The 71427-nt window shown below is 46.8% G+C and overlaps 1 protein-coding gene across 1 annotated transcript; it reads left to right on the top strand.

Moving 5' to 3' along the window:
* The first annotated feature begins 19347 nt into the window (after positions 1–19347).
* Positions 19348–49209, top strand: ADAMTS8 (ADAM metallopeptidase with thrombospondin type 1 motif 8). Its single transcript, XM_007539957.3, has 9 exons — positions 19348–20440; positions 32504–32743; positions 33879–34014; positions 35311–35478; positions 37783–38084; positions 41036–41219; positions 44189–44361; positions 44449–44624; positions 48030–49209. Exons 1-9 carry the CDS (start codon positions 19424–19426, stop codon positions 48598–48600), a joined length of 2967 nt encoding a protein of 988 aa, XP_007540019.2. The 5' UTR covers positions 19348–19423; the 3' UTR covers positions 48601–49209.
* The last annotated feature ends 22218 nt before the right edge of the window (positions 49210–71427 follow it).

Here is a 71427-nt window from a genome sequence, read left to right as displayed (position 1 = left end):
CTCCTCTCTCGCTTTCTCTCTGTCCTATCCAACAACAACAACAACAATCATAATAACTACAACAAAGATAAACAACAAGGGCAATAAAAGGAAAAAATAGCCTCCAAGAGCAGTGGATCTGTAGTGCAGGCACCAGGCAGTAGCACACCCAGTTGGATACACACATTACCATGCTTGAGGAGTGGGTTCAAGCCCCTCAGTCCTCACCTGCAGGAGGAAAGTTTCATAAGCCTGTGCTACAGTGCTACAAGTGTCTCTCTCCCTCTCTGTTCCCCTTGCCTCTCAATTTCTTTCTATCAAAGAAAAATGGGGGAGGAGGAAGGAGGGAGGAAGAGGAGAAGGTAGAGGGAAAAGAACGCTTTCCTTATCCTCATCTCACCTAAAAAAAAAAAAAGACAAAGAAAGAGAAGAAGAAGAAGCAGAAGAAGAGAAAGAAGAAGAGAAAGAAGAAGAAGAAGAGGAGGAGGAGGAGGAGGAAGAAGAAGAAGAAGGAGGAGGAGGAGGAGAAGGAGAAGGAGAAGGAGAAGGAGAAGGAGGAGAAGGAGGAGGAGGAGGAGGAGGAGGAGAAGAAGAAGAAGAAGAAGAAGAAGAAGAAGAAGAAGAAGAAGAAGAAGAAGAAGAAGAAGAAGAAGAAGAAGAAGAAGGAGAAGGAGAAGGAGAAGGAGAAGGAGAAGGAGAAGGAGAAGGAGAAGGAGAAGGAGAAGGAGAAGAAGAAGGAGAAGAAGAAGAAGAAAAAGAAGTCTTTCCAGAATAAAGACTGTGGAGTTTGCAAGAGGAAGGAGTAGAAAAAGCAAAAAATGGAAATTCCACATGATCTAGCTATCCCATATCTAATCACTTACCTGAAAAATATGAAAATACTAAGTCACTTCCTGTATTCCTGTGTTTGACACAGACTGCTCACATTAGTTTTGAGTCATTTACTTTCCCCACATATACTTCCATCTGAGCCTGTTCCATTCGTTTGAATCTTTACGTTTCAGCAAAAGTTGGACACACCTACGTGCCCACTGAAGGATGATTGGAGAAAGAAGCTGTGAGATATCTGCATCATGGAATCCAATTCAGCTTTACGAAGGGATGAATCTGCCCTTGGCAGCCACATGGGTGATAGAGAGGGCAATAGTCTTAATAAAATAAGGCAGACGGAGGCAAGCAGACAGTATCATTCCACTATATAGAGGAAAGGGGGGCTGGGCGGTGGCACATCGGTATAGCGCACAGAGTACTAAGCACAAGGACCAGTGCAAGGATCTGGGTTTGAGCCCCCTGGATCCCCACCTGCAGGAGGGATGAGGGATGCAGCAGTAAAGAAAGTCTACAGGTATCTATCTATCTTTCTTTTTTACTTTCTTTCTTTCTTTTTTCCTCCAAGGTTATTGCTGGGGCTCAGTGTCTACACTAAGAATCCACTGCTCCTGGCGGCCATTTTTTCCCTTTTTTTTTCCCCTTGTTGTTACTGTTATTGTTGTCCTTGCTGTTGCTGTTGTTGTTGAATAGGACAGAGAGAAATCGAGAAAGGAGAGGAAGACAGAGAGGAGGAAAGAAAGATAGACACCTACAGACCTGTTTCACCACTTGTGAAGTGACCCCCCAGAGGTGGGGAGCTGGGGGCTTGAACTGGGATCCTTGCACCAGTCCTTGTGCTTTGCGCCATGTGAGCTTAACCCGCTGCACTGCCGCCTGGCCCCCAGGTGTCTATCTTTTTTCCTCCTCTCTATCTCCCCCTCCTCTCTCAATGTCTCTCTGTCCTATCCAATGAAATAAAATTAAATAACATGGAAAAAAATTGCCACCAGGAACAGTAGATTTGTAATGCTGGGAATGAGCTCCAGCGATAACCCTAGAGAAAAAAAAGAGAGGGGAAAAGAAGATAAAGAAACCAAACTGACAACTAAGACAAAAACTAACTTGGACTACTAAAAAATAAGGCAGTGATTAAGAAAAAATTAGATCAACTGTACGAAAATAAGTAAAAATAGGGGTATGGCAATGCCCATCCTGTAGTGCACATACACACCACCAAACTCAAGGTCCCTGGTTCAGTCCCCCAGTCCCCCACCCCCACCTACAGGGAGAAGCTTGACAAGTGGTGGAGGAGTACTGTAGATGTCTCTTCTTCTATATAAATGAAAGGAAGGAAGGGAAGAAATAGAGAAAGAAAACGAGAGAGAAAGAAAGAGAATAGTAATAAAAACAAATCTTCCCTCAAAGAAAGGAAGATTGAGGGCCTAGCCTGTGCTGTCAGATCTGAATATCTCTGAAGTATCTCTGCTTGTCTTTTCCTGCCCCTTCCAGAGCTAGGCTGACCTTTTTCTGCCATTGTGGTCTCATCCCAGGTGCCACCTGCTGCCAGGGGGTCACCCTGGGCTTCCCAACCTAAGAAACCCCAAGTCATGATGGATGGCTGTGCGCTTCATTCTCTCCACAGATATTACTTCTATCTAAACCTGTTCCATTTGCTTAAATCTTTACCTTCCATCAACTGACTCCCCCACGCCTCCACCCACAGTGAGAATAAGAGGGGGAACCATCTCTGTCTCATTCACAGGGAGATTTCCCCTAAGGCCTCGCATATTGGCCGAAAGGCAGTAGCTAAAGAATGAACGGACCTACTCAGTCTCAGCTTGATCTCTCAGAGTCTGTGGAACTTTGGACAAGATACTTCATCTCTGCATTGGAAGTGAAGCTCTCTCATAGGAAAGCCTGAGGGTTTGACACACTGTCCCCACAATGACTATTTCCCTACAGCCCCTGATGGAACCTTTAACCCCATGCACCATTCACCTCACGCAGTGCTTTCATTGATCTGAGTCTTCAGAGCAACTCTCAGAAATCACTGATAGACTACAATCAGATTTAGATTAGGTTTCACACAGGAAATGGATTTGAAGATGTCTCAGACTGGAAAGCAGCATAATAACTATTTAAAAGACTTTTGTGCCTAAGGCTCCAAGGTTCCACTTTCAGTCCCTGGCACCACCATAAGCCAGAGCTGAGCAGTATTCTGGTATCTATCTATCGATCTCATTAAAATAAATAAGATGGGGAGATAGCATAATGGTTATGCAAAAGACTTTCATACCTGAGGCTCTGAGTTCCCAGGTTCAACCCCCAGCACCACCATAACCTGAGCTGATCAGTGATTTGGTGTGTGTGTGTGTGTGTGTGTGTGTGTGTGTGTGTGTGTTGGGGGGGAGATGTGTACATGCACATCACTCTCTCACTAAAATGAAACATTTTAAATATATATAAAATAGATGAAATATGTTTAAATTAATGTTTTGGGGGTGGCTGGTGGTACACACATTACCAAGCCTAGGACCCAGGTTCAAGCTCCCAGTCCCCACCTTCAGGGAAAAAGCTTCATGAACACTGAAGTCATGCTGCAGGTGTCTCTCTTTCTCTCTCTCTTTCCTATATCTTTCCCTTATGATTCCCTCCATCTCTAACCAATAAAATAAAATATGTTTAAATGAGTGTCTTGGACTGGCTGCTTATAGCTCTACCACTCTAGGTCAGAGAGTCCCGCAAAAGACTCAGTGGTGTTCACCTGCTGTTCACAGAAACGCTGCTGCTGAGATGAGTGAAACAGACCACATCTCAAAAGGCATGGGCTTCCGGAAGTCTCCACTAGTGTTAAAACTCCAGAGCTGCCTCCTTCACTGGCTTCTACGAATCTGGGCAACCTGGGCCCAGCTTCCCCCAAATGTGGAGACAGCTGAAGCAGCTGGAGAAGCATCCAAGGTCCCATGAATTATAACCCCAGACCTTGAGCCATTTGCTCAGAGGAAGTATTTAACTCTATTTTCCCCCCTCTCAGCCACCCACTTTTTTATTTTTCTTTGCAGCTAAGTGTTTGGTAGGAGCCCTTCAGCTACATTACAGGGGAGCCCTTAGACACTGGGCAGCACCTCCCCAGATGGGGGAGCTCAGTAAATGCTAGCTTTAGGCTGACTCCTTCCCTGAACCCTGAACCCCGAACTCCGAACCCTGAACCCCGAACCCCCTGCCTAAGAATTCAGTCTAACAATTACCACCCTCAAACCTCAAGCTCCCTGATTTATTGATTTATTTGTCAGATTTGTGCTCATATCCACCAGAATAGATGCCTTGGGGGTGGGGAGGCTCTTTCCTGTTAAAGATACAGCTTGCCTGCATGCTTCATGCTTCATGCTTCATGCTTCAGGAAGTGTGATACCTAGGAGGGATATGAAATAACTACATTTGGTACCAGTTTGTTTTCTTCTTTCTTTCTTCCTTTCTTCCTTCCTTCCTTCCTTCCTTTCTTTCTTTCTGTATCATGGTACAACATCAATATGCATTCAACAGACACTATACTTGGATTATTATTATTATTATTATTATTATTTGAATATTAACCTTGGGACCAGCTAGTAGTACACCTGGCTGGACACACACATTATCATGTGCAAGGATCTGGGTTCAAACCTTCAGGGGAGAAGACAGGCAGGAAGTTTCTTGAACAGTGAAGCAGAAGCTGCACATGTCTCTCTTTTTCTCTCTCTCTCTCTCTGTCTCCCCCTTCCCTCTCACTTGTTCTCTGTCTCTGTAAAAGAAAATATATGGAGGGGTTGGGTTGTAGCGCAGCGGGTTAAGCGCACATGGCGCGAAACTTGAGGACCAGCATAAGGATCCCGGTTCGAACCCCGGCTCCCCACCTGCAGGGGAGTCGCTTCACAGGCGGTGAAGCAGGTCTGCAGGTGTCTGTCTTTCTCTCCTCATCTCTGTCTTCCCCTCCTTTCTCTATTTCTCTCTGTCCTGTCTGGCAACAACAACATCAATAACAACAATTGCAATAACCACAACAATGATAAAAATAACAAGGGCAACCAAAAAAGGAAAATAAATAAATAAAATGTTTAATATATCTCTGTGTGTGTGTGTGTGTGTGTGTGTGTGTACACATACACACCTGTGAACTTTCCCCCAGCTACTGGCACATAAAACATAAGCCGGTGATGCTATGCTGAGCTGATAACCAGTACTGTGTAGCTTTCCACAGTGAGTCCAGTGACCCATGAATCACACAAGTCAGTCAGCACTTTATCATCAAATAGGCTCCGTGTTAGAAGACATTACCCAGTGAGGCTGGGTGGTGGCGCACCTGTTTGAGTGCACACATTACAGTGCACAAAGACCTGGGTTCAAGCCCCCAGTACCCACCTGCAGGGGGAAAGCTTTTCTGAGTGGTAAAGCAGGGCTACAAGTGTCTCTCTGTCTCTCTCCCTTTCTATCATCCCCTTCCATCTCAATTTTTGGCTGTCTCTGTCCAGTAAGTAAATAAAGATAATACCCAAAAAATAAAAATAAGATAAAGACATCTTCCAATGTTCTGAGAACATTAAGGCTATGGCAAAGCTATGCTGTGATGGTCAGTTTGTAAGGGGTGTTAAATGTACTTTGGAGTTTTGAAGTTTCCAGCTGAAGATGAGTTGACTGGGGTATATATAACTCCATCAAAGATCAAGGAAGAGCTCAACCTTTGACTCCTTCCTACCAGTTTAGAAAACTTTCTTTTTCCTGATACACACAAGCTTCTGTATCCTCTGATCCTTCCAATATACCCTTTCTGTATGAACCCATCAGTGTCCAGAACAACAGCTTTAATACCAAGCTTGCACTTGGACCTGGGACCCTCCATCACAATTAGTAATAATACACACCCTTCTTGACTCCAGAGAGTTAGATATAGTTCCAAAATAAGATTCATCCATTCTCCCAAGCACACAGCTTTCATCCATTAAGCCTATAATCCTTCTGATAAAAAATACTTGGCATGTAGGGGCTGGGCAGTGGTGCACCCAGCAGAACACATATATCACAATGCTCAAGGATGTTGGTTCAAGCCCCTGGTTCCACCTGCAATGGGGAGGCTTCATGAGCAGTGAAGCAGGGCTTCGGGTGTCTCTCTTTCTCTCTCCCTCTCTATCTTCTCCTTCCCTCTTGATTTCTCTCTGTCTCTATAAAAACTGAAAAAAGAAAGGAATCAAAATGGCTCCCAGAAGCAGTGGATTAGTTATGTAGGCCCCAAGCCCAAATAATAACTCCAGTGGCAATAAAAAAAAATAAAAGAAAGAAAAGAAAAGAAAAGAAAATATTTGGCATCTGCAAAAGAGTGTATGAGTTATAAATTAGTTCTGGTACTGGAAATACTACCATCTCCATTTCCAGATAAGAAGATAAGAAGCTAAGTAAAGTCCTTACCATCTTGTTAGTGAGGAGTAAGGGCAAGGCTGAAATATTTGTCTTGTATGAAGTTCCAACTAGAAGCTATCTTTGTACCTGGTCTTCCGGCCAGCACTTAACCACTGTCAAGTGAACTCTCAGTCGTCTCTCATAGGCATGCACACACCCCCTCTTCTTGGCCTCATCAGTCCCCACCTTTCTTACACTCGTGATCCTTCTCACATAGACCCACGGCCATGAGCTGATTTAGATACGAAGACAAATGAATTACCTATGAGCTGAACACCAACAGTCAACTCAATGACCCTAAAGCAACTGATCTTTGCAGCCTATATGAAAAACTACAGAGGGCACCCATAAGAGAAGAGTATTATTGGGGGCCAGGCACTGGGCTAGACACACAGGATGTGAAGCACAAGGACCAGCATAAGGATCCCGGTTCAAGGAGTTGGGCGGTAGCGCAGCGGGTTAAGCACAGGTGGTACAAAGCTCAAGGACCAGCTTGAGGATCCCGGTTCAAGCCCCCAACTCCCCACCTGCAGGGGAGTAGCTTCACAGGCAGTGAAGCAGGTCTACAGGTGTCTATCTTTCTCTCCCCCTCTCTGTCTTCCCCTCCTCTCTCCATTTCTCTCTGTCCTATCCAAAAACAACAACATTAATAATAACTACAACAATAAAACAAGGACAACAAAAGAGAATAAATAATAAATAAATATTAAAAATAAATAAATCTTCATTAAAAAAAAGGATCCAGTTCAACTCCCACTTGCAGAGTGTTCGTTTCACTAATCAGTGAAGCAGGTCTGCAGGTGTCTATCTTTCTCTCCCCCTCTCTGTCTTCCCCTCCTCTCTCCATTTCTCTGTTCTATCCAACAAGGGCAACAAAATGGAAAAAATGACCGCCAGGAACAGTGGATTCATAGTGCAGGCACCAAGCCCCAGCGTTAACCCTAGAGTAGAGTGGGGGGAGGGAGTATTATTGACTACATGAAGAAATTGTCTTTATGTTCACCTTCACTCCCTCTCCTCTGTGTGGTGGCTCAAAGAATTCAGCTGCACAGACCACAGTTCATTCTTAGTTAGTGATTTGTTTGTTTGTTTTTTCCTCCAGGGTTATCATTGGGGCTCAAAGCTTGTACTACAAATCCACTGCTCCTGGCGGCCATTAGTTTAGTTTAGTTTAGTTTAGTTTTTTTTTTAATAGGACAGGGAGAAATTGAAAGGGGAAGTTAGGGGGAGAGAAAGATAGATACCTACTGACTTGCTTCACTGGTTGCAAAGCAACCCCCCTGCAGGTGGGGAGCCGGGAACTCGCAGGTCCCTGCGCTTTGTACTAGATGCACTGAACCTGGTGTACCACCTCCCAGGCCCCTTAGACAGTGGTTCTTAACTACACTTGCGTGTCATTCATACAGTGAAATCTCATCCCTAAAAAGATCCCAGGTACATATACAGAGAGAGAAATCTTGTCCATCATTTTTGGGAGATTCACCAATTCTTAAATGCTCATTCCTCAGTCCCTAAAGGTTTAGCAGGTCCTGGTGGTTCCTCAGTAGAAGACAGAGTCTCCTTTCACACATGGTGTTAAAATATCAATACTTGGGAGTCGAGCAGTAGCTCAGCGGGTTAAGCACAGGTGGTGCAAAGCACAAGGACCAGCATAAGTATCCTGGTTCGAGTCCCCAGCTCCCCACCTGCAGAGGAGTCACTTCACGAGCAGTGAAGCAGGTCTGCAGGTGTCTATCTTTCTCTCCTCCTCTCTGTCTCCCCCTCCTCTCTCCATTTCTCTCTGTCCTATCCAACAATGACAACATCAACAACAACAATAATAACTACAACAATAAAACAACAAGGGCAACAAAAGGGAATAAATAAATAAATATTTTTTAAAAAATTAAAAATATCAATACTTGCAGGGCAAAGAAATTGCTCACCAGATAGGGGTCATGTCTTGCCATTCCACCCATGTTCAAGTTCCAGCACCACATGGGAGGTGGTATGGTGGCAGTATGATCATTCTCCTCTCTCTCTCTGAAGAAAGAAAAAAAAAACTAGATTAGTGAAATGTTGCAGGTGCAAGATCCCAGCTCCACAAAAGTAAATAAATCGGGAGTCGGGCTGTAGCGCAGCGGGTTAAGCGCAGGTGGCGCAAAGCACAAGGACCGGCATAAGGATCCCGGTTCGAACCCCGGCTCCCCACCTGCAGGGGAGTCGCTTCACAGGCGGTGAAGCAGGTCTGCAGGTGTCTATCTTTCTCTCCTCCTCTCTGTCTTCCCCTCCTCTCTCCATTTCTCTCTGTCCTATCCAACAATGAAAACAACAATAATAACTACAACAATAAAACAACAAGGGCAACAAAAGGGAATAAATAAAATAAAAATAAAAAATAAAAATAAAGTAAATAAATCATTTTAAATTAGATCAGACTTCAGCTGGACCCAAATCTAAACCTCCAACCTTCCTAGAAATGGACCTACCCTATGATCCTGCAGTACCTCTCCTGGGGCTACATCCTACATCCTAAGGAACCCAACACACCCATCCAAAAAGATTTGTGTATACTTATGTTCATAGCAGCAGAATTTGTAATAGTCAAAGCCTGGAAGCAACCCAGGTGTTCAACAACAGATGAGTGGCTGAGCAAGTTGTGGGATATATATATATATACAATGGAGTACTGCTCAGCTATTAAGAATGGTGAATTCACCTTCTTTACCTCATCTTGAGTGGAGCTTGAAGGAATCCTTTAAATGAGATAAGCCAGAAATAGAATGATGAATGATGTGTGTACTCAACCAGGGATGTCACCATCTACCCAGCCCTTGGTGTGTCCCTTGATGATGACTATGGCAATGTTGAGCAAGTAGAATGCCTGCTTTTCAGGCATGAGGCTCTGGGTTCAAACCCTGTCACTCCCCCACCTGTATCTCTCTCTCCCTCTCCCCATAAAGTAAATAAGTCTTTTTTTTAACTATTTATTTCTTTATTTTCCCTTTTGTTGCCCTTGTTGTTTTACTGTTGTAGTTATTATTGATGTCGTCATTGTTGGATAGGACAGAGAGCAACGGAGAGAGGAGGGGGAGACAGAGAGGGGGAGAGAAAGACAGACACCTGCAGACCTGCTTCACCACCTGTGAAGCGACTCCCCTGCTGGTGGGGAGTCAGGGGCTCGAACCGGTATCCTTATGCCAGTCCTTGCTCTTTGTGCCACCTGTGCTTAACCCACTGCGCTACTGCCCAACTCCCTTAAATTTTTCTATTATTATCTTTAGGTATTGGATAGAGATAGCCAGAAATTGAGAGAGAAGGGGAGGGAGAGAAGGAGAGAAATGGAGAGACACCTGCAGCATTGCTTCACCACTCACAAAGCTTTCCCCCTGCAGAACTTGAACTGGATTTGGTGTATTGCTGCAAAGTAAAGGATTCTGGGATCAGAGAGGAGAGTGTTCAGGTCTTAGAACATGATGGTGGAAAAGAGTTTAGGTGGGGGGTTAGATTGTTGTGCAGAAAACTGAGAAATGTTTCACATGTACCAACTACTGTACTTTATTGCCGACTATAAACCAAAAGAATCTCATATGTATATATATAAAAAACTCATCTGTGAGGTTCTGAGGTCCCCACGTTCAATCCCCAGCACTACCATAAGCCAGAACTGAGCCGTGCTCTAGTAAAAAAAAAAAAAAAAAATCCCAGGGGCCGAGCCTTAGTGCAGCGGGTTAAATGCACACGGAGCAAAGGATCGACCTAAGGATCCCAGTTTGAGTCCCTGGCTCCCCATCTGCAGGGGGGTTACTTCACAGGTGATGAAAAAGGTCTTCAGGTGTTTGTCTTTCTCTTCCCCTCTCTGTCTTGCCCTCCTTTCTCCATGTCTCTCTGTCCTATCCAGCAACAACTGCAGTGATAACAATAACAACAAGGGCAACAAAATGGAGAAAATGGCCTCCAGGTGCAGCAGATTTGTAGTGCAGGCACCGAGCCCCAGCAATAACCCTGCAGACAAAAAAAAAAAGAGAGAGAGAGAGAGAGAGAGAGAAGGTAAGAATTGTGGTGGGAGTTAGGTAGACAGGAAAGGGTCCACCAAAGAACAAGACTTAATGGATTTCTTGGGGCCACATGCTCACCCCCAACTGAATCCACAAGAAGAGAGCAGGCGTCTGCACCGTCCTTCCTGGCAGAGTAAACCACACGCATTGCAAACTCCTGAATGGAAGTATCCTACTTTCTTTTTTTTTTAAGTATTTATTTATTTATTCCCTTTTGTTGCCCTTGTTTTATTGTAGTTATTATCGTTGTTGTTATTGATGTCGTTGTTGTTGGATAGGACAGAGAGAAATTGAGAGAGGAGGGGAAGACAGAGAGGGGGAGAGAAAGATAGACACCTGCAAACCTGCTTCATCGCCTGTGAAGCAACACTCCTGCAGGTGGGGAGCCCCGGTACTCAAACCAGAATCCTTACGCCAGTCTTTGTGCTTTGCGCCACCTGCGTTTGGGGCTCAAATGGGATCCTTCCACCGGTCCTTGTGATTTGCGCCACATGCCCTTAACCCACTGAGCTACCGCCCAACTCCCGTATCCTACTTTCTTATTGCAAGAGGCCCCCCCAAAAAAAAATATACTGTTCGCTCTGTGGGCTCCCAAGTGTCCTGACCAATAATGTGGAAATGTTAAGATGACAGAGGCTGAGCTGGCAAAATATCTTTTGTATAGTGCATGGCTTTGGGGTGTGTGTGTGTGTGTGTGTGTGTGTGTGTGTGTGTGTGTGTGTGTGTGTGACTTAGGTTCGAGCCCAGCCCCTACTGCATTGAAGAAACCTTCAGTCTTGTGGTCTCTTACACTTCCTGTTTTTCAATATAGCCAGAGCACTGCTCAGCTCTGGCTGATGAGGGTACCAAGGATTGAATTTAGGACTTTGGAGCCTCAGGTATGAATTTATTTGCATAACTGTGATGGTATCCACTTCCTCTCCTCTCCTCTTCTCTCCTCTCCTCTCCTTTCTCCTCTCCTCTCCTTTTTCCTCTCCTCTCCTCTCCTTTCTTCTTTTCTCTCTCTCCCTCTCCTTCTCTCTCTCTCTCCTGCTGTTAAGAGTCTTCCTGGGAGTCGGGCGGTAGCGCAGCGGGTTAAACGCATGTGACGCAAAGCCCAAGGACCGGAGTAAGGATCCCTGTTCAAGCCCCAAATGCAGGTGGCGCAAAGCGCAAGAACTGGCGTAAGGATCCCGGTTTGAGCCTCCGGCTCCCCAGCTGCAGGGGAGTCGCTTCATAAGCGGAAAAGCAGGTCTGCAGGTGTCTATCTTTCTCTCCCCCTCTCTGTCTTCCCCTCCTCTCACCATTTCTCTCTGTCCTATCCAACAACAACGACATCAATAATAACTAAAACAACAAGGGCAACAAAAGGTAATAAATATTAAAAAAAAGGATGATAACTCTAGTCAAAACAAACTTCTTCTGATAGAATTTCATGCAGTCAATAAAAAGGAGATAGGGAGGTTTTTAAGAAGGGAGGAGAAAGAGGTCACAGGGAGACCTTTCCAGACAAGGTCTTGCACATTGTTACAAATCTCTGAAAAGAGAAGCAAACCACCTGCTACAGCTGTTTCTCACTAGCCCAACAAACTGAGCTGGACAGGGTCTTAGTGGCCCTCCCAGGATGGGATTCCCCTCAGTAAGTGGTAAAGCAGTGAGTGCTACAGGTGTCTCTCTCCTCTGTCTCCTCCTTCCTCTCAATCTCTGGCTGTCTCTATCAAATAAACAAATAAAAATAACTTAAATAAATAAAAAGCTAACAGGCTCAGCGTACCGAGCACTGGCCTTCACACCTCACATTCTAACTCACTGTGAACACACAGACGTAGAGCAAATAGTTTTCACATCAAATCCCCTGATGATCTTGAATGCCTCAGAATCCATTCTCTATCCCAAAATCCCAGCCCCTTTTCTTTATCCCGCATTCCTCCCCTTTAAAACAAGGAGGGATGGGGCCCAGCTTTTCAAGTTAGTGCAACAAAAAAGTATGTGTGTGATCAGAAGTGGCTAATTAGACCCGTTGTCTAGAGGACAACTATACAAGCTAAATGTGACACGACTGCCATCTGTTGGTTGAAATTAGTCATGGCACTGTGGGGAAGCATTTATTAATTGTAAATAGTTGGATGTACTTAACCAAATTAGCCTAACAGTTAGGGTTGTCTAAGAACCTGGACAAACGAGCTTAACTAGCTCTCCAATACTGCCTGATAATTTGAATTGAAATACACTGTCTGGGGAGTCCGGCGGTAGTGCAGCGGGTTAAGTGCACGTGGGGCGAAGCAAGGACCAGGCGTAAGGATCCCGGTTCCAGCCCCTGGCTCCTCAGCTGCAGGGGAGTCGCTTCACAGGCAGTGAAGCAGCTCTGCAGGTGTCTATCTTTCTCTCCCCCTCTCTGTTTTCCCCTCCTCTCTCCATTTCTCTCTGTCCTGTCCAACAACAACATCAATAACAACAACAGTAATAACCACAACAATTTTAAAAAAAAAGAAATACACTGATAAGTTCTAGAAATTCCTGGGGGAGAGGATGGTAGAAAAGACAGGAGCACAAATTATGTCAGGAAGGTACAACATGTCAATTTCTTCTATTTTCTAAAATTTGTCAAAACTCAGATTTTTTTTTTCCTATGTACAGTTCTGGAGGATTGCTGTCTCAAATTTGCATGGTAAGATAAGAGATTCAAACTTCTGCAAGTTACTCTGAAATTTGACAGATACTAAGTTCCAATAGTGACCTCTGCTGTCCATAGCTTGGTAGTGCAAGCGTGACCCAAACCTCATTTCAATTCAAAGTGAATCTTACAGGAGTATTACAATAGCAATCACAGATTGCAATGATAAATAACTTGCACACAGAACCTTGGGTGAATGTACATGATGGGCCCCCAACACTGAGCCCAATACTTGTCAGTCAGTTACTAAAAATACAAAGGCAGAAACAAAACAGTTTGAAAAAAACAAACAAACAAACAAAAAACAGTTTGCTTCTTGGTGTATTAAAGGCTAGGGTAGAGATACAACATAAATGTTATGCAAAATACATTCATGCTTGAGGTTCCAAGGACTCAGGTGTATTACCTGACACTGAACTAAGACAGAGCTGAGTAGTGTTCTGGGGGTGGGGGGAGACGAATCAGTAAACAATTTGATCTGTACTAGATCTGGTCTTTGGTGACCTAAGTACCAGTATTAAGAACATACCTGTTGAGGCGTTTGCAGATAATCAGAGGAGGGAAGGGGGGAATTATCAACATAGCTTGCTCTTTATAGAGTCAGAAATGAAACAAAGTGACCTTGAGAATATGAACTAATGGTTTTCCAAATACTGGGTGAGGCTCCAAAGACTCCGAAAGGCAATATTTAGGAAAGAAAGAATTATACAGCTTTAAAAAAATAAGCAGGAGGGTGTTGGGCAGTAGCGCAGTGGGTTAAGCACAGGTGGCACAGAGCACAAGGACCAGTGGAAGGATTCTGGTTGGAGCCCCATGCTCCCCACCTGCAGGGGAGTTGATTCACAGGTGGTGAAGCAGGTCTGCTAGTGTCTATCTTTCTCTCCCCCTCTCTGTCTTCCCCTCCTGTCTCTATTTCTCTGTCCTATCTAACAACGACAACCTCAATAACAACAACAATAACTACAACAACAATAAAAAACAAGGGCAACAAAAGAGAAAATAAATATTAAAAAAAATTTTTAATGAGCAGGAATGTTTATATCCACACAGGTGTCAACCACACAAAACCTGCTTTGACAAATGGGATACAAGGTAAATGTTAGCACAAAAAGTGGGTGCCAATGGGAGTCAGGCAGTAGTGCAGTGGGTTAAGCGCAGGTGGCACAAAGCACAAGGACCAGCCGAAGGATCCCGGTTTGAGCCGCTGGCTCCCCACCTGCAGGGGAATTGCTTCACAAGTGGTGAAGCAGGTCTCAGGTGTCTAACTTTCTCTCCCCTTCTCTGTCTTCCCCTCCTCTCTCCATTTCTCTCTGTCCTATCCAACAACAATGACATCATCAACAATAAAACAACAAAGGCAACAAAAGGGAATAAATAAATGAAAAAGAATTTTTTTAAGTGGGTCCCAATCGAACACGTTCTGCCTAGCTGTGTACTTGGTAGAGTGCGAGAGAAGGACCAGGAAATGCTGCCTATGTTCAGAGCAGTGCAGGGGCCTGGCCAAAGTTAGGGGAAATAGGAATTGTGACAAAAAGAATATTATTTTGTGTGGAAAGAACTCTTTTTACATTTAAGTGCTTTAATAGGCTTTTGAGAAGAGCTGTTTATCCCTTCTTTGAGATCTTTAAAGAGTCCTTTCCAGTTCTGTAATGATATGATTTAATCCCTGGTTCTAAACAGTGTAGAATATTATCAGCATGTGAGAAACAGCACAAAACTGCACTGTCTATGCCTTAAAACAAGGACTGAGACACCGAGAGTCAAGAGCAAGGCAAAATTTTTACTTACATATATATGTGTGTGTGTGTGTGTGTGTGTGTGTGTGTGTGTGTGTGTGTGTGTGTGTGCGCGCGCGCGCGCGCGCGCAAGGGTGTAAGCCAGCAAGCACACCAAAGGTTATCTTCAGTTTTTTATATATTCTAGGACATGGGAACAACCTGTCCTTTTCCCATTTGGAGAGAGGAATTGGCTCACAGTCTGACCATGTTCAGGAAAAGGGGATGGGAATGGAGATGAGGAGGGGGGCAGGGGTCTACTATAAAGGGAAAGGGAGAGTGAGGAGGGGGGTTGGCTGAGAAGTTTAAGTTTACAATGTGGCTATAGTGGGAAAGGAAGAGTGAGGAGGGGGGCTGCTTGAAGAAAAGCAAGGCATGGTTGTAGTCCTGTAGACGTGTAAGCGTGTAAGCAAGAGTCAGGGGTCTGTAGTCAGACTGGATCGATAAACATCAGTGAAAAGGCTACAACCAACTGGGCCCTTACAAGCAGAAAAAAAAGTTATAATTCACTGGTCATTTATGAAAGTGATCTCAATTAAAAGTACTATCGTCTCCCCCCACCCACCCACTTGGTAACTGAATGACCTCTCCGTCAATAAACCCAACTTCTCTAAGTCATATGATGCATTGGTTGTTATTATAATTTTAAAAAATTGTCATGACACTAAAATGAAATCATGCTGGTGATTCCTTTTGCCACTGCCTAGCCCACAGCAAGCACTCAAAGAATTAAAGCTGCTATTACTGGGGAGTAAAAGGAAACTAAGTTTAAATGAGCCTTGAGAGCAATGCCTGGCCTGGAGCTAGATAGCCCTTTTTGTTCATGAAGAAGGGTGAATTGCAAATAAGATCTTAAAGTAATGTTGTTTCTTTTCCTCCAGGGAAAGGTGCCCTGCAATTTAGGGGGTGGAGGGAGTTTGACACTAACTGTCTTTGTGTGGGTCATGGCAAACCTCTTTCCTTCTCTCCTTCTTATTTTCTTTTTTTCTTTTATTTTAAATTCTTTTTTTAGATTTTTTTATTTATTCCCTTTTTTTGCCTTTTGTTTTTTATTTTTATAGTTATTGATGTCGTTGTTGTTGGATAGGACAGAGAAATGGAGAGAAGAGGAGAAGACAGAAAGGGGAGAGAAAGACAGACACCTGCAGACCTACTTCACCGCTTCTGAAGCGACTCCCCTGCAGGTGGGTAGCCGGGGTCTCGAACCAGGATCCTTACACCAGTCCTTGCACTTTGAGCCACCTGCACTTAAGCCACTGTTCTACTGCCAGACTTCCTCTTTTTTTATTTTAACTTGTTTCTTCTCAAAAAAATCAAACTGGACATCTAGATAACCACTAATGCCTCTTTCAGTCCAAAGGAGATTCTAAAGTATACCAGAATTTAGAACACACCAGAAATGCATGGGACACACTCTCCAAAACCCTAGTGCTTCACTAATAACCACTAACTGCCAGTATGGATTAACTGAAGATTTTAAATTCACAGTCAACTTAGAATATAAGGCAAGTCCTTAAGTTGTTTAAGGATTGATTAAATACTACATAACTGCTTGACACTTCTCATCTTTAAGGCGGTTTTCCTTTCATATTCAGAGCAAGAATTCCCATAATAATCACACACATGAAGAGGGAGTTCAGAAGGTAGAGCACAGGATTTGTACATGTGAGGCCCTGGGTTCGAGTCCTGGGCACCAATTCTATAAATAAATAAATGATTTTTAAATAATTGCATATACTCAGTCTACATAATTCCATGTTCCAAATTTGAGAACTCCAAACAACTGCTGCTTTACTGTAATTCCAGGAGTCAGCAAGCTTTGTCTGCACAGGGCCAGATAGTAAATATATTTTAGGCTCACTCAGCCCTGCCCTGACAGTGCAAGAACAGACAACGTACAAATGAATGGTTGTGGCTACACCCCCATAAAACATTATTTACGGACTCTGAAATTTGAATCTCATACCATTTTCAAGCATCATGAAATTGTATTGCTCTCTTTCTGTTTTCTCTTCTCAGCCATTTTAAAATGTGAAAACCATTCTCAGTTTGCAGATGATACAAAGGCCACTCACAGACCTGAGTCTGCCAGCTCTGTTGGGATTAGAAATTTGGAGGAAGGGGGCTGGATAGTGGCTTACCTAGTTGAGCACAAACAGTACAATGCACAAGGACCCAGGTTCAAGGCCCCAGTCCCTGCCTACAGGGGGAAGTTTCACCAACAGTGAAGCCATGCTGCAGGTGTCGCTTTTTCTCTTTCCTCTACTTCCCCTTCCCCTCTCAATTTCTTTCAGTCCTTATCAAATAAATAAACAAATAAATATTTTAAAAGGGGATAAATTGCAGAACAAAAGTTGTAAAAATAAAGGAAATCTGGAATTGGCAAAATTGTCTCTGTGGAAGTTTCACTGGTTGGTTTTGTTAGTGGTTGTCCTTTTTATCCCAAGGGCTTTCACCACCAGCTTGGAGCTAGGCTTCACGGGAGCTCACTCTAAGCAAAGCTAAAGCAAAGCCTGACACCTTGAGGTTACTCTGCAAGCAACAGGTTCCTGCCTGAGAGTTAATGGCAAAACACATCAGGAAGTTTGAGTCCAGGAGGTGGCAGGCTGCAGCTTCCACTCTGCAGTGAGTCTGTAGTAGAAGTGGTGGTGGTGGTGCTGAGAGAAGGAACAGTAATAGTAACTGAAACAGGGGAAGAATCAAGTTCAGGCTTGACTATCTGTAGCTCTTCCAAATGGAACTTTCAAAGGGTTGTCTTTACAGCTATTTTATTTAAAAAAAAAAAAAAAAAAAAAAAACCTTCTAGAAACTTTGAGAATCTTCCAACTGAAACTCAAGTATTCCAAGAACGTTCAAGCCATTTTTTTTTAAATCACCAAGTTTGTTTGTTTTTTTTTAATGAGAGAAAGAGAGGAAGAGACAGGGAGAGACCCCCAGAGCACTCATTGTTCAGCACTGGCTTGGAGGAAGTGAGGAGATTGAATCTGGAACTTTGGAGCCTCCAGCAGGAAAGTCTTTTTGCATAACCATTATGCTAACTTCTCCTGCAAAATGGGATTTTTCACTGCTGCCCAGGTCAGGTCCTCCCTGGGGCTATTACACCATTGTGCATGATGAAGTGTTTTGCTCATTTTTGGACAAGTGTTGAAAAGGCCATTCTTTCCATCCACCCACCTCCAGAAGTGTTTCCCTGAACCACCCGAGATGTGTCTTATTCCTGTCTTGTAAACTATCCAGGAAAGAAGAGTCTGCAGCAAGTGAGGTTGGAAAATCCACCCTTTCCTCAGGTTCAAAGCCTCCCTTCTATGTTTTCTGAGAAAGCAAGATGAGGGGACACCTGGGGATGGGGGGTTGGCTGGACTTTGCTGGGTTTGTGAAAGTCCTTTATGGCTGTGACAGCCTTATGTTTGGAAGTGACAAGCCCTAAGTCTCATCTGTCACTCCATCATTACAAGAAAGGAACCAGCTGGACTCAAAAGGGAAATAAAATTTTTTTAAAAGCAGGTGAACTCAACTGTCAGCACCCCCAGCAGGTGGAGAAGGGGATAGCTGGGGGCAGGTAGGCACTAAAGTAGGACTAAGATTCTCTCCTAGTGACAACTCAGGGAAAAGGTATTAGAAGTGACTCAGGAGTCCATTCTTGAAGAAAAGGACCCAGTATCTACTCCAGATCTACCCCGTTAAGATGGTGCCCTGAAGTGCTGTGTTCTGGGGTCCTGAGAGAGGGTTCTGGACCACACAGGGAAAGCGGCAGTATCAATTCTCTTGAACATCTGTCCCCACAGCTGTAGGCAATGCAGGGAGAGGGTCCCGGTCACCTTTCCTGAAGTTCGGGGTTGGAGGGGGGGGGGGGGCTAGAGGGCGGCCTTGGAGAGGCACTTTCAAAGCCAGAGTCCCGTTTCTGGCCATCAGCTGCCCTCCCCGGGAAAGGCTTGTTCCCCCAGAAAGGAGTCCACTTTGCTGCCAACCTCACCGCTGTGCTGGGCTCGCTATCCCCCAGAGGTAACCGAGTACCTGGTAGTATTAACCTGGTAGCGCACGCGCACAAGCGCACACACACACACACACACACACACACACACACACACACACACACACCTAGACGTGGAAATGAGAATGCCTGCACCGTGGTGTGTGGAGTGGAGCATGATTTTGACTTGGGCAGAATTTTGACTTGGGCAGAATTTCCTACGCGCAAGTTCGGTACTTGGATCCCGGAGTACCAAAGAGTGGTGCGCTGCTTCCCATAATTAAATAAGTAAATAGATAAATACTCTAGAACGTGCTCCCTCAGACTGCTCTTTTACACAACCAGAACCCCCAGAAGGATCCGGGGTACGCAAGGGATCCGGATACGCTCGCGGGTGGTAAGACAAAAGCCTTCCGGGAGGAGGTGTCCCGGGCACCTGGGCTTGGAGGAGAAAACGACCCTGCTCGCCTCCCCACCACCACCCCCACCTCAGCTCTGCTCGCAGGCCCAGTCCGGCGCCGCTGGAGTTAAGCTGGACCGCACGTAAAGGGAAGGGGGAAAAGTTGGCATTGACACTTGCCGAGGGAGGGAGGGAGGGGGGAACGAGTCTTGCTGACTCCTGATTGGTTTTACATTTCATCCTTTTTTTTTTTCCTCGCGCGCTCTCACTCTCTCTCTCCCTCCCCTCTCTCGCTCCCTCTTTTCAGCTTCTCTCTCTGATCCCAGGGGAGGGAAACGGGAATAGTGAGAGATCAAAAATAAACCTCTTATGTCAAAGCCGGGAAGGAAGTATAAATACGGTGCTTCCCGGGCTGGGGCGGAGCAGGCGGCACGCGGGGCTGTGAGCTGGGCGGGCGGGCGCGAGCGGGAGGAGCGCTGTGCGGGCCCCACCGGCCTCCCAGGCACCGCGGCAGCCGACTGCCGCGCCCCCTGGCCGAGGACCCCGCAACCCCGCCGCGCTCTTCTTCCCTGCAGTGCTTGTCCGGCGCGCGCTCGGGCCACCCGCACCTGCCCGCGCCGGGCCGGCTTCTCCCCTGCCCCGCGCCGCGCCGCAGCCCCCATGCGCCCCGCCGCCCAGCGCTGGCCGCCGCTCCAGCTGCTGCTGCTGCTGCTGTTGCAGCTGCCGCTGCCCGCTCGCAGCGCCCCGGGCCGCAGGGAAACCGGGGGGGCTGTCCGGGAGCTGGTGCTGCCCACGCGGCGGACAGGCGTTGCAGGCGGGCTGGCGCTCCACCTGTCCGCCTTCGGCCGCAGCTTCGAGCTGCACCTGGAGCCCGACTCTAGCTTCCTGGCGCCGGGGTTCAGGATCGAGCGGCTCGGGGGCCCTGGCGGGCCGGCGGGGGCCGAGCGCGGGCTGCGCGCCTGCTTCTTCTCGGGCACCGTGAACCGTCGGCCCGAGTCGCTGGCCGCGGTCAGCCTGTGCGGCGGGCTCAGCGGTTCCTTCCTGCTGGACGGCGAGGAGTTCACCATCCAGCCCCAGGCCTCGGGGGGCTCCCTGGGCCAGCCGCACCTCCTGCAGCGCTGGGGCCCCGCGGCGCGCACCCCTCTCTCCGGAGGTCCCGAGTGGGAGGCGGAGAAGGCAGAGGGGCCAAGGCCTGGCGAGGAACTGGAGGAAGAGGAGGAGGAAGAGGTGGAGGGCGAGGTAGAGGAGGCAACGGGCGCCAGCGAGCCGCCACCCCCTTTGGGGGTCACAAGCAGGACCAAGCGGTTCGTGTCCGAGGCCCGCTTCGTGGAGACGCTGCTGGTGGCAGACGCGTCCATGGCTGCCTTCTACGGGGCCGACCTGCAGGTAGGACCCGCAAGACCTGGGGGAACCCCACTCACTGCCCCAACCCTGCCCTTCCCCGCCCTCCACTAGAGAGACCACAGAGGAGGCGCTAGAAACTATCGTGTTGACCCCCCCCCAACTCTTAACTGGGGTACTCTCCGGTCCACTGCCCCTTCCCATCTGAAGTGGCGGGTCCTCCTCTCTGCTACCCACCCCTCCGCTCTTCCTGTCTGGTTTCCTGCAGCACTTGGCAAAACTTAAGCTGAAAGTGGGGTTCAAAACGCACACCTCTCGGACACCTGCCTCTCCCAAGAGCCTTGGAAAAAAATTGAACCCCTGAGAAGAGCATCCACCTCGCCCCACCACATCCCCAGCTCACAGCTGCTCCCGCCCCGGGGTGCTTCCCAAGACGGAGCAGCGGTAGTGGGGGAGAGGTGGCTACTCTATCCCCCCCTTTCACCCACCCCCACCCCCGAGCTAAAAGGAGGTGCCAAGAATCAGAGCCATTGCTGGAAGGGAGCTGAACCTGGGATGGGGCAGCCCGACTTCTGTGCGCCCAGCTGCTTCTGATCAAGGGGCATGGGCTACCTTGCCAACCTGGCGCTGGGCCCCAGCAGAACTTGGCAGGGGCCCCGCGTCAGCGCGAGAAGGGAGGGGAACACACTCTGCCCGCCCTGGGGGCTCAGCCTGGGAAACTGAAGCTTGGGTGGAAAAGGGAGGGGAGTAGGGAGAGGGGTGAGTGCCTCTCCGTGTCAGTGTTCTCAGGGCCGCCTGGATTGTACTTGGTCCATCCCGGGCTGCTCTGAACCCAGACAGTGATCTCTGCTAAACTAGAGCAGAAAACCAGAGAGGAAGACTGCTTCTGTAGCCAGACCAGTTCCACTAGATGATAAAACGTCCAGATTCAGTAGGGTGTATCCTTGCAGCTTAGATCCCAGCTCCCCCAGAAGCAGATGTGGCCCCTAAGGGTTACCAGTGCAGGCTGGCTTTCTATTCCCATGGGGAGCAAAGGAGCCGAGCTGTGCCAGGCAGAGAAGTGAGTGGCCTGGGGATCCAGGAAATGCACCCTGGCCACAGCTGCAGCTTTCTCCCAGTGATGACCCTGCTGGTCCTAGACAGCTGGGGATACGAAGGGCTTTGGCATCCTTGGTGCACACTGGCCCTGGCACAGAGCCACAGTGAGTCCCTCTGTTTCTCAGGGATTTTTTTCCTACTGTCTGCCACTGGAGAATGATGAATGGATGGATAGATGGATGGATGGTAGGATGGGGCTCTGGGTAAAAAGCCAACAGGACCTGTTCTCTGGCTTCTGCAGGAGCTGGTTCAGCCCTGGTATTCACTCCTCCCAGAGCATGGCCAGGCTGCTTTCAACCTTAGGGCAGTCTGTGTCAGGGCAGTGAGTTGGTGCTGCCTCTCTCCCTGCCCTTCTCCATAGCAGGAGAAGCCAAATACATCTTCCTTTTGCCCAGCAAGTCCTCCCTAGACCAGTAGGTGGGGCTTCTCCCATCTCAGGTTAGAAACCTCCATGTGTGGTTCACCCAGAGCTGAGTTGAGATGATGTGTGCCCACCCTGCATGTGAACCACCCTCTGGCACTTGCCTGAGAACTTGTGAGGCAGGAGAACCACAAGGACACAGAGATATGACCACAAAATATAGCTTTCCGGTTTCCAGAGCCCCCAGTGTCCTCCCTAATGTTCTCTTGCCACCTCACCCACTCAGCTCAACATCTAGGCATGTGGATAGTGGATGATAGTGATAGTGGATGTCTGCCCTGAGATAGTGGATGTCTGCCCTGAGGACATACTTGGCATGGAGGCCAGATGGTGGTACACCCAGTTGAATTCACATTATCACGTGCAAGGTCCTGGGTTCAAAGCCCCAGTCCCCACCTGCAAGGAGAGGGGGGGGGAAGCGTCACAAGTGGCAAAGCAATGCTACAGGTGTCTCTCTTTCTCTGCCTATCTCCCCTTTCCTCCTAATTTCTGTCTGTCCTATCAAATAAAAAAAAAAGGAAGGAAGGAAAAGGGGGGAAAGAACATATTTGACACCCCTAAACATCACGGCCATCCAGAAAGCACCAGTGCTCTGGTGATGGGTGTTGGGAGCCCCAGGCTACTCCTGCAGGAAGCAAGGCAGAACTTTGCCCACCCCACCCCCAAGACCAGTTGGCTTTCTCTGAAGAAGAGAAAGGGGCTCCTCTACTTGCATGTGAGACTCCTGGCTGGACAGGCCATGCTTGTTCCCTCCCCACCCCGAGCACAGGCTTTTGATTCATTCACTGCCACACACACACACACACACACACACACACACACACCAGCACCCAGCCAGCCATGCAGACTAGGGAAGCATCAGAACAGGCCTGGGCCACCCACTCAGCCTTAGTCCACCACCCCCAACAGGCAGTCTAGCTCTAAGTCTTACTCCTGAAAGATGTCTTCTCTTAGCTGGACCAGGCACACCACTGACCTTCATGGTTCCCCATCAGTCACAGCTCACCTGCATACTGCTCTCACCACCCTGAGGTGGGGCCCAGACACTGCTGCTTCTGTCACCACAGACTGCCCCTCTAACCTTCTCCCCCTGTCCTCTGGGTTTCTGAAACAAGCCCTTGAGCTCAGCTAAGACAAGTGTGTGTGTAGCTCAAAAGCAGACCTGTCCAGACCCACCTGTCCCAAACAGAATCCAGTCCTTTCTAACTAGCTTGTCAAAGGACCTGGAGAGGTGGCTCACCAGACATGCCTGCCTGAAGCCCTAGAGGTCTCGGGTTCAGACACTGCCCGTGTCAAGCAATGCTCTGGTCTTTGTCTGTCATGAAGAAAAAAAAAATGTTTAAAACATAATAAATAGTTCTCCAAGGAATTTCCTAGAGACTTCACTCACACAGAGGGTGACAGCTTGGGTTGTCTTGGCAATTGTGGGGAGAGAGGTGTAATTTAGAATGAAAAGAAGAACCAATACCCCCCACCCCACCCCAGTTCAATTCCCAGGGCTTGAATTTCCTCATCTGAGAAGTCAGGCACCTGGCTGTGGTCATCAGTTCTAGTCTAGGTGTCTGTGAAGCTGCTTCAGTACAAGTCTTCCAGAAAGTCCCACCCTGTACAGGGAAACCTCTGAAGGTGTTTAGTTTGCCATGGCTTGGACAGCTCATATCAGTAGAGAGTCCTGAGGTAATTGGACTAAGGGGATACTCTCAGAGAATATGAATAAGTGGGACCTTCCCAGAGTCACAGCTAACAAGTGTCTGCCAGCCCAGTCTCAGGACCCAAGTGAGTATGCATTCTTCCTTCATGTGCTCCTCTCCTTACCCTGGCCGCCTGATACAATGAGGGAATGGTATCTGAACCCAGCAGAGACCCACTCAGCTGAGGTGGGAAAGCAGACACCACCTTCAAGGCTTAGTGAAAGAACACACCCTGGGAGTCGGGCAGTAGCGCAGCGGGTTAAGTACAAGTGGCACAAAGCGCAAGGGCCAGCGGAAGGATCCCGGTCCGAGCCCCTGACTCCCCACCCGCAGGGGAGTTGTTTCACAAACAGTGAAGCAGGTCTGCAGGTGTCTGTCTATCTTTCTCTCCCCCCTCTGTCTTCCCCTCCTCTCTCCATTCTCTTTGTCCTAACAACAACGACAACAATAATAGTAACAGCACCACCGATAAAAAACAAAGAAGGGCAACAAAAGGGAAAAAATGGCCTCCAGGAGCAGCGCATTCGTAGTGCAGGCACCAAGCCCCAGCAATAACCCTGGAGGCGAAAGAAAGAAAGAAAGAAAAAAGAAAGAAAGAAAGAAAGAAAGAGAATAAATGTCCAGCTAGAGACCCATCTCACTGCTTCCTGAAAACAAATTTGCCAGAATCTTTACATTTGAGGGCAATTAATCCTTCGACAGAAGGGGCCCGCCTTCTTACCTGGTTTCAGAGTTAAGGGGCTCAGACAAAAGGGGCTTTTAAGAAGCAGAGACCACCTCAGAGGAAACCGTACACTCTGTCTGTACCCAGCCCCGGCTCATTGTTCCTCGAGTGAAATCAGAGTAGGGAGGTGTGAACGCAGGTCAGATGAGAAATCTGAGAAATCTCAGTCTGAGAAATCTGCCCCATCTAGTATCAAAAGAGAGAAGGTCCTAGGTGTGACAGTCATTGTCCCCAGAGCACATCAGCCAGTTGCCAAGATGTTAGACTCCCAGCAAGTGATCTTTAAGAAAAGATTAAGTCATGTTACAATGTGCAAAGACCTAGGTTCTGACATCTGGTCCCCACCTGTGGGGGGGGGGGGGAGAAGTTTCATGAGTGGTAAAGCAGTGTTGCAGGTATCTCTCTCTTCCCTTCCCTCTTTCCCTCCTTATCTCCTCCTCCCCTCTCAATTTCTCTATCTCTAGTCAATAATAAATAAATATTTTTAAATTTTAAAAGAAAGGATTAAATCATGTCTTGTACAAGCCCTCATACTGATGCAACCGCAGGCCTCACTATGTGCATTATGTGCACAGTAAAGCCTCTGTTTAGCTCTGCCCTAGCATAGTTTGTTTGATTTTTTTTTTCTTTGTTTATTTGTTTTTACTCCACTCTGGCTTATGGTGGTGGGAGACTGAACCTGGGACTTTTGGAGCCTTTGAATCTCTTTGCATAACCATTGTGCCTATCTACCCCTGTCTTGAATAGTTTTTATTTACTTCATTTATTTATTACTACCAAGGTTACTGTTGGGTCTAGGTGCCTATGAGTGAAGCCATCATTTTGGCAGCCTTACTTTTTTCTTCTTTCCCCCCCCCCTTTTTTTATTTGATAGAACAAAGAGAAACTGAGAGGGGAGGGGAGATACAGAGATAGATAAAGAGAAAAAGTGAAGCAACTGCTTAACCACTTGTGAAGCTCCCCGTCTGTAGCTAGGGACTGGGGGCTTGAACAGGGATCCTTGCACAAGGTAACCTGTGCACTTAACTAAGTGTGTCACCACCCATCTCCTCCCCCTGCCCCCCATAATTATCAATAGTACCATCTTCCACTCTCAGGAGTGCCTTGGTTTGAATAATTCCAGAATCAGATATGCTGTGTAGCTTTGGGAGTTACTGTGGGTGCAAGACAAGTGTCATGTATGTGTGAACTCCATTCTCCCACCGGCAGAGGCTCTTCCATATCTTGTATCTGCTTGAGAGCAGACTGGCCAACAATCAGAGGTACATTTGATCCTTGGACAATGCAGGTTTGAACTTCACAGGTCTGACAATTGAGGATTTTCTCACTAACAAATGAGAATGCAAACTTCTTTTTAAAAAAATATTTATTCCCTTTTGCTGCTCTTGTTGTTTTATTGTTGTAGTTATTATTGTTATCAATGTCGTTATCGTTGGATAGGACAGAGAGAAATGGAGAGAGGAGGGGAAGACAGAGAGGGGGAGAGAAAGATAGACACCTGCAGACCTGCTTCACCACTTGTGAAGTGACTCCCCTGCAGGTGGGGAGCGGGGGCTTGAACCAGGATCCTTACTCTGATCCTTGAACTTTGTGCCACGTGCACTTAACCCGCTGCGCTACCGCCCGACTCCCGAATGTAGACTTCTTGTGTTGGTAAAGCTGTATAATGCTGTGTCTTCTCTCAGGGGCAATCTTCCTGCTGGGAGAGTCTGTTCCTGTTGTGTTTTTTTTCCCCTACAGCAGCAAGGACAGGTGGCAGTTGATCTGGTGATTATTAATATCAACTTGGAAGGGAAATAGAAATAAATAGAGCAAGTTACCAATTTCCCTTGGATTCCACCCCAGCAAAAGAGAAACAGTTGTGTGAGGGAGATACATAGTGGTTATACAAAAGACTTTGCTGCCTGAGGCTCTGAGGTCCCAGTTTAATCCCCAGCATCACTATAAACCAGAGCTGAGCAATGCTCTGGTCTCTCTCCCTCTATCTTTCCCTCTGTACCTCTCATTAGTGAAAATAATTTGAGAGAGAGAAAAAGAAAAAGAGAGAGCAACAGTTGTACAAATGTCCTGGCATGACCTTAAGGATATAGTCAGATTGAGAATGTTTATGATCCAGTAGTTGGCACATAATATGTGCTCAACAAAATCTAGCAAGTACCAGAGTTTCCTCTGGTGACGGCACTTAACACAGAGCCATGTCATCATCATAGCCGCCCATGGCTGTGTGGGACTCAGAGGGCTGCCAACTTGACTCCTTGTGGCTCTGGGGATGTGTGCTTTGGAGAGGTGACACAGGCCCTGGCTGCTTGGAGGAGAAGAAGGAGCAGCAAGAAAAAAAGTCCATACTGAAAAAACCCTTCTCTTTTTTCCTATCATTCCCATCTTTTTTATTTCTGCTTCTCCTCACCTGCTTCCCAGCACAGTCTTGTCCCAGAGGGACAAAGGAGCAGAAGGAGTAATGGCTGGACACAGGGTTCCAAGTCTCCATCTCCTGGTTTCTCCCAACCCAGCTGTAAGGAAAAGCAGTGGGAGCCACAGCGAACAGAACAAATGAGCAAAGCCTAGCAGATGACGTCTGTGCAAGAGCGGCTGGAAGTGCCTTTGGCCCTGGCCCAGCCTCCCTCGACTCCCACCAGAGCTGCCTTTGGCTGCCACGGGAACTCTGGGCAAGGAATCTGCTTATTTGTCTCTCAAAGAATCAAAAGCGAGCTATGTCCTGGCCTCACATACAGGGGCAACGTTTTTTTTTTCTCCTTTCCAGATCCCTGGGGACACTCATGGAGGAAGGGAGAGACTCCTGAAAAAAAAATGCCTCGCCTTCTCTGATGGGTCTTAAGGACATGAGACTGCTCACGTTATTCTGAGAACAGGATGATTTAGGGACCAGGAGGTATCTCAACCAGTAGAGAACCTGGAGGCCCTGGGTTCACCCCCTGGACCAAATGGAAGCATTATGGATAGCGCCAAGGGGGTCCCACAAATGGAGGAACAGTGGTTTGATGTCTCTCCCTCTCTCTTTAAAAATATTGACGAGAGGAGCCCCATGCGGTAGCACAGTGAGTTAAGCGCACATGGTGCGACGTACACCGACCGGAGTAAGGATCCTGGTTTGAGTCTCCTGCTCCCCACCTGCTGGGAGGTGGGTTCACAAGTGGTGAAGCAGGTCTGCAGGTGTCTATCTTTCTCTCCCCCTCTCTGACTCCCTCCTCTAGATTTCTCTCTGTACTGTCCAACAACAACAATGGCAATAACAATAACAACAACAAGGGCAAAAAAAAGGGGGGGAGGAAATGGCCTCCAGGAGTAGTGGATTTGTAGTGCAGGCACCAAGCCCCAATGATAACCCTGGAGGTAAAAAAATTTATAGAGAGAGAGACTAGAAATTAGGCCAAAGAGACAGCTACGTGGTCTGGTAATTTCTGTCTCATCAAAAGAGTAAATGAATAAATCTTTGAAAAAAATATTCTCAGGGGCCAGCAAGATGGCTCACCTGAGTGGACACCTGCTTTGCCATATGTGGAACCTGGGATGCCACACAGGAGCACTACAGCAGTGAGGGGAGTATTGGTGCTGTGACCAAATTCACACTCCTACAGATAGATAGAGAGAGAGAGATAGACAGATAGATGAAATATGTCAATATATAAATTATACAGTATATAAGTAATATATAGATAGAATATCTATTTTTTATCTGGAGCAGCAAAGCCCTGGTGAATACAAATATATATATATATATATATATATATATATATATATATATTTCTAAGTATATATAAATATATATATTTCATGTGAATATGTATTCTTTCTTTTTTTTTAAATTATCACCGGGGTAATCACTGGAGCTTGGTGCCTGCATAACAAATCTACCACCTGCAGCACTTGCTCTCCAACTTATGAAGCTTCCCTCCTGCAGGTGGGGATTAGAGATTTGAACCTGGGTTCTAGCATGTGGTAATGTGTGCACTCAACTGAGTGCACCACCACCTAGCATGCACAGGTGCACGGGTATACACACACACACACACACACACACATACTGTCACCAAGGTTATTACTGGGACTTGGTGTCTGCATAACTGTACTATTCCCAGTTGCCTCTCTCTCTCTCTTTCTTTTTTTAAGAGTAAAAAATAGGGGAGTCGGGCGGTAGCACAGCGGGTTAAGCGCAGGTGGCGCTAAGCACAAGGACCAGCGTAAGGATCCTGGTTCGAGCCCCCGGCTCCCCACCTGCAGAAGAGTCGCTTCACAGGTGATGAAGCAGGTCTGCAGGTGTCTGTCTTTCTCTCCCCCTCTCTGTCTTCCCCTCCTCTCTCCATTTCTCTCTGTCCTATCCAACAACAATGACATCAATAATAACTACAACAATAAAACAACAAGGGCAACAAAAGGAATAAATAAATAAAATTAAAAAGAAAGAAAGAAAGAATACTAATCATTAAAAAAAAAAGTAAAAAATAGTGTAAGACAGAGAGAAGAGACACCAGCAGTACTGACCCATCCCTTGTGAAGATTCCCCTCTCCAGGTGGGGACTGGGGACTTGAACCTGGGTCCCCACAGATGGTACCATACATGCTCCACTAGGTGAGCTACCACCTGGCAAGATAGATATGGATATATCTCCTGAAGGCAAACCTGCCTTCAGAAAACAGTTTTCAAGCCAGGGGTGATCGTTAGATAGCATAATGGTTATCCAAAGAGACTCTTAACATCTGTTGAATGTTCAGTCCCCCAACCACCACAAGTCAGAGCTGAGTAGTACTCTGGTAAAAAAAAAAAAAAAGTTCTCAAACCAACTCAACTATCAGCTATCATGGTCCAGGAGGTAGCATAGTGGATAAAGCATCGGACTCTCAAGCATGAGGTCTTGAGTTCAATCCCCAGCAGCACATGTACCAGAATGATGTCTGGTTCTTTCCTCTCTCTCTCTCTCTCTTCCTATCTTTCTCACTAATAAATAAATAAATAAAATCTTTTAAAAAAACTATCAGCTACCAAGCCAAAAAGCTATTCGGTCTCTGGAAGAGATGAGCTGAGCTCCCTGGCCAAGGAGGGGGAGAGTCCTCACTTCAGGGACTCGATGTTAGGAAGCTCTCCCAGGGCCTCAATTTGTCCTCATCACAGCTGTCAGTCTTTACAGGGCCATGACCACTGTGGGAAGTCCACTCAGCATTGCCCACGGAGCTCCATCACTGAGAGTCCAGCTTGGAGACGTACAGCCTTCTGAAAGCGAAAGGCTTCATGTGCTGCACTGAACCTTCTCAGTCCGATACCAGTCAGCTGGCTCCACATGTCTTCACACCTTCTTGCTAAGACACTGTCTTCCCCAACTCTGAGTCAGTAACATTGTGACGCAAAGGGAAGCCGTATAAGGACAAATCAGGTTGCCCGGGAAGAAGTTCCAGGGCTTTGACCCTTGGCCCACAAGATGCTGGGTGTGGACTGGCAAAATAGCTCACTTAGATAGTGCACTGTTTTGCCATGTGCATGACACAGGTTCAAGCCTGGACTCCAGCACATTGAAGGAAGCTTTGGCACTGTTGTCTCATGTTCACTCTGCCTCTATAAAAGGAGGAGGAGGAGGAGGAGAAGAGTAGGAGAAGGGAGAAGAGGAAAAGGAAGAAGAAGATGAGGAAGGAGAAGAAAAAGAGAAAGAGGAGGAAGGAGAAAGAAGAAGGAGAAGAAAAAGGAGGGGGAAGAGGGGAAGAAGAATGCTGCCTCTCCTAGTTCAAGAAACCAGAGAACACTTTCTTCCTCCCCCAGCTTTATCCCTAAGCAGTGAAGACCCAACCAGGAAGAGGCTTTGGCAAACCACCATTCCTCAACCCTCACCCACAGTTGCATAATGATGTGAACACACACACACACACACACACACACACACACACCATTCCTCAACCCTCACCCACAGTTGCTTAATGATGTAAACACACACACACACACACACACACCATTCCTCAACCCTCACCCACAGTTGCTTAATGTTATGAACACACACACACACACACACACACACACACACACACACACACACCCTCCAGTCTGGAATCTAACTCCAGGAGCAAATGCCAAGTTTAAACTTTGCTGATAAGATGTTTACATCAGCCTAAACATAGCGAGAGTGTTTGCCACACTCAGTCACCTGCCAGCCCCTGTTCACTGGACTTATAAAATACTTGGCCTGCTGCCGGTGAGGTGAACACACAGATCCCATTCACAAATCACAGCTCTGTCTGGAACTCTCTCCTGTAGCCTCTGCCTGGGGAATGGCCCTCAGCCTCCTTTCCTCTCCTTCTGTTCCCACCTTCCAGACAGCAGGAGGAAAGGAGAGGCTTAAGGGAGCTAGGCTCTAAGAGAACAGTAAGGTGGTACCCAGCTAACCACACTCCGAGCTGAAGGTATGCCTGCCTCTGCCCCCCAATAACCCCTTCTTCAGAATAACCTGACAGGACTCCCTTCTAGAGGACCCTGAAGTGGGAGAGCCCCCAGCTGGCCTCCTTCTAAAACCTGGGGAGCAGTCAGCAGTCATGGAGCAACCACAGGCCAGGCAATGGTGTCATGGTGATGGGGCTCCATTGAGGGCCTGGGTGGGGTAGACTGAAGCAGATGTGATCATCTGCACTGGAGTCTCTCAAGCCCCAGGCAAAGGAGCCTCATGTCTTTGGAGCTGAGCAAGTAGAAACCAGGAGGCCAGGTTCTGGAGAAATCAATTTTTTTAAATATTTTCCTCTTTTAATAGTTTTTTAATTTTATTTTAGTGGGGTTCATGATGTACAGTATAGTTGGTGTCACATAAGTGCAACCTTTTATCTCCTTATGACTGTGAGGAGCCAGGAAGGTTAGCACAGTGGTTACACAAAATACTTGCATGTCTGAGACCCTGAGAATACCATTAGCCAAATACCATTAGCAGTACTCTGGTTAAAAAAAAAAATAGAAAAAAAAATAATTTAAAACTTGATTAATAAATATTCTGGCATGAAGCATAATATACCATTCATTGCTGTTTTTTGAGGCAAATTTCATCTGTAATTTGTCATACTAATTTATGTAACCTATAACCTTCAAAGCAACAACCTATGGATTATTTCTTGTGACTCCAAAGAATATTTCCCATATAAATCATTTATTTCAAAAAGAGAACACAAGTGAAGCAAGGTGAATTGCTGTTGAATGTAATTTTCAATGTAAACTTCTCAGGGATAGCGCGTTAGATTCTTTAGTTTAAGAGCAGAACTCTTGCTTCTAGTTTTCCATAGAAATAAGACATTGGGAGTCGGGTGGTAGCGCCGTGGGTTAAGTGCAGGTGGTGCAAAGTGCAAGGACCAACGTAAGGATCTCGGTTCAAGCCCCCGGCTCCCCACCTTCAGGGGAGTCACTTCACAATCGATGAAGCAGGTTTGCAGGTGTATCTATCTTTCTTTCCCCCTCTCTGTCTTCCCCAGCTCTCTCCATTTCTCTTTGTCCTATCCAACAACTACGACAATAATGATAACTACAACAATAAAACAACAAGGGCAACAAAAGAGAATAAATAAATATATGTTAAAGAAAAGAAATAAGATATTATAGCATTATGTAGGCTTTTGATGTGAGAAACATTATCAAGAAATAGCTATAATCAATGATGTTCACATCTAAATGTCCAATTATATTTTTCATCTAATTTACTAACCCTATTTCCCTAATCTCCCTAATCTCTTTGGGTAACCACTACTTTAGTCTTACAGTCTCATGTCCTTTTAATTTTTTTACCAGAGCACTGCTCAGCTCTGGCTTACGGGGGTGCAGGGATTGAACCTAGGACTTCAGAGCCTCAGGCACGAGAGTCTCTTTACATAACCATTATGCTATCTACCCTCCACCGCCTTTTTTTTTTTAAGTAAAAAAGTTTTAATTTATTTACCCACTGACAGAGTAATTGAGAGGGAGAGAGAACGAGAGACACTGGCAGCATTGCTTTATCACTTGTGAAGCTTCTTCCCCCCTCCCCCCCGTGGTTGTGCATGGTACCAGGTGTGCAATTTCTACTTCTCTTGGATTCTGTGAGTCCTCATCAAGAAGTTTAACACTCAGGGTGTATATGGAGGTAGTTGGGTTGAGGGGTGGTGGCTGTCAGGTGGAGGGCGAGGAGGGTTAACCCTTTCATGGCCTGCCCCCTCCTCGCCAGAACCACATCCTGACGCTCATGTCAGTGGCAGCCCGCATCTACAAGCACCCCAGCATCCGGAACGCCATCAATCTGGTGGTGGTCAAGGTGCTGATAGTGGAGGACGAGGCATGGGGCCCGGAAGTGTCCGACAACGGCGGGCTCACGCTGCGCAACTTCTGCAGCTGGCAGCGGCGCTTCAACCAGCCCAGCGACCGGCACCCTGAGCACTTTGACACGGCCATCCTGCTCACCAGACAGGTCCGTGGGCTGGGCTGGCTGCGGGCCCGGAAACCCCTGGGAGGAAGGGGGCGGATCAGACAGGCCAGGCGGATCAAAGCTGGGGACCACAGGGCCTGCCCAAACATGGGAACTGTCTCCCCACTGGCCCCAGCTGGATGCCAGGAGCCTCCTGTGTGGAGCAAAGAGGAGGAGGAGGAGGTCATGAGGACAAGGGGGAGGTATTTGCAAGGGAAGGAGAGGAATCTCAGAAAGGCGCCTTTCCAAAAGTTTGGGACCAGCTGTCTGCTGAGGTCATAACAAGAGGAAATGGAGTCCAACTGCCCAATGAGAGCTCTGGAGCTGGGACTCAGGGGGGGAATCCTGTCTTGGGTGGTGATTCAACATCAGGGCAGGTACCCAGAAGATTCCCCTCAAGGTTTCCCCAAGTCAGCAGGCCTGCCCACCTGCCTGTTGTGATTTTAGCAGGCTGGAGCATAGAAAAACGTGTTTCAAGGCCAGGAAGTGGTTCACTTAGTAGTGGGTTCACATGCTGCCACACACCAGGACCCAGGTTTAGATCCCTGGTCCCCACCTGCAGGGGGAAACTTCACTAGTGGTAGAGCAGCGCTGCTGGTGTCACTTCTTTCCCTTTCTGTCTTCTCTGTCTCTCACCTACTACCAACAAAAATGAAAGAAAGAAAGGAAAAGAGAGAGAGAGAGGAAGAAAGATGGGGGGATGGCTGCCAAAAATGATGAAGTCATGCATACACCATGCACCAGTAGTAACCTTGGTGGTGGTAGTGATAATGATGACAATGATGATGATATGTGCCAAGCTTCAGGTACCACAGCAAGCCCCTGGGGCATGTACTATGGTCAGCCTCATTGTATAACAGAGAAAACTGAAGCCCAGACAACACCATGAAGAAGCCTAGGCTGTGTGGTGCAGGTCAACACTCTTACCCTCTACCCAAACCAGATGTTCAAAGGCCCAGCCAGCCCCGGGATGTGCCCTCAAAGAAAAAGAAACTTCTCCCTCATACAAGAAGCCTATGTGAAGGGATAGGCAAATGCCTGGACTTTCTGTTTTCCTTGAACCCTGGAGAGGCAGTAGAAGAAGGGGGGGCTTCTGTTCTGTGTCTGTCCTCACATTCCCCCTCTCTCCGTGGAGCAGAACTTCTGTGGCAAGGAAGGCATGTGTGACACCCTGGGCGTGGCTGACATTGGGACCATCTGTGACCCCAATAAGAGCTGCTCTGTGATTGAAGATGATGGGCTCCAGGCAGCCTACACACTGGCCCATGAGCTGGGTAAGTCCTGCATCTGTACTGGTTCTGTGGCCAAAGAGGGAATTGCCCCGACCCAGCCCAGGCCAACCCAGGCTCTGCCCCTGTGCCTTTCTGACTCTACTGAGTGACCACATCTACAGAACTGGGCTTTCTCCATCTTCACCCTCACACATATGCACATAATGTCCTGAACTATCTTCCAAGATCACCAGACACATGACAAAATGTGAAGCCCAATGCTTGGATCAGGTGGTAATGCTGAATCTGAGCCAAGCAGTAGGACTTTGGGGAAGAGTCTGGAAGGAAGCAGTGATAAAGCACAGGATTTGCAAGCCAGAGGCCCCAGGTTCAATCCCAGGCACTACAGAAGCCAGAGAAGAGCAGTGTTCTGGTCTCACTCTCTCATAAACATAAATCTTTAAAAAAAAATTTATTTCTGGGGCACCATGTATTACAATGTGAAAGGACACAGGTTCGAGCCCCCAGTCCCCACCTGCAGGGGGAAAGCTTTACGAGTGGTGAAGCAGTGCTGCAGGTGTGTCTCTGTCTCTCTCCCTCTCTGTTACTCCCTTTCCTCTTGATTTCTGGCTGTCTTTATCCAATAAATAAATTTTTAAAAAAGAATAATTTTTTTTTTAATTCTGGGAAAAGCAACAGTAAGGAATATGCAAATTACCAAGATGAATGTGGATTTAGGACAGACAGAGGCAGAAAACAAAGGTGATATTCCTCAGTATTCTGAGGGTGGAACGTGAAGCCAAACTCTGTCAGGAATAAGGGAGGGTCAGTGCAGTAGATCACTTGGACAGTGCACTGCTTTGACCTATGTAAGACTCAATCAAGTTCGAGCCCAGCCCCCACCACATAGAAGGAAACTCTAGTGATGTGGTCTCTCGCTATTTAAAAAAAAAAAAAAAAAAAAAAACCTACAGGAGGGAAACTTCATGAGTAGTGAAGCAGTTCTGTGTCTCTCTTCCTCCCTCCCTTTTTTTATCTCCCCCTCCCCTCTCAATTTGTTTCTGTCCTATCAAATAAAAATGGAAGGAAAGGAAAAAATTTAAAAAGGGAAGCAATGGCCACCGGGAGTGGTGGATTTGTAGTGCCAGCAATAACCCTGGTGAATAATGAATAATAGCACACCCCTGAGGAGCAGGTAACAGTTAACTTTTGGGACACTGTGTTTGTCAGAAGAGTGGGTCTCTCACAGAGGAGCAGGTATGGGGGGGGAGGAGTGATGGACTTCATGGGGAGCCCAGGGACAGGGCATTTGGAAGCACTGGGAGCTGTTGGGAGAACCTTGGGTCTCTCTTTGCCTAGGACATGTCCTCAGCATGCCCCATGATGACTCCAAACCCTGCGCTCGGCTCTTTGGACCCATGGACAAACACCACATGATGGCACCCCTCTTCATCCACCTCAACAAGACACTGCCCTGGTCACCCTGCAGTGCCATGTACCTCACAGAGCTCCTGGATAGCGGTCATGGTAGGTGGACATAGGCTTCTTCCCAGCATCCCCCTCGCCAGTGGCCTACGGCTCAGCTCAGCCCGGCAGCTTCCTCAGACTGTTCTCGGCATCTGACTACCTCTGACTGAGCTCACAAAGCACTGCCAGCAGTTAGTGTCAGAAGAGACTCCAGAGATGCGTTCCTGGTCCAGCTTCCCATGCCAAGTACCCTAACCATTCCTTCCTGTAAAGTAGGCCGTCTTCCAGCTGCCAGACTTCCAGGCTAATTTAGATTATTAGTCACCCAACAGAGGGAATCAGTCTGAAACGGTTTGTCCAGAGGAGGTGAACCTGTTAAGAATATGGTTAAAAGAAGACAAAAGGAAGTCGGGTGGTAACGCAGTGGGTTAAGCGCATGGCGTGAAGCGCAAGGACCAGCGTAAGGATACCGGTTCAAGCCCCCGACTCCCCACCTGCAGGGGGGTCGCTTCACAGGCAATAAAGCAGGTCTGCAGGTGTCTATCTTTCTCTCCCCCTCTCTGTCTTCCCCTCCTCTCTCTATTTCTCTCTGTCCTTTCTAACAATGATGACATCAATAACAACAATAATACAATAATAACTATAACAACAATTTAAAAAGTACAACAAGGTCAACAAAAGGGAAAATAAATAATAAATAAGAAGACAAAATACCCAAGTTTACCAAACTTCTCTCTCTCTCTTTCTCTCTCTCTCTTTGAAATAAGAAAAAAAAAGTGGGGACCTGGTGATGGCACGACTGGTTGAGTACACATGTTGCCATGTGCAAATACTAGAGTTTAAGCTCCCAGTCACCACTTACAGAGGGAAAACTTCACAAGCTTTAAAGTAAAACTGCAGATGTCTCTTTTTCTATCTCTCTCTCTATCACCCTCCTCTCTCAACTTCTCTCTGTTTTATCAAAATGAATACCTATCTAAAAGATGCCCAGGCTGGAGTGACAGGTCCCAGAATGGGCATAGAAAAGGTAATGACAGAGGACAAGTCACAGAGGTGGGAATGAACAGGATCAGGAGTCATGTAACTGGTTACAACAGTTGCAGTTGTTGCAGAAAGCCATGAAAATACATTTAGTTCTTGATTTTCACTGAAGGAGATAGGGACACGTAAGAGGCAAAATAATAGACTAGCCAAACAGTACTTCTTGGGCTTATCTTGCATGGTAGTAAAATTGGTCTGCAATGACCTGAGAGGTGGCCTAGTGATAGTTTTGGGTTTCCAAGCACCAGGTTCTAAATTCAAGCCCCAGAATTAAATATGCCAGAGTACTGCTCTGGTCTCTTTCTTTATCTCTTTCTCTCTGTGCAGCTCATTCATGATATAAATCTTTTTAAAATGTCATGCAAAATAATGTCTATTTAAATATCAATGGGTTGGGAACCAGGCAGTAGCACACCTGGCTAAGCACACACATTACCAATCACAAAGACCCAAGTTCAAGCCCCTGGTTCCCACTTGCAAGGGAAAGCTTAATGAGTGGTGAAACAGTGCTGCAGGTGTCTCCTATCTCTCTCCCTCTCTATCTGCTCTTCCCTCTCAACTTCTCTCTGTCCTATAAAATCAATCAGCAATTTTCCCCTTATTTCTGTTTTATTTGACAGGACAGAGAGAAATTGAGAGGGGAAGAGAAATAGAGAGAGAGAAAAAAAAAAGAGAGAGTCCTGTAGACCTGCTTCACCACTCATGAAGTGTTCCCCATGCAGGTGGGGAGCCAGGCACTCAAACCCCAGTCCTTGCACATGGACTAAATGTGTTGAATGTCAGTGGGTTAAGAAGATATTCAAATCCCCAGTGATTTTTATGATGTAGATTGATATGTCAATGAGTTTGGCATGCCTAGATGTTCTAGATAACAAAACAAACAAAAAAATTCATCGTGAAATTCCTTCTGATTATACATCATATAAGTTCCATATAAGTGGTTGAGAGTTGACAGTTTTTAGCTGAAAGTCAAGGACATGGTACTCTTGAGGGCTTCATGGATGGGAATATAAGTGGTGTGGGATACTCTGCCCCTAACTCTTGTGTGTTCTCTCTTGATCTCTCTCTCTCTATATATATATATATATATATTATTATTTTTAAGTAATTTATTTGATAGGACAGAGATACATTGAGGAGTAAGGGAAGACAGAGTGGGAGAAAAAGAGACACCTCTAACAGTGCTTCACCACTTGTGAAGCTTTCCCCCTTGCAAGTAGACTGGAGACTTGAGCCCTCGTCCTTGCACATTATAACATGTGTGCTCAACTAGGTGTGCCACTGCCTGGTCCCACTCTTGTTCTCTCTTGTTCCATTCCTCAGGAGACTGTCTTCTGGATACCCCCACAGCAGCCCTGGCCCTGCCCACAGACCTCCCAGGCCGCAGCGCGCTCTATGAGTTGGACCAGCAGTGCAGGCAGATCTTTGGGCCAGGTTTCCACCACTGCCCCAACACTTCTGCACAAGACGTATGCGCCCAGCTCTGGTGCCACATGGATGGCCCTGAGCCCCTTTGCCACACGAAGAATGGCAGCCTGCCCTGGGCAGACGGTACGCCCTGTGGGCCTGGACAACTGTGCTGGGATGGCAGCTGTCGCCCAGAGGAGGAAGTGGAGACACCTAAGGTGAGGGTCTGGTTGCTGGGGCAGGGGAAGCGGGAGGAAGGGAGGTTTGATTTCAGAGCAGAAACCACACTTGAGAGCCGTTAAACTAAGAGGCTTGGGGCCAGGCGGCAGCTCTGACATCTAAATCAAATCACTCATCTCATAACAAAGCAAAGCAAATTTATCCAGATGCGGGAGGGAACCTCAGAAGCTGGTGGAAGGATGCCACCAGTGCTCTGGGCCTTTGGAACACCCCCTCTGGAGTGGCTTTGGTGTTGACTTGAAAGCTTGTGAGGCTTGGCAGTGAGTATGTAGGTCTCTAGCACAAAGACCATCACACTGGCACTCAGTAACCAGTTGCCATTTTAAATCATCTCATAAATAGAGTGACAGCAAGAGAACATTCCATAGAGAACTGGGGGGATGATCCAGGTCCTACTATGTGTTTGAGCTGAATTCACATATGTCAGGAGAGTAAGGGCAGAGTTGGAGGAATTCCATACAGAAGAGGAATCAGAACTGCCTCTGACCAGGCAGAGAAAACTTGGCCCAGGATGGAGTAATCTTGCAAGAAAAACAAGGCCATACCAATGAGGGTTTTCAAATGATTCATGTCTTTGCCTTGTTCTTCAGACTTCCAAACTGTGAAGCCGATCACATTTCTTGTACTGCGAGACACGGAGCCATCCCATGAAACAGTATCCACTCAAAGCACAGCCCGCTCCCAGCCCAACCTGGAGCTTTGGGGTATCCAGAGCACTCACTCCCCAGAGGGTGGCCCTCGGCAGTTGGGGGAGGGGTGTCTTTGTGCGAACCTCAGGACCCTGCTAGGGCCAGGTAAACTGCATACCTTTTCCAAGCCTAGCTGGGACACAATTCATGGATTCAGCCTCTCCCACCCCCGCCTCCTCCCTCTTCCCCATCTGAACACGGAAAGTCTCTTCTAAGTCCCAGCCTACCCTGTAGCTCCAGTTACTAAGGAGCAAGGAGAGGATTCCTCCAACATCAGAGCCGAGTTCAGTATAGTGGGATGTTGACACCAATTGATACAGGGTGGTTTAGTCCCTATTTTTTTCCTATTCAAATATATTTTAATTTTATTTCTAGTATCTACATTAGCAAAGAAAATACAGTACCATAGAAGCCTTTTTATTTCTTCTAATATGTGTTGTATTCTGACAGAAAATGGGTTTTTTTGTTTTATTTAATTTTATTATTGTTTCTGTTGCTCGGATTTTAGAGCTCCAAGCCAGCTTTTTTTTTTTCAGATGGAAAGAGAGAGACAGAAATAGAAAGGAAAGCTATCACAACACAGAACCTTCCTCCACAGTGCAGTAGGGGCAGGGCTGAAATCTGGGTCCTGTGCATGACAAAGTAGACACACTTTCCAGTGTGTCTATCTTGCGGGTCCTGCTTGTTTTTATTTTTATGCTTAAATTTTGTCAAAGCAGATGTTAGCCTATATTTTTAAAAACCATTTTTCTTTTTTTAAAAAAAAGATTTTATTTATACTTGAAGAATGATAGAGAAAGAGAGAGAGAGAATCGGAACCAGATAGCACTCTGGTACATGTGCTGCTGGGGATTGAACTCTGGACCTCACGCTTGAGAATCCAACATTTTATCTACTGCGCCACCTCCCCGGGCCACTTAAAATATTATTTTTCTGGGAGTCAGGCGGTAGCATAATGGGTTAAGCGCACATGGCACAAAGCGCAGGGACCGGTGTAAGGATCCCCATTAGAGCCCCCAGCTCCCCACCTGCAGGGGAGTCGCTTTACAAGCGGTGAAGCAGGTCTGCAAGCGTATATCTTTCTCTCCCCCCTCTGTCTTTCCCTCTTCTCTCCATTTCTCTCTGTCCTATCCAACAATGATGACATCATAACAACAATTACTACAACAATAAATCAACAAGGGCAACAAAAGGGAATAAATAAATATTATTTTTTTTAAAAAGAAGTCAAAAATACTATTTTTCTATGATTTTTTGGCCAAATAAAAACCACTCTATCTTTACAATACTCAGAACAAAAATATGAATGGATATTGATAAAAGGGGAGCCAGTAGTTTATGTGGGTAGTAGTATTATTTTAATACGCATTTATTTATTTTCAAGAGAGAGAAGAGAAAGAGAACCAGAGTATCATTATGGCAGATGAGATATTAGAGATTGAACTTTGAACCTTACATCTGAGAGTCCAACGATTTACTCATTGTGTCACCTCTGTGTCTCCTAGTGGTATTTTTAATATTATTTTCTTTTTTATATACTTTTCTATAGTTTTCAATTTTATATAAGCAAATATTACTTTGGTAATTTTTTTTAAAATTTATTTATCACTTTGAAGACTCAACAACCCATCAAGGGCAAAGCTTTGTTTCAACAAATCTGTTATAAAATAAGGAACAGCTTGGTCTATTTCCCAGGTGTTAATCCCACCACTGAGGCTTCGAGCCATCATAGTATCTACCTCCCAGCGGTGAATCCCTTGGAGGACGTGTGGAGACTTTGGAGCCAGCCACACAGGGCCTGGTTGTGGGATGACTATCTTGGTCATTGTAGAATGTTTAATAGCACCCCTGTCCTCGCACACCAGACGCCAGCAGCATCCACCCCACCCCACACCCAAAGATGCCAACAAACTATCTCCAAACGTGGCCGAAGGTCCCCCAAGGACAAAGTTGAGTTTGATGAAGAATCATTGCAACAGCCCAGACTATTCCCATAGTAGAGCATCATTCAATAACTGTCTTATCAGCAGTCTAGCACGGGAAGGGCCAGGCACTGCTTGAGCCACTGCAGATGAGCAGTGAGCGAGCTCAGCCCAGCCAAGCGGCCCACACAGTCATCCATCACCACACAAGGACCAGGGCACCTTACCGTATTCCTGGCACAGGCTGCCCCCACCCCCCACCGGGAACAGCGGCCTCCCCTCCTCTGGTCTTGACAGCTAGGACCTTGTATATTGCAGGCTGTGGTGGATGGCGGCTGGGCCCCCTGGAGTCCCTGGGGGGAGTGTTCCAGGACCTGCGGGGGAGGAGTCCAGTTTTCACATCGAGAGTGCAAGGACCCAGAGCCTCAGAATGGAGGGAGGTACTGCCTGGGCCGGAGAGCCAAGTACCAGTCGTGCAACACGGAGGAGTGCCCCCCCGACGGTAAGGACCACCGGTGGCCACACCCGTCAGGGCAGCAGCACTTGTGGCTGCAGCTGGTTCCCACAGGAGGGCTGGGTGGGTCTCCACAGGGAAGAGGCTTAAGTGGGCTTTATGGGAACGAGACTCTGATATGCCCAGAGAGCCTGGCAACAGCTAGGAAAGAAGTCTTCCAGATGTGGAACCAACTGATGTCATTTGTGGCCACGCTTCTGAACTGGGGAATGGACTTGCAGCAGGGGCAAGTGTATCTAGCATAAGGATTCTCCTGAAAGCATCAAGTTCTCCTCTGAGTGGGGAATGGACATGTTTTTCAATGCAAATGTGGGAGCCAAACCTCCAGCTACTTTCCAGTTAGTGTTCAGCCCAAGGCAGAGGGAGGGTTTCTGAATCTGGTGCCACCACACATTCCTTCTCAGAGGAGCTGCCATCTCTGCTTGGGGCTGTGGCAACTGTGGAACAGAACCATCCCAGGAGGCAACACCTCCTCTACACTGTCCTGACAGAGTTCTACCCCCTAGGACCTGAGAGAAAGCACACCCAGTAACTTGGGGCAGAGACAGGGCTGGTAAGAGGCAACAGTTACCCATTTGGGTTTTTTCCCCCGCCATCATGCCATCCAGCTCCCTGCTGAGCAGCTCCAGAAAGGGCTGGCAAGTGGTAACAGATAAGCAGAACTTTGGAGAGACTCATCCAAGTGCAAAGACGCACTGGCACTGGGCTGTGCTTACTGGGAGAATCCAGAGGCTAGAGGCTTTGCCATTCTGCAAGCTGGAAAGGGACCACATTGGCACAGAGCTCTAGAAAAATATTGCTCTGGAATTGCAGGAGTTTTCCTGGTACCTTGATTTCAGATGCCCTGGATTCAGCCAGCACACTGGGAGAGTTTTTCTGGCTTGCTTGTTTATTTTGTTTTGTTTTACTTTAGTTTAATTTGTTTTTGCCAGCAGGGTTACTACTGGTGACTACTTTTTCTTCCCCCCTGCTCCCCTTTCTTTTTTTTTCTTCCTTTTTAAAAAATATTTATTTTTTCCCTTTTGTTGCCCTTTTTTGTAGTTACTATTGTTGTTGTTATTGATGTCATCATTGTTGGATAGGACAGAGAGAAATGGAGAGAGGAAGGGAAGACAGAGAGGAGAAGAAGACAGACACCTGCAGACCCGCTTCACCACCTGTGAAGCGACTCCCCTGCAGGTGGGGAGCTGGGGTCTCAAACCGGGATCCTTACACCAGTCCTTGCACTTTGCACCATGTGTGCATAACCCACTGCATTACCGCCCAACTCTCTCTCCCTTTCTTTCTTTTTCCTTTTTTTTACTTGATAGATCAAAATTGATGGGGGAGAGGAAGAGAAAAAGAGAAACACCTATAGATCTGCCTCACTGCTTGTGAATTATCTCCCCTGCAGGTGGGGAGCAAGGGCACAAATCTGGGACCATGTGCTTGGTAATGTCTGTGGTCAACTGGCTACACCACTAAAAAATAAATGTGACTTTTCTTAATCACTTTATTAGGACAGTAATGGCTTACAGTACAATTGTTGACACACAGGTAGTTTCTCATCTCCCAATGAAAGGTGCCTACAAAACACTCTCACCCCCAACTTGGGTCCTTTTCACATTTTTAGGGCCTCTCATGGGACTCAAACGACACAAGATGTTCTAAATGATCCCCACCCCCCGCAGTCGAATGAGAGAGCCAAACTCCTTCTACAGAGACTAGAGCTTGAACTCTGAGACAGAAGACTCAGGCTTAGGTGAAGCCAGGTGGCTCAGAAGTTTGACAGGAAGTTGGGGCTGAGCAAGGGCTGGGGTGGAGATGGTAATGAGGTTCCGAAGGGCAACCTCAGCTGGAGGGGGAGGGCTGAACAGGTATGATTCCCTCCAGAAGAATCCAGAGGCATTTCGAGGCTCAAGGAAACTAAAATTGCGTCAGTAGGGTCTGTGTGCAGCTATCTTGCTGGGGTGTGTGGGAAGCTTCTTTGGAGAGAATCCAGGGCACCAGGTAGCAGCACACCTGGTTGAATGCACATGTTACAATGCGCAAGGACCTGGGTTCAAGCCCCCGGTCCCTACCTGCAGGGGGGAAGCTTCACAAGTTGGTGAAGGAGTGATGCAGGTGTCTCCCTGTCTCTCTCCCTTCCTCTCAACTTCAGGCTGTCTCTATCCAATAAATAAATAAAGATAAATTTTTTTTAGGTTATAGAGAGAATCCAGGTCTTTCAGGTGTGCTAAGTCAGGATCTCAGGAGGAGAATACAACCATCTGTTATTTATTTATGTATCAATGGGCAACCAGTGTATTATCCTCAGGAGGAGAGCACAGCAATCTGTCTTGTTTATTAATTGTGTGTGTGTGTGTGTGTGTGTGTGTGTGTGTGTGTGTGTGCGCGCGCGCGCGCCAGAGCATCACTCTGGCACATGCAATTTGAGGAACTGAACCTGGGTCCTCATGCTTGTGAGTCTAGTACACTAGCCACCACAGCATCTCCTGGACACCATCTGTGTTTTTAAAATCTCCACAGAGTGAGATAAGCCAGAAAGAGAAGGATGAGATAGATACTGTATCTCATTCATAGCTAGAACTTAAGAAGCAAGAACAGTGAGGGAAAACATAGGGTGAAAGCTGGACTTGGTGTGGTGTGTTGCTCCAAAACAAAGGACTCTGGGAAAAGAGAGAAAGGGATAGGATGGATGGGCCCTGGGGTTCAGGTTATGATGGTGGAAAAGGGCCTGGGTTGGGGGAGAGAGTATGCTGCAGGGAGATGAGAGATTGCACCTCAGTGTCAACAACTGTCCTGTAAACCATTAAACACCCCCCAGAAGTGGGGGGGGGAGTAGTGCAGTGGAGTAGGGATGATCCCACTGGGCCTGTGTCCTGGGCTAGCGTCCCCTGCATCCAACCCTTCTCAGGCTGAGTGTTCCTCGTTCAAAGCCAGTCTGTGAGCATTCTGCTATCCACCTCTGTTTTTAGGGAAGAGCTTCCGGGAGCAGCAGTGTGAGAAGTATAATGTCTACAATTACACAGACCTGGAAGGGAACCTCCTGCAGTGGGTCCCCAAGTATGCAGGGGTGTCCCCGCGGGACCGCTGCAAACTGTTCTGCAGAGCCCGGGGGAGGAGCGAATTCAAAGTTTTCGAGGCCAAGGTGAGCATGGTGCCTGGCGGCCCCCTCCACCCCAGGCTGGCCTGGCCACATCCTCTTATTCCCCCTCCCCACCTTTGCCTGCCACAGGTGATTGATGGCACCCTGTGCGGGCCTGAGACTCTGTCCATCTGCGTTCGCGGCCAGTGCGTCAAGGCCGGCTGTGACCACGTGGTGGACTCGCCCAGGAAGCTGGACAAATGCGGGGTGTGCGGGGGCAAAGGCAACTCCTGCAGGAAGGTCTCTGATTCTGTCAGCCCCTCCGGGTGAGTCTCCCAGGGACCTGTGAGCACAGGGGGCTTTCTTTGCAAATACACCAGCCTCAGTTTCAACTAAGGCTGTGACGCTCAGTTTCTTTATAAATTACGGACAGTCCTGGGGACTGGGTAGTGGGGCGCCCAGAAGAGCACACATTTCCTATGCACAAGGTCCCAAGTTCAGGCCACATCTCCACCTGCAGTGGACAAGTTCCCCAAGTGGTAAACCAGCACTGCAGGTGTCTCTCTCTTCTCCTTTATCTCCCTTTCCCCTCTCTTTTCTTTCCTTTATTTATTTATTTACTTACTTATTTATTTTTATCAGAGCACTGCTCAGTTCTAGCTTATGGATTAGGACCTATGAGTTCAGAGCCTCAAGCATGCAAGTCTTTTGCAGAACCATTATGCTGTCTCCCTTACTCTCCCACTTCCCTCTCAAGTTGTCTCTTGACTCTAAAAAAAAAAAAAAAAAAAAAAAATTCAACAGTCCTAGAGGCCAGGGAGATAGTACATTGGTAGCAGACTAGACTTGCTTGCCTGGTATCCCAGGCTTTATCCCTGGCACCACTATTTGCCAGAGCAGACCACTTCTCTGTTCTCTGTCCCTCTTGCTCTCATGAAAGTAAATCAGTCTTTATTGGGGGCCCAGCAGTGACATACCTGGTTAAGCGCACATGGTATGAATTGCAAGGACCCCAAGGATCCTGGTTCGAGCTCCCAGCTCCCCACCTGCAGGAGGGTCTCTTCACAAGCAGTGAAGCAGGTCTGTAGGTGTCTTTCTCTCTCCCTCTCTGCCTTCCCTTACTCTCTCAATTTCTCTCTGTCCTATCCAGTTAAAAATGAAAAAAAGTATTGCACCAAAGTAAAAGACTCTGGGGTGGGTGGGAGAGTACAGGTCCAAAAAGGATGACAGACGACCTAGTGGGGTTATGTGGAAAACTCAGAAATGTTATGCATGTACAAACTATTGTATTTACTGTTGAATGTAAGACATGAACCCCCACCAATAAATAAATTTTAAAAAAAGAAAGAAAGAGGGGAAAAGCAATAAATAAATAAATAAATAAATAAATAAATAAATAAATAAATATGGAAAAAAGATAAAGATGGCCACCAGGAGCAGTGGATTCGTAGTACTGGCACTGAGCCCCAGCGATAACCCTGGAGGCAAAAAAAAAAAAAGATAAAATAAAATAAATCTTTATCTATTAGAAATAAAAGGACAGGGAGTCGGGCTGTAGCGCAGTGGCTTAAGCGCAGGTGGCGCAAAGCACAAGGACCGGCAGAAGGATTCCGGTTCAAACCCCGGCTCCCCACCTGCAGGGGAGTCGCTTCACAGGCGGTGAAGCAGGTCTGCAGGTGTCTATCTTTCTCTCCTCCTCTCTGTCTTCCCCTCCTCTCTCCATTTCTCTCTGTCCTATCCAACAACGACAACAATAATAACTACAACAATAAAACAACAAGGGCAACAAAAGGGAATAAATAAAATGAATATTTAAAAGAAATAAAAGGACAGAACCAGAGCATCACTCTGGTACATGAGATGCTGGGAACTGAACTTGGGATTCCTAGGCCTGAAAGTCCAGTGATTCATCTACAGTGCCATCACCCAGGCCATGAAAATAAATTAATCCTTAAAAAAAAAATAGCAACAACTCAGTCTGTCTTTGTCTCTCTCTCAAGGCTGCCAGAAGGCATCATGAGCTGCACTTGACACAGAGCAGCTGTCATGGGGTCCCTGGGGCAGCCAGAGGTTGGGGGAGGGGGAACGTGAGTCCTATGTGTGTGTATGTCATTTCTGAGCTACACTGGACCACTGCCTGGAGCTCATCCAGACCTGATCGGGGAAGGACAGCACCTTAATCCCTCCTAGATTTTTCAGAAAATGGGGTGACAGTGTTGTGGGGGCTCTGCAGTCTCTGTGCTTTCATGACTCTTCAGATCTCCTTTCTCATCTTAATGGACGTGCACGCGCATGCGCTTACATACCCACGTCCCTGCTCATAAAGCTTCCAGCATTTGCTTCAGTGCTTTCACCTCTGTGACCAATAGCTCACTCTAGAAATACCTGGTGGTGACTCACCTGATAGAGCGTACATGTGGGAGGACCCGGATTGAAGCCCCTGTCCCCACTCACAAGGAGAGAAAATTTCACAAGTAGTGGAGCAGTCTGCAAGTTTCTCTCCTTCTGTCAGTCTCTCACCTCTTATAAAAAAAAAAAAAAATAGGGCTGGGCTTGGGAGCCAGCATAGTGGTTATGCAAAAAGAATTTTGTGCCTGAGGTACTGAAGTCCCAGGTTCAGCCAGTCACCGCCATAAGCCAGAGCTGAGCAGTGTGCTTTGACTCAAAAATAAATATTGAGGCTCCAAGCTCCCAGGTTCAATACCGAGCACAACCAATAAGCCAAAACTGAATGCTACTCTGGTAAATAAGTAAATAAATAAATAAATAAATAAATATTCTTTTAAACCAAGCCCCAATGATAACCTTAGCAGCAAATTTAAAAAAAAAAAAAAAAAAGCTATTCTGTGAAGTGAACAAGACCAATACTATTATTCTCCATCTAAGTCAGTCATAAACAACATGGAAGTCTTGGCAAATGCAAGCTCAAAAGAGACAGAGGAAAAAAAGCAGCATGGGATACAGGAACATGAGATGCCAGGTGTCTTCACCTGCTCTACTGCATTAGGCATCTGGGCTTCTGGACACTTTCACAGCTGCCCCAGACTATGAGACAAGTCCCAGCAGGACATTAGAGCTGAACAACCAAGAACAAACTGATAGTCAAAACTAAGCTTTTTTCATCCCACACAAGACCCTAGACCAAGAGTAGAGAGTTGAGGCATTTTCCTCAAACTAGCATCTTCTCCCCCCAGAAAGTTCCATGAAGGCAGACTTTACAGGCCCTACTAAAGCCCTGTCCCCCCAGCACTCAGACCTGATTTGATCCAAGCAGTGGAGTCAGATATCCTTCCTGGAAGATTCTGGAATGGGTAAGTGGACAGGCTTTTCTATATGACTTTGAGCAACTAAGCCAAGTTTTCTACCAGTTCTATAAACTGCATTTGAGGCAAAAAGGTGTCTGAGCTGCCTGGCACCCCCCAATGTCCCCCTACCCCCATGAAGGTTTTTTTTTTCCCTCCAAGGGGAGATGATAGGGATGGAGAGAGAAAAATAAGCAAGTGCAAGCCTGCTTCACTACTCATAAAGAGTCCTCCCTGTAGGTGGGGATCAGGGTCTTGAACCTGAGTCGTTGTGCATGATAATGTGTGCACTCAATAGGGTGTACCACCACCCACCCACCCACCTCTTGCTAGTGTGTTTTGTCTGCACACTGCCCTGCGTGCTAGGTTCCCATGGCAGTGGGTTGGGTGGCCACTGGTCCGGACAATGTCTTTCTGTCCCCACTACAGCTATGGCTACAATGACATCGTCACTATCCCAGCTGGTGCCACGAACATCGACATAAAGCAGCGGAGCCACCCAGGGGTCCTGAACGACGGCAATTACCTGGCATTGAAGACGGCTGACGGTCAGTACCTGCTCAATGGCAACCTGGCCATCTCGGCCATCGAGCAGGACATCTTGGTGAAGGGGACCATTCTGAAGTACAGCGGCTCCATTGCCACTCTGGAGAGGCTGCAGAGCTTCCAGCCCCTGCCAGAGCCCCTGACAGTGCAACTCCTGACTGTCCCTGGGGAGGTCTTCCCCCCCAAGGTCAAGTACACCTTTTATGTCCCCAATGATGTGAACTTCAGTGTGCAGGGCAGCCAAGAACGAGCCACCACCAATGTGATCCAGCCCCTGCTCAGTGTACAGTGGGTGTTGGGGGACTGGTCCGAATGTTCCAGCAGCTGCGGCACCGGGTGGCAGCGTCGGACCGTGGAGTGTCGGGACCCCTCAGGCCAGCCCTCTGCCACCTGCAGTAAGGCTCTGAAACCAGAGGATGCCAAGCCCTGTGGGAGCCAGCCATGTTCCCTGTGACTTGGGGCCATGAGGGTTGAATTATACTCTAGGACTTGGGGTGATGGGGTACAGACACAGTGACCCCCCCCGAAATGGTGACTCCATGTGTGGAGGTGTTATGCCCTGCCCCAACCTCCCATTGCCACAACCCTTTGGGTTTGGCATGAATAGAAGGGGGAGGAAAAGAGACTATGGAGACAACAGATTCTAGTGTTTGTCTAACAGGAGGGACCTGGCTTGGGTTCAAGTAGAAGGCAAAGATGGAAAGGTACAAAGTGTATTTGTTGACCCAAACAGGAGACATGCCTGGCCTGTTTGTAAAGGACTAGCACAGATAAATGAAAAAAAAAATTTTTTCTATGTGGTTTCCCCTATAAATAGTCTACCTCAGAGGAGAAGAAATAATGCATAGAATGGAGGTAAGATGGGGGGAGAGCTGGTCATAGTTAGAGGTCAAGGCAAGCTCCTTGATGTCTTCAGACATGATCTTGGCCATGGTCAGCAGGGCCCCAGGGTTTTAGGACTGTGGAAGCCACTGTGTTCTCCGGCCTCCACCTATAGAACTGACTCTATAGGTCAAGCATTTATGCAAATGTATCTCTAAACTAAAGTGTGGTCCAGTGCCAACATGTGGTGGTCTTCTCTGGCTCAGAATTTCTCTGGAGAGGGCAGGAGACCTTGACCCCAGGAACAGAGGCTGAAAAGATGAGCTTGGCCCACACAGGGAAGCTGGCGCTATACCAGTGTCTCTTTAGATCATCCCTTCTGGAAGGAGCCTGTTGGATTTGGCTTAACCCAGGCAATACACAATGTAAAGTATGATCTGGGACCCTGGTCCTCAAGCTTCACTGGGGCTCAGGAACATCCAGAGGACTTCTTAAGATACAGACTGCCCAGCTGGGGAGATAGCTCACTGGGTAGGGCTTAGTACAAGCACACATTTTGCCAGGGTCATCTTGATGTCACGTGGAGTGCCCCAAAACCAGAGGAAGCTCCAGTGCTGAGGTGTCTCTCCCTCTCTCAATAAAATATGTCAACCCAGAAACAGTGAAATCACACACGTAAGACTTCAGTTATCTCCACACAGGCACAGAGAGAGAGAGAGAGAGAGAGAGAGAGATCTGGGTCCCCTTCCGATAATTTATGATTCAGTGGATTGTGTTAGAGTCAGAGAGACTGAGAATCAGCATTTCTAAAAAATTCCCAAGAGACAAAGAGACTGCTAGTTTGGGGACCACAGTATGAGAACCATAACTCTACTGGAAACTTCCAATTCAGAGGTGACAATAGCTAAGTGATGCCTTTGGATCCATGACTGTGGAGCAAGGCTTTGTGGATCCCCTCTGTGTGTGTCCCCACCCTCATGTGCACACATGGACCAGCTGGGAGCACAGGAGTCTCCTGGGATCTGAAAACCCCTGAACCTGTACCTTATGCCGAGGACTTTCCACACCCTTCCCCCACCCCCACACCAACTTCCACCTCATTTCACCACACTCAGGGCCCAAGCACCTTACAGCTCAGCATGGCAGCCCTATCAGTTAACCAAGACCTACCTACATGCCTTCAAGGTCACATTTTCTGGAGCTGGGAGATAGCACAGAGGTAACACACAGTATTTGCATGCAAGAGGTCCCAGGTTCGATCCGTAGCACCACCAAAAATCAGCTGAGCTGCAGTCCGATCAAAACATATTTATATATCTTCTGTCCTGTATACCCTAGTCTCATCTTGGCTCAGACCAAGTCTCAGGCTCAATCTTCCATCTGCTCTGGTGTTGAGGGAACACCAAGAATGCCTTAGTCGGGAGTGCATAACAAGAAGCAGATGACGTCAAGAAATGTCATTGCGGGGTTGGGGAATAGTCAGCCCTTTCTGCTTTTCCCTTTTCCTGGCCTCCCCCTGCACACCTCAAAAAATAAAAAAGAGAGAGAGAGAGAGACAAGAACAATAGGAAAGTTCTGAAGAGTCTGCTGGCTTTCACTCTCTCTGGATATTTTCAAGTTGTGGTCCAGGGCAAAGAAAGAGGTTTTGTCACCGCTGCATTCTTGAGACCATGAAGTGAGCAGGCGGCAAGTGACAGGCCAGCCTTTGTGCAGTCCATAGTGGGTCTGCACAAAAGACTTTCATGCCTGAGGCTCCAGAGTCTCTGGTTCAATCCACAGCACCACCAGATGCCAGAGTTGAGCAGTGCTCAAGAAATGCCATTCCAGAAGGAAGGAAAAGCTCTCAGTTCCCTTTTTCCTCCTTTTCATCACCTTTGACCCCACCTTTGACCTTCAGCTTTCTCCCCAGGGACAGAGTTGAGGCTCAACGGAGTCCTTGTATGAGTGGGGAAATGGTGTCCTGGGTGAAGTCTTGGCTCCTGGGCACAAGGCAAAGGTGATTTCTGCTCCCATCAAGCCCTTTGCTGGTCATCTTAGTGCAACCCACCATGCTCCATGGTGGCTGGTGACATCGTGATGACTGCTTTCCCCATCTGCTGATTCCTCCATGAGTGGGAAGCCAGGATCCCCTGCACACTGGGAGGCAAGTTGCAGGTGGCTCGAGAGGCCTGATCCCCCCTTGCCTTGCCCTAGTTTGACTGAGGCAGATGCATATTCCTGCACTGCTCCACCTCCTTCTGTTTCTCATTCTCCCAGCCCCCAAATAATCCAGGAGATATGTGTCCCCCATCAGCTACCCACGCCTGTCCAGCTGTGGCGGCCATCCTGCCTGCATCACTGCCCGGCACAGCCACTACCCTGGAGTTCAGCTGGCAGCCAAGCTGCCGATGTGCACAGTGGAATGGAATCCGCCTTGGCTCTTCTTTGCTGTGTGGGCTCGGCAAGGCGCACAGAAGACATACTTGTTTGTGTCTGGAAATTCAGCAGCTGCAGCTGAGGGACTCGGAAAACAGATCTGCTGAGAGAAAAGAGACAGACAGAGCTACAACAGACCATTATTTACCCCTGGCTGACCAGGACCATCCTTTCAGCCTGGAGAGGGGACAGAAGTGTTTCCTCTGCTGAGGGTTTTCTAGCTGGTGTCTCTGCTAGGAACAGGGACAGGTCTATCCCTCATGTGTCCCCAAAGCCCTGGCTGGGCAGGTGAACTCGGCCATTCATCTGGATCCTCACATGCTTCAGAGGTGGCACAGTAGCATCAACCTTCCTCTTCCAACTTAGGCTCCAAAGATGAGGGGATCCAGGTCAGTGAAATAGCTCACTTAGATAGTGCACTGCTCTGCAGTCTGTGTGACCCAGGTTTGAGTCTAACCCCTGTCACACTGGAGGAAGCTTCAGTGCTGTGGTATCTTTCTCTCTCTCTCATATATATATATATATATAGAGAGAGAGAGAGAACAGAGTGGCCAGATGGTGTCACACATGGTTGAGTGCATACATTGCAGTGTGCAAGGACCCAGGTTCAAGCCCCTGGTCCCCACCTGCAGGGGGGAAGCTTCATGAATAGTGAAGCAGTGCTGCATCTCTCTCTCTCTCTCTCCCCCCCATCTCAGTTTCTCTGTCTCTACCCAGAATAAATAAAAACTTTGAAAAACTTTTAAAAGAAAAAGGAAGAAGGAGAAGAAAATATATTTTAAAAGATATGGAAGGGGCTGGGTAGTGACACACCTGGTTGAGCACACATATTACAATGTGCAAGGACCCAGGTTTGAGCCCCCGGTCCCCACCTGCAGGGAGAAAGCTTGGCAAGTGGTGAAGTAGGGCTGCAGGTGTCTCTGTCTGTCTCTCTGCCTCTCTATCATCCCCTTCCCTCTTGATTTCTGGTTGTCTCTATCCAATAAATAAAGGTAATACAAAAAGTTTTTTTTTTTAAGATATGGAAGTCCTTGGCTGAGTTTATAGCTCAACACCCCTCCCCAATAACTGTAAATGTACAAAATCTGTAACATTATGCTTTTAAGATAGGTTGGGGGAGAGAAAGAGAAAAACCACAGCACTAAAGTGTCTGTGGATGTGGTGGGGGCCAGGCTCAAACCTGAGTCAAGCACTTAGCAAAGCAGCACACTATCCAAATGAGTTATCTCAAAGGTTCAGCACAGCGCTCCCACTGTCCAGGAGCCCAGCAGATTCACATCTATTCTCTGATGATATCCACTTGGTTCTAGACGCTTCCAGTTTGGGTTTTTCAACCCATCCAACAGTGCTCTTCCTAAAAACTGCTCCTCTTTCCAGACACTGAAATAGTCAGCCCTTTCTGCTTTTCCCTTTTCCTGGCCTCCCCCTGCACACCTCAAAAAATAAAAAAAGAGAGAGAGAGAGACAAGAACAATAGGAAAGTTCTGAAGAGTCTGCTGGCTTTCACTCTCTCTGGATATTTTCAAGTTGTGGTCCAGGGCAAAGAAAGAGGTTTTGTCACCGCTGCATTCTTGAGACCATGAAGTGAGCAGGCGGCAAGTGACAGGCCAGCCTTTGTGCAGTCCAGAAGACTGTGTCTGAGTCACCCCTGGTCATAGCCATCATCCTCCACAGGCCATGTGCCCCAGTGACCCCAGCTCTAGGAGGCCACCCAGTCCCTTTGGCTGGTGCAGAATTAATAGCACTTGGTCTCTCAGTGTGGTTTCTCCTTCTGGGAACCAGATGCCATATGGGGTGTGTGTGTGTGTGTGTGTGTGTGTGTGTGTGTGTGTGTGTGTGTGTGTGTGTGTGTGTGTGTGTATTGGCACCAGGGTTATCGCTGGAGTTCTGTGCCAACACTATGAATCCACTGCTACGAGTGGCCATTTCTTTCTTTCTTTCTTTACTTTTTTTTTTCTTATTTAATTGGATACAGAGAAAATAAAAGGGAAGGTGGATTAGGTTGCGATCCGCGGATGCAGTATTATTTGATTTGAATTGAGAGAAGCATGCAGGAAAGTGGGCCCCACCCTAAGGTTCCAGGACTGGGGGAAATATAGGCTCTATAATGGGAGTATGGATCCACCAGTCAACGCCCATGTTCAGCGGGGAAGCAATTACAGAAGCCAGACCTTCCACCTTCTGCAACCCACAACGACCCTGGGTCCATATGCCCAAAGGGATAGAGAATGGAAAAGCTATCAGGGGAGGGGATGGGATATGCAGATCGGGTGGTGGGAATTGTGTGGACCTGTACCCCTCTTATCCTATGGTTTTGTTAATGTCTCCTTTCTTAAATAAAAAAAATAAAGAAAGAAAAGAAAAAAAAGGGAAGGTGGAGGAAGAGAGATAGGGAGGGAAACAGTGAGACATCTGCAGACCTGCTTCACCACTTGTGAAACATCCCTCCTGTAGGTGGGGAGTGGGGGCTCGAACCTGGGTCCTTGTGCATGGTAATGTGTGCTCTCAGCCTGGTGAGCCACTGCCAGGCCTTCTCAGATGCCATATTATCCCTGAACTTGAGGGTTGCTACTGCCACTGCCTAAGCACTTTCTTTTCGCACTAGAGCTTGGCGAAGCTAAATTACCGAATAAGTGGTCAGAATTAGCCATGAGACAGGTAAGCAGGATAAAGATGGAGGGAAAGACTGGCATCTGTGTTTCTCTGGTCAGCACCAACACCTGAGGAAGTTCCATGGGTGGCTGAGCAGTGCTGTGGTGTCTCTCTCCTAGTGTGTCTGACTTTCCCCCCCTCCTGCTCCACCTTTTCTAACTGGATAGTGATAGACATAAATTGAGAGGGAAAGAGATGACGGATATGGAGAGAGAAAGAGGCACACCAACAGCACTGCTTCACTGCTCATTAAGCTTCCACCCTACCGGTGGGGAGCAGGGGCATGAACCCAGGTTCTTCTGCACTGTAACATGTGCACTCAACCAGTGCACCACTGCTTAGCCCCTCTCCTATCTCTTTAAATAAGAGCTATCTCCTTTCTCACTAAAGAAAAAGTGGGGGTAGGGAGGATTCAAGTCCAGGAGGTAGCATGATGGTAGAATTTTGAGCTTACAAGCATGAGGTCCTTAGTTTGACCTCTGGCATCACATCTGCCAGTGATGAACCTGGGCTGCTCCTTTGAAGGATTATACATATGAAAGCACTGAGTTCAGTCCCTTGCAGCACACAGAACGAAAGAAGAAAAGAAAAGAAAAAGAAAAAGAAAAATTAGAAACAGAGATAGGTTTGCTCATTTGAGGAGTCTGTAACTAAATGACAGCATGTCCTTGTGAGAAAGTTCTCTTGCAAAACGACACGTCTCCCTGTGGTCCCCCAGCTGAGCAGCATGTGGACTGCTAATGGGAAGGAAGCCATCCATCTAAGCAAAGGGCTTTTTTGCCTCTTTAGTCTCAGTAACCACTGGAGGAACATCGTGTAAGGCTGTGGACATTACAAACAACGCTAAGCCACACAAGCAAGGAAGCCAGAAGCCGGAGAGCAGGTAGTTGGACTGTGACTTCCATATCTGATGTTCTATACACCTCCACAAAACCTGGTCAGACCTATCACAAGCAGTGTGCCCCCTTGTTCTTCTTCAGATGGGGATCTTCTGAAACATTCCACAGAGAAGGGAGCTGGACTCCTTTGCTTCAAGTTGAGTGCCAGCCAGTCCACACATCCCAAAAATCTAGATAAGGGGAGGTCTTCACTAGGCAGAAGGATATTCTGAACTGCAGTACAAATTGGGGACAAGAGGAGTCCAGGAGCCTTACCACCACCTGTCTCTTCTAGAACATACTTTCCCTTAGGCCTTGGGCTCAGCAAAGAGAAACAGAAAACTTCTAAGTTCAGTCACAGGAGCTGCCCAGGGCACCCCAGGGGAGGCAAGAGGAAAAAAGTCCTCCCCAGACCTCACTGGTCCTCATTCCAAATATCTTATGAGTCCCATGGGGCACTGAAGGAGTTTGTCCTCAGCCAAGCACAACTTCCTGTTTCGAAGAAAGGGAAGGGAAAGAAATAAAAGGCTGAAAGGGGTGGGGGACACTAGACATTTCCAGTTTCTGTAAATGCCAGTGAATCAGACACATGTGGAAGAAATTTCTCCTGAAACTAGAAAAGATTTGTGTGTTCCTCTTGCTGGACCGGAGGGTGAAAGAGAGGAGCTGAGACGAAAGCCTGGGGGGTGGGGGGGAGATAAGCCATTTGAGCACTGGGACCAACAATGACAAGGGTCAGTGTTGACACGGGTGGACCCCCTCAAGGCCACATCCTGGACTTGCTTATTACTCAGAACTCCTCCACCACTGAAGTCATCACTAAATACCCTGCTCCCCAACCACAATTTCCTGTCCTTCTAGATCTCCCGCACCACCACCCCTGCTTCATCTTTCCCTTTACTGCTCAGTCCACATTTCAGCACCTTAACCACAGTCTTGCTGACATTTGCAGGGGATCCCAGATCCTTGGCCACCCTCGTAGACACACAGTCTCCCCCCTCCTTTTTTTATAAATGTATTTATTCTTTTAAAAAATATTTGTATTATTGGGAGTCAGGTGATAGCACAGTGGGTTAAGGGCACGTGGCGCAAAGCACAAGGACCAGCGGAAGGATCCCAGTTCGAGCTCTCAGCTCCCCACCTGCTGGGGAGTCGTTTCACAGGAGGTGAAGCAGGTCTGCAGGTGTCTATCTTTCTCTCTCCCTCTCTGTCTTCCCCTCCTCTCTCCATTTCTCTCTGTCCTGTCCAACCACGACGACATCAATAACTACAACAACAATACAAAAGAACAAGGGCAACAAAAGGGAAAATAAAGAAATAAAATTTAAAAATATTTGTATTATTTTTATTTTGTTGGATAGAGACAGAAAGAAATCAAGAGGGAAAGGAGAGAGAGGGAGAGAGAGGGAGAGAGAGAGAGAGAGAGAGAGGGAGAGAGAGAGAGAGAGAAATAGAGAGATATCTACCTGCAGCACTGCTTCAATACTCATGAAGCTTCCCCCATGCAGGCAGGGACTGGAGGCTTGCATTTGAGTCCTTGCACACGGCAGTGTGTGTGCTCAACCAGGTGCTTCACCACACAACCCCCTTATCTGTTCCTTTAAGGATTTATTTATTTACTTATTTATTTATTTATTTGTTTATTTGTTTGTTGTTGAATGAGCCTGAGAGAAGTTAAGAAGGAATGGGTGATAGAGAAGTAGAGAGGAAAGAGACTGACTGCTTCACCACTCATGAAGCTTCCCCTTGCGGGTGGGGACCAGGGGCTTGAACCCAGGTCCCATATGTGGTAACACACATGCTCTACCTGGTGCACCACCACTCCTGTTTCATCTTTCCCTTTACTGCTCAGTCCACATTTCAGCACCTCAACCCCAGTCTTGCTGGCATTCCCAGCCTCCTTGCCCTGTTGACTTTCTGTGTTGCTCAGCCTCACGCCACATCTATTCACCTCTGCTTCACGTACATTATCCCTGCTACCAACCAGCTTCACACACAAGCACTTGGGGGCCTCTGGAAGTTCTGGGCTCCCATGGGAACTGATCAGTAAGCACCAGCAGGCTGCCCAATTCTGCTCTACCACTAGTCTCTATGGAACGATCAAATGCTTTCTCCACCTTCCTCAAGTTCATGTTCTGTCATGCTTCCCCTTAGTATGTATGAGTAGATGGCCTCACCTCCTTCAACTGTAGCAGAACTCAACTCTGCATCCATTCCCCAGACAAGAAGGAGGAGAGGGAGCAGACCCATTGCTAGCAGGTGAACTTACAGACACAAGTATGGCAGAACATTGTAACTCTACCTTATTTGGGATTCAAAAGGTAAACTCCAATTGCTTTCAGGTCCACAGTAGGATGACGGTTCAGCAGGAGATCATTTCTCCACCTTGCTAGTCTCTTAGATCCTCTGAGGGGCACAGTACATCAACTCGAGATATCTAGAGCCCCTAGAGGGCTCAGCTCCCTTCTCCTTCATCATCTCCTCTATTTCCCAGATTAATTCCTTCCCCTTGAGAAGACCCCAGACATGACTGTCAGTCACTGAGTTCTGTCCAGTGCCACTGATGGATGGAGCTAGGGCTTCAGATCTCCAGAGAAAATTCCTCACACAGGATACAACCAATGACAAGATGTCTTAAAGACAAGTGACTTGCCCAGTACTAACTTTGACCTTCTGCTAGCCTGTCTCTGGTGTGTTGTAATGCTGTAAGAATGCCTCCCTTCTCTCCATTTCAAGTTATACTACCAACAACCTTTCTAGGCCCCATGTGTGCTAGATCTCAGGCAGGGAGGTAGAGTAGGAAAAGAAGAAAAGGAGGAGGAGGGGGAGGAGGGGAAGGAGGAGAAGGAGAGGAAGAGGAAGAAGAAGAACAACAACGACAACGGGAGGGAGGGAGGGAGAAAAAGAAAAAACCTGCCTCATAAGAAATGGGAAGCTGGACATCTTCCTTGTTATACATGCAGCCCAGGTTGAAGCCCCAGCCTAGCCCCACCCAGGATGTATTAAAACATCACTGAAAGTTTTGGTGTCATGATGTCTCTCCCTGTCTCTGTCTCTTTGAATGAAAAGATGGTCCGAAACAGTAAAGTCTCAGGCCCACCAAAAAAAAAAAAAAAAAAAAGGAGGAAGAGGAGGAGAGAAATTAAAAAAAAAATAAGAAAGAAAGAAAGAAAGATAGGATACCATCACAGGAAAATGCTTGTTTTGTTTTTATTCTTGTTGTGACACCCAATCCCAAAATCTTGTCTGTAGCTATGACTGTCCTTTTGAAATTTTTTTCCTCTCTTCCCCGCTCTGCTCTTCCCTACTATGAGAATCAATCCCTTCTAGATGCTACAGCCCTCTTTCCTCTTCAGGGTTCTCAGATCATCACAACCCTCCCTCTCATGCAGATGTGGCTTCTCCCTCTCTACTGGGTCCTCGTCACCGTCTCATCAGTGTCTGAGGGAGCATCACCACTCCTAGCCTAGCCGCCATTCTGTGGCCACAACCCTTCCCTCTCCCCCTTGCTCAGTGAGTTCCAGCTGTTCTTCCAGAGTCTGCACTCATGCCTCCCTCCAGCAAGAGAAACTCATAGCATCTTTTCTAACTTCCAGAGAAATTCCTTCCACATGTGTCTGATTCATTTATGTTTACAGAAACTCCAGAGCTCCAGTGTCAAAAACCCTTTCTTTCCCCTTGTTGTCTTTTTTTTTTAACTTTAATTTGCATTTCTCTTTTTTTTTTAATTTAAGAAAGGATTAATGAACAAAACCATAGGGTAGGAGGGGTACAATTCCACACAATTCCCACCACCCAATCTCCATATCCCACCCCCTCCCCTGATAGCTTTCCCATTCTCTATCCCTCTGGGAGCATGGACCCAGGGTCATTGTGGGTTGCAGAAGGTAGAAGGTCTGGCTTCTGTAATTGCTTCCCCCACCAATGTATCCTGGAGCTCCGCTTCCCCAGAGACCCATCCTACTAGGGAAAGAGAGAGGCAGACTGGGAGTATGGACCGACCAGTCAACGCCCATGTTCAGTGGGGAAGCAATTACAGAAGCCCCTTGTTGTCTTATCCACTGACACTCACAAGTAATCGCATCTCATTAGCCCCATCATTGACTGCTCAGGGCCACCTCACCCTGGGACTACAACTGTCCTCAGCATGGGCCTCTCTCCTTCCACGTAGCACCTCCTTCAATCTGATTCTTATGCTATTGCCCATCCAAGAGCTTCACTCAAGCTTCTCAAGCCTGGGTTACTCCCCCCTCTGTCTGTGCCTGGCCTCCCTAAAATCGTCCTTCAAGTCTCAAGTTGAGGGTCACATCTTCAGAAAGTCATCTTCTCTTCCTCCCACTGTCTAAATTAAGTCCCATTACACTACTTTATAAGTAATAACTATATATAACTATATATAGGAACAGTTGGAACGCAGTGAGCAAGGGGGAGAGGGAAGGGTTGTGGCTACAAAATGGCGTCTAGGCTAGGAGTGGTGACACTCCCTCTCCTTCCTGCTAAACCAGGAAGTCCATGAAGACAGGTACTTTGTTCAACCCCTGTAGATCTAAAGACAAACTTCCAACAGCTTGGGCTGCCTCAGCAAATTACAATCATGTGCCACACATAACACTTTGGTCAATAACAGACTGCAAAGATGGCAGCAGTCTCTGTATAGCGGGCTCTACCATCTAAGCATGTGGAAGTGTACTCAGTGACATTCACACAATAGAATATAATGAAAACATAGGTGGCCAAGACAACAGAAATGTGTTTCAGGCTGGGGGTATGGATCAACCTGTCAATGCCCATATCTAGTAGAGAAGCTAAGCATGCAGGTAGCAGACACTTGTGTTCTTACCCCTCAACTTTCAAGTCCATCCCCTGAATCTCACAGTGCATATGTGCTTCCAGGTCAAAGGTCATCCACCCAGGCACTTCTCCCACTATACTTTCTCCTGCTCCCTCAACAGCTGGCATTGCCCTCGTTGTGTGCTGTACAATTCCTGTGGGTGGATGTGGATAAACTGGTCCACGGGCCCCTTTGCCTGAATAGCCTCAATCTTATCTGTCAATGATCATGAAATCTGGAGAAGAATCTTCTAGAACTTCAACCTTCCACTATATTACAAATCAAAAGCTGACTTTTGTGTCACATACCTGACAAAAGACTAGTAAATGTGTTCTTGACAAAGTAGCCTGAGAGTTTGATGATCTGACTTTCAGCTTAATCTCTATCACTCACCAAGTAATGACCTCTGAGAAGCCACACTCCCTCTGACTCGCAATTTCTTCACCCAGAAAATGTTCTGCTGACATCTGAAAATCTGCATAAAAGTTTTTTAAAAATCACCCTATAGAAATGCAGGAAGTTCAATATCTGAAGTCTTAGAAGAGTTAAGACATGATTTGCTAGAAAAGTTATTTGGTCCCTACCAAATTCCTGGGTTAAAGGCACACAAAAGAGAAAGAACAGCATAAAGTTGCAGAGTGGGTGAACATCACTCTGTCTCATGTGCTGCAGGGGGTCAAACTCAGGACCTCATGTTTGAGAGTCCAACACTCCATCCACTGCACCATCTCCTGGGCTGCACTGAACCCAGGTCTTTGTACATGCTACCATATGTACGTCCATCTCCAGACCCCTATAAATAAATACAAAGGGAAGAAGGAAGGAAGGAAGGGAGGGAGGAAGGAAGGAAGGAAGGAGGGAAGGAAGGAAGGAAGGAAGGAAGGAAGGAAGGAAGGAAGGAAGGAAACTTCTCCAGATTAGTCTGAAGACCCAGGCTGACCTCACAGACCCACATTCTCTCAAATCCACTCAGCTCATCTCTACAGGAATTTGCCAGAGGCTGCCTGGCCTTAGGCTTGTCTGAGACTTTTCTTTTTAATGGGAAAAAGCCAGGTGTGAGGGAGATTGTGTTCACAGTAAGGTGTTTCCTGTTCCCTGGACTTTTTTTTCCTTTTCTTTCTTTCTTTTTGTTTTTTGTTTGTTTTTTGCTTTTTAAACATCAACCTCCTTCATTTTTTAATATTTTTTATTTATTATTGGGTAGAGAAGGGAGGAAGATAGAGAGGAAAAGAGACAGAGACATACCTGCAGCCCTGCTTCACCATTTGTGAAGCTTTCCCACTGCAGGTGGGGATGAGGGATTTGGACTTGAGCCTTTGTGCACCGGAATGTGAGCACTTAACCAGGTGTGCCACCATAAGGCCCCCTCCCTGGACTTTGGAAAGGACAGAACCTCTTGCCTATAGACCAGGCAGAGGGGCATCCTCATCCCACTCAAATACAGTAAAAGACCAAGATACCTCCCTAAAACAGGCAAAATAATCAGGGCATTCACCCATTTGCATTTCCAGACTAGGAAACTGCCTTGTGAATCGTGTGTGTGTGCGTGTGTGTGTGCGTGTGCGCGTGCGTGTGCGCGTGCGTGTGCGCGTGCGCGTGCGCGTGCGCACCCGCGAATACGGATGAGAGATCAGCTTTACTGAAGCCGACGGGCTCCTGCTCCCTGATACTTAGGTCTCCACCCTTAGTTCAGACCCACACATGTGGAAAGTTAATCCAAAGAACAATAAGGACAAGAATTGGCCCCTGAGAAAGACAGCCATGGAGCTGTAGCTAGCAGAACCCCTTTCCTCATTTTAACAGCAGGAAGAACAGATTTGGAGGATGTTCCAACTGGGTGTTTGATAAGAAGAAAAGATCTCTCTGAGAGAAAAATTCAATACCAAATGGAGGACTAGAAAGGGAGTCACATGTGTGGGGCAGTGGGGCTGGGGACACGGAATGTCAAGAAGGCAGCTGACAAGAAGCCATAAGAGCATGGTCCAAGAGGTGGCATAGTGGATAAAGCACTGGACTCTCAAGCACTAGGTCCTAAGAATCCCTTGCTGCACAAGTACCAAAGTGATGTCTGGTTCTCTCTCCTCCTATCTGTCTCATTAATACACAAATAAAATCTTTTAAAAAAGGAGTAGGAGCAGGTTTGGTCAGTGGCTCACCCAGTGAAGCACACATGCTGTCATCCACAAGGACCTAGGTTCAAACCCCTGATCCCACAGGAGTGGGGAGGAGAAAGAAGCTTCATAAGCAGTAGAGCAGTGCTGCAGGTGTTCCTCCACTTCCCCTTCCCCTCTCAACTTTATCCTATCGAATGGAAAAAAAATATTTTTTAGATTAAGAGGCCAAGTAGTAGTACACCTAGCTGATGGAACATACCACAATGCTCAAGGACCCAGATTCAAGCCCCCGGTCCCCATCTGCAGGGGGAAAGCCTTGCAAGTAGCGAAGCAGTATTACAAGTGTCTCACTGTCTTTCTCCCTCTCTACTACCCTTTTCTTTCTTGATTTCTAGCTGTTTCTATCCAATAAATATTTTAAAAGTATGTATTTATATTTTAGATAAAAAGAGTAGGAGAGAAAAATTAGTGATGCCACAGTGTACTAGATCACAGACTTGTTTGAAGGCCAGTAACTGAGAGGCTGGCCCTGGGAGGGACCCAGCTATCTCATCCCTCACCCACTAACCAGGTCCCCAAAGCAATGGCAATGCCATCTTTGACCTTACACAACCGGTGAAGATGCTAACAAGATAGCAGGCCCTCCCTGGAGCAGGCTTCACTGGGCTTCCAAGGCAGCCTCTCCCTCTCCTGAGTCCTCATGGTCCCAGCCCCCCTGCATTTAGAAAGCTTGCCTCGCTCCAGGTTCGAATGTTCTGTTTTACATTTGGTTTCGCTCAGCAGCCGCCTCTGGCCAAGCTAACTTCTGCTTTGAAGCCAAGAGCGCCAAGAAACTGCACAAGCAGAGCAAGGCCTGGGCAGGCTCAGAGAATGCCAGAGATTTTGCCACCAAGCCTCCCACAATCGACTGCCAGCAGCGCTTTGCAAATGGAATCAATTTGAACGTGGCTGATGAGAAACATCTGAACATAATGTGCCAGGACAAACAGAAACCCAGAAACCGTGGTGTCACCCACTGCGGTGGCCTCCAGCAGCTTCGCCGAGGTCTCTATTTGAACACCTTAGCTTTACTGCCACAAAAGCAGATTCCAGCCAGATTCTTCTAGAAAACTTCTCCAGTGGTCTGGGAGGTAGTGTAGCAGTGACTAGAGCACTAGATATGCAGACATGATGGCCCAGATTCAACCCCAGTCACTGTGCATGTGCCAGAGTGATGTTCTCACTCCTTCTCCCCCCCTCCCGCTCCTGACTAATAAATAAACTTTTTCTTCCCTTTTTTCACTTTCTTAATAGAAGGTGAGAGACAGGGAGAGAGGAGAGACACTTCAGCACTGCTCTACCACTCAGGAAGTTTTCCTCATGCAGGAGTTCCCACATGGTGGCTGGTTGGGGGTTTTCCTCTTTCTTTTTTAAAGATTCTAATTTTGTCTAGGGCAGGGGTAGATAGGATAATGGTTATGCAAAGACTCTCATGCCTGAGGCTCTAAAGTCCTAGGTTCAGTCCCCCACCCCCCCACCCACCCCCACATCATCATAAACCAGAGATGAGCAGTGCTCTAGTTTAAAAAGAGGAGGAGGAGGAGGAAAGCAGGAGAAGGAAAAAGAAATATATGAGAGATAGGAGAGAAAGAAAAGCAGACATCATTCTGGCTCATGTGCTGCAGGGGGTCAAACTCAGGACCTCATGTTTGAGAGTCCAACACTCCATCCACTGCACCATCTCCTGGGCTGCACTGAACCCAGGTCTTTGCATATGCTACCATATGTACTTCCAAGTGAGCCACCTCCAGACCCCTGTAAATAAATACAAAGGAAAGAAGGAAGGAAGGGAGGGAGGGAGGGAGGGAGGGAAGAAGGAAGGAAGGAAATTTCTCCAGATTAATTTGATGACCCAGGCTGACCTCACAGACCCACATTCTCTCAAATCCACTCAGCTCATCTCTATAGGAATTTGCCAGAGGCTACCTGCCCTTAGGCTTGTCTGAGACTTTTCTTTTTAATGGGAAGGAGCCAGCTGGGAGGGAGATTGTGTTCACAGTTTGGTGCTTCCAGTTCCCTGGGTTTTGAAAAGGTCACACCAGGTGGAGGGGCATTCTCATCCCCTTCAAATACAATAAAAGACCAAGATACACACCACCACCACCACCACCAAACCAGGCAAAGCATTCAGGGCGCTCACCTGTGATTCCCTCAGAGAAGCATACATGATTCAAAAAAAATGGCATGGTTTGCACCTCTCAGATGAGACCATAATAAAAGAATGTGGACATTCACCTGGAGCTGAGAAAAAAGGGCTAGGAAAACTGAGGCATCGTCTTATCTAACAAGCTCCCAAGAAAAGATACATGGATTCTTGTTGGTATGCTTCTAAATTCTGCTTCTAAGAACCCTTCTGTTTCATTGGTTTAATCCCCCCTGCTTAACACTGTATTCTATTTACATAACCACTGTTAACTAAGCACCCCCTGTCTCCAGGGCATTGGTTTAATCCTCACTGGTTCGTGCTTTTTCCTTCTCCCACCCCCTATCCTACGTACATCCTCCGACCTGACTCTTCCGCCTCAGGATATATAAGGACAAGATTGTGATTAGAGATAGTTTTAGATTGTGCTGCGTTCCACATGAATAAAGACTGAACTGCGTACCACTCAGCCATGAGTCCCTGGTCGTCTCTCTCTCCCACCCGCGAAGCTAGCCCAACAGATTCTAACCAGTACTTGGTGTTGGATTCCAGGCCATTTCTTCAGAGTAGGGGTCTGATCACTCCCAAGAAGTGTTAAGATATATGTCATTTTGCCAGCACCTGCTCTCCTCTTGATTACACTTTCCACATGCTACCATCTCAATTGTATTTTTTAATTATTTTTGGTGACTTAATAATGATTTTCAAAATTATAAGATTATAGGGTAACTAACTGGTCCTTATACACCCATCACCAAAGGTCTGTGATATGCCCCAGCCCCTCCCATCCTCACTCCACAACAGCCACTATAATTTTAACAATGTTTTAAGAGACAATTTGTTCACCTTTCTTCTGTTCTCTCCTTCTTCTTCCTTCTCTTCCTTCTCTTCTTTTTTGCGTGTAAATTTCTGTGCTTCAGCTCCATTCTTCCCATACAAGCAAAACCATCTGGTACTTGGCTTTCATCTCTTTACTTACTTCACTAAGCATAGTCAGCTTCAGTCCCGTCCATTCTGGCCCAGTGGACACAACATCATCTTTTGTTAATTGCAGAGGCAGTATTTCATTGAATATCTATCTTGTAATTTTCTCATTCAATCATCTGTCAATGATGTGCATCTAGGCTGCGTCTACTCTTTGGCAATTGTGACTAAAGCAGCTATGAGGCCCAGTGAAACAGCTCACTTGGACTGTGCAGTGCTTTGCCATGTGCACAAGCCAGGTTTGAGCCCAGCTACTTCCACACTGGAGGAAGCTTTGGTGCTGTGGTCTCTCTCTTGGTCTGTCTCTTCTCTCTCTAAAAAAAAAAATAATCAGCGGCTGCTATGAACATACAAACATGTGCCTCCTTGATTTTGACTGAGGCAGCTGGCCAGCTCCAATCACCTTAGCAGAGAACGGCCATCAGTTACCAGGACATACCCCATTATTCATAAGACACTCTGTGTTCTGTGGGCACGAATCTGGGCAACAGGCTCAAGGGGTCTGGCATGGGCAAAACTGGTTCGGACCTGGCCTGGAGGTGAGTGATGGCGCTGTGATTCATTATTTAGGAATGGTTGAGCCACAGGTCCAGAAACAATTAAACCTTATCGGTCAGGGAGTCGCTCTGCTCCTTACGTTTCCTGAAGGCTAAGTTAGCTGCATGTTAGTCTGAGCATAAACATTACGCTGACCTTGATGCAGGAATTTAAACAGCGCCATTTAATATAAACGCTAGCGCGTGCCTTCTCGCTGAAGTGCTCTGTTTTCAGGCTGGGTTTCTTCTCTACCCAAGTTCTCTGGGGCATGGGATTTTCAGAGTTGCATTTCTTCTCTTGGGCATTGCTGGGCTTTCCTGGCATCGCTTATCAGCCAGCTTGTAAGGTTGAGGGAGCCCTCTGCTGATGGCTTGGGTATAAGTTCACAACTCTGAGAAAAACAAGGTGATGTCAAAAGAAACACAACACACCCTAGCTGAGAACTGGCCCCGTTTCTAGACTGGGAGCAGACTTTTGGCTGGGGAAAAGCCAGGTTCTATGAACGCTATGTTATTTCAGAATTTGTTCTTTTAGGAAGTAGAAGAGGAAAGGGCTGGAAGAGGATTCTAGTTCTATCTACTGATCGTTTTTTCTTTAATTAATATTTTATTTTAATGAGAGATACAAAGAGAGAGAAGGCAGAGCACTACTCAGCTCTGATGGTGGTGCTAGGGATTAAGTTTGGGACTGCAGTCTCAGACATGAGTGATTTGCATAACCATTATGCTGTCTTTCCAGCCCTCTAGTTCAGAGAGGCAGGCTGAGAGTATAGATCAACTCCCATATTCAGCAGAGAAGCAATTACAGAAGTGAGACCTTCCACCTTTTGCACCCCATAATGATGGTGGGTCCATACTCCCACAGAGATAAAGAATAGGAAAGCTTTCAAGGGAGGAGATGGGATATGAAGTTCTGGTGGTGGGAATTGTGTGGAATTGTACCCCTCTTATCCTATGGTCTTGTCAATATTTCCACTTTATAAATAAAATTTTTTAAAAACAGGGTTACACTCTTCTCTGAACATTTGAACCCAAGCACACACAGCAATCAGTGTCATGACCCACTCCAGGAAGCCAGGTGTGTGTGTGTGTGTGTCTGTCTGTCTGTCTGTCCCACATCCAGGAGGTGCCCAAATATATCTAGAGTCTCCAGATCATGGAACTAGATTTAGGGATATTTACCCTTCATGACAGATTGAAATGAAGAACTCTGATGAAGCTAGAGCGTGGGGAAAGAAAAAAAAAAAAAAAAAGGATTCTTCTCAGCAGCTGTGGCCTTGATACTAGAGGTTAGCAGCTTAACACTGCGGTGGAGTGGCCAATTTCAACCTCTGGGAATGAGTGGTGATAAGGGTGGGCAGCCTGCCAAGGCCAGAGTGAATCTCAAGATAAGCACCTTCTATTTTGAGACTTCTCTCAATCATTTGATGTGTTGCCTGTGCTTTGATGCTTGTCCTACCTCTTGGTCTATATGTTTCCTTCCCTAGCTCTTTGATTCCCAAACTTTCTTGAGCTTTCAGCCAGAGGTAGTGATGGAAACTTACTCCCTGATCCATCTAATTTGTCCAAAAAAATAAAAGGTAGCCAGAAGTGGCTAGGAATCAGATACCTGGCCCAGATATACATAGGAAGAACCAATGGTAGTCACTCTTCTCTTGCCAAGAACAGCAAAGGAAAGAGAGCGGAAGCAGCACATGGAATGTCAAACTAAACCTTGGCAAAAAGAGAAGCACTAGAAAGACTTTTTCATTGAAGGTGCCCCTCTGAAAAGAAAAAATAAATAAACACGCCACTTGTGCCAACACTTTCCAATAACTATATAAGTAAAAGGACCATCTCAAAAAAAAAAAATCAAAGGAGCAAATGATGTTACTCTCCTGCTCAAACCCTTCAGTGAGTCCTCATGTAGCACACACACAACCTACAGTCTTGAGAAAGATATTCAAGCAGCCTAAGGCCCTGTTTGGGTCCTTGACACCATATGTGCTTGAGTGAAGTTTTGGATTCTCTCTGTCATGAAATACTACAAATTAAATCTTTTCTTTTTTTTTAATTTATTTCTTTATTGGGGAATTAATGCTTTACATTCAACAGTAAATACAATAGTTTGTACATGCATAACATTCCCCAGATTCCCATTTAACAATACAACCCCCACTATGTCATTCATCATTTTTCATGGACCTGTATTCAAATTAAATCTTTTCTTCTTCAAGAAAATGTTCAAGTTTCTTCATCTCCCCTGCTACAGCCTCTGGTTCTGCTCCTACAGGACTCAACCCATGGACCATGTATCAGTCCCTCTTTAGTTGTTAAACCACTTGAACTCATGTTTTTCTTGTTACCACTCCTTCTCTGTCAGGGACCTGGCCATCCTTCAAGAGTGAGCTCTAAGGTCTTGCTTCCAACTTTTCTCACATCTACCAGACAGAACAGACTTCTCTCTCACCTGCTTTCCCCCAAGGGTTTTACTTATGTATCCTTTGTACACCCACAATTATGACACTTATGTTCAATCCTCACAGGTATGTCTCCTCTCTGGCTTATAAATTAAACTCAAGGTCACACAGTCATTGTTGCTTCCTGCCTCCAACTCTTCCCTCTGCTTCGTCACTCCTTGACAACCCTCCTCCCCCACCATTTTTTATCCTCATGCCTCCTGTCAAGGGCTTATCACAGCACCGTGCACATAAGAGATTCTCAATACATTCATTGTTCCATGAAATTAAAGTATTAACTGACAAGTTTAGGAGAGAGAACAACTTTCTTCAAAGACAGGCAGAAGGCAGAACCATGATGGCAGGTGAATAACGTGTTACTTCAGATCCTAACGAATAAGGTCTCTCCTAGTCACATCCAAGATGGCGTCCTCTAGAAGCCACTGAGCAGTTGGAATGCTTCCAGCTTAGAGACCTTGCATTTGGCATGTGACCAGAGAACACAGATAACAATTTTTTGAACAACTTTAAATTAGGAAAACCTTCCTTACCACCCATCTCTTCAGGATACTTCACTATTTGTTAAAATTAAAAAAAATTATTAGAGGGCTACTCAGCTCTGGCCAAAGGTAAGGACTGAACCTGGGATCTCTGTCTCCAGTATTCCTAAAAATTAATCATAAAAGTTATTTAGGGCCAGCAAAATAGCTCATTTGGATAGTGCATTGCTTTGCCATGTGAGCAACCTAGGTTTGAGTCTGGACCCCACCACACTGAAAGAAGCTTCAGTGCTATGGTCTCTCTTACATTCTCTCTGTCACTCAGCCTTATCTGTCTCTATTTTAAAAAGATGAAGCCACGAAAATATGCATGAGCTGGAGGCTGGTGTTGGCTCCTCTACCTCACAGGAATTATAAGTGAACGTCCCTAGATGGCCAGAGGCATACCCAGACACATGGACTTTGGAGTCTAAACATTCTCACCTTCAGTTGAGAAGTGTGTTGCTTTAGGATCGAAAATGATTTTGAATATCAAGTACTTCATGACTCACAGCAAATGCTCAGTAAGTGGGAGCTATTATTACTACAGTCATACTTCTATAATTTAGTGTGTTTTTGAAAGTTCTCTTTTGCAGTTACTTTCAAAGCACTTCTATAAGCCACACACAAAAACTGTGAGGCTATTTTTTTCTCCAAATTTTTCTAACTCCTTGTTTTGTGCTAGGAAGTCACCAGATCTGATATTCTACCACATTAATCAGGTTTACCTAAAATTATATTTAGAAGTCCATAAAGTAAAAAAAAAGTTTTGCAATTCACTATTTCAAGTACTTGTGAAATTCCAACATTGGACACAACTCAAATTTTGTATAAAAACATTTACATATTATACAAACACCACATAATCTTTTTTTTTTATGAGAGCACGGTTCAGCTCTGGCTTATGGTAGTGTGGGGGATTAAACCTGAGACTTCGATGCCTCAATCATAAGAGTCTCTTTGCATAACCATTAGGCTATCTACTGTTATTACTGTTGTTGATGTGATCATTGTCGGATAGGACAGAGAGAGATGGAGAGAGGAGGGGAAGACAGAGGGGGGAGAGAAAGATAGACACTTGCAGACCTGCTTCACCACCTGCACTCCCCTGCAGGTGGGGAGCCAGGGGCTCAAACCAGGATCCTTAACACCGGTCCTTGTGCTTCAAGCCACATGTGCTTAACCTGCTGCGCTACCGCCCAACTCCCAGACCACATATTCTTTATGATATCTACTCGAGGGCTAGAACCACTTTTTCTTACTTCATTTAGACCATCAAGTAGTTTAAAATGACTTGAAGGCAATTGAGAAATGACAGCTGAGATCCCATCTTCTTAGTCCGTAGTAAAGTCCCAAAGAACCTAAAATTGTGGAAGCAGCTCAACCAGAAGATGAGTGAAGCTGTCATTTTAGATAGTTCAAGGAAACTTCAGTGAAGTAATATTCTCTGGACCTGAGAAAAATTCTAAATACTATCTTGTGTCTGAATTTTTTATTGCTTGGTCAAATGACATTCATGAAAGGTAACTGGCTTAATTAATAAATACTGCCTTTTCAAGAGTGAACTACGATTGCCTCAGTCAATAAGCACCTCTTGGCTCTTCTAATGTATAAGACTACGTATCGGTGTTAAACCAACACTCCAGGTGTTACACAGATAACACATTACCCCTAAGCTCTTGGGGTTTCTTCTTTTTTTTTAATATTTTATTTATTTATTTTCCCTTTTTTGTTGCCCTTGTTGTTTTTATCATTGTTGTGGTTATTATTGTTGTTGTTATTGATACTTTTGTTGCCGGATAGGACAGAGAGAAATGGAGAGAGGAGGGGAAGACAGAGGGGAAGAGAAAGATAGACCCTGAAGATCTGCTTCACCACTTATGAAGTGACCTCCCTACAAGTGGGGAGTCAGGTGCTCGAACCAGGATCCTTACGCCGGTCCTCAAGTTTCATGCCATGTGGCTTAACCCACTGTGACTTAATTCCAGAATAGACCAAAGGGGGTTGGGAAGTAGCACAGTGGGTTAAGCACACATGGCATGTAGCACAAGGACCGGAATAAGAATCCCGGTTTGAACTCTCGGCTCCCACCTACAGAGGGGTCACTTCATTGATGGTGAAGCAGGTCTGCATGTGTCCGTCTGTCTCTCCACCTCTCTCGATTTCTCTCTGTCCTATCCAACAACAACAACAGCAATGACAACAACAAGGGCAACAAAATGGGGTAAACCAGTATTTTGTTAATGCACTTCCAGGAGAAGTGGATTCATAGCGCAAGCATCGAGCCCCAGCAATAACCCTGGAGGCAAAAAAAAAAAAAAAAAAAGAATAGACTAGAATAAGAATATAGAATTTCAATCTACTATGTCAGGATACTAAGACTATGAAAAATATGGCCTGGAGGTAGGTCAGCAGGTAGAGTGCACACCTTGCCCTAGGTTTGGGTCCCCTCACCATATGGGAACACCATGGATAACAGCAAGGGGGAAGCACCATGACTGGTGGAGCAGTACATTGGTGTCTCTCCCTGCTTTTACTCTCTCTTGACTTTGTCTCACAAAGTATATAGAATGGAACAGTTGGGCTAGAAAAGCCACTTGACTGTGTCAGGCATGACTGGGGTGCTCAGTTCATTCCCTGGTGATGCATTAACAAAATACTGGTTTGTCAGAAAAGCCATGATGCATTTTTGCCTAAAAAACACATCATGGGGAGCCAGGCGGTGGTGCAGCGGGTTAAGTGCATGTGGCGCAAAGCGCAAGGACCTGGGTAAGGGTCCCGGTTCCAGCCCCTGGCTCCCCACCTGAAAGGGAGGTCACTTCACAGGTGGTGAAACAGGTCTGCAGGTGTCTATCTTTCTCTCCCCTCTCTGTCTTCCCCTCCTTTCTGG

This window comes from Erinaceus europaeus, chromosome 20 (assembly GCF_950295315.1).
Source record: "Erinaceus europaeus chromosome 20, mEriEur2.1, whole genome shotgun sequence".
Classification (NCBI taxonomy): Eukaryota; Metazoa; Chordata; class Mammalia; order Eulipotyphla; family Erinaceidae; genus Erinaceus; species Erinaceus europaeus.
Note: the sequence above shows the minus strand (reverse complement) of the source record. Positions and strands in the feature narration are given on the sequence as shown.

What these genes read in the sequence shown, in the direction of transcription:
- ADAMTS8 (XM_007539957.3), top strand. Translation starts at nt 19,424, where the DNA reads ATGTCAAAGCCGGGAAGGAAGTATAAATACGGTGCTTCCCGGGCTGGG. An exon ending in TCTACGGGGCCGACCTGCAG is followed by an intron (nt 20,441 to 32,503) that starts GTAGGACCCGCA and finishes CCTCCTCGCCAG; the next exon opens with AACCACATCCTGACGCTCAT. An exon ending in CACACTGGCCCATGAGCTGG is followed by an intron (nt 34,015 to 35,310) that starts GTAAGTCCTGCA and finishes CTCTTTGCCTAG; the next exon opens with GACATGTCCTCAGCATGCCC.